General features: G+C 53.1%; 2 protein-coding genes across 3 annotated transcripts; both read right to left on the bottom strand.

Moving 5' to 3' along the window:
* Positions 1-13918: 13918 nt before the first annotated feature.
* Positions 13919-17045, bottom strand: Rpl14 (ribosomal protein L14). The gene is made up of 6 exons (XM_021664072.2): positions 16965-17045; positions 16340-16441; positions 15761-15855; positions 14630-14729; positions 14488-14541; positions 13919-14246 (listed from the first exon to the last, which is right to left on the bottom strand). Exons 1-6 carry the CDS (start codon positions 16965-16967, stop codon positions 13959-13961), a joined length of 642 nt encoding a protein of 213 aa, XP_021519747.1. The 5' UTR covers positions 16968-17045; the 3' UTR covers positions 13919-13958.
* Positions 17046-25003: 7958 nt separating this feature from the next.
* On the bottom strand, positions 25004-51282 carry Entpd3 (ectonucleoside triphosphate diphosphohydrolase 3). Of its 2 annotated transcripts, none has more exons than XM_060385051.1 (11): positions 51263-51282; positions 50238-50289; positions 47317-47444; positions 39272-39389; positions 37942-38092; positions 35701-35860; positions 34827-35060; positions 32692-32964; positions 32412-32522; positions 31218-31355; positions 25004-26458 (listed from the first exon to the last, which is right to left on the bottom strand). In XM_060385051.1, the coding sequence occupies exons 2-11, from the start codon at positions 50275-50277 to the stop codon at positions 26222-26224; spliced, it is 1590 nt and encodes a 529-aa protein (XP_060241034.1). In that variant the 5' UTR covers positions 50278-50289; positions 51263-51282; the 3' UTR covers positions 25004-26221. The 2 variants fall into 2 exon arrangements, with proteins under 2 accessions (XP_060241034.1, XP_021519749.2); XM_021664074.2 differs by lacking the exon at positions 51263-51282 and adding an exon at positions 50867-51156.
* Between the last annotated feature and the right edge of the window lie 18699 nt (positions 51283-69981).

Consider the following 69981-nt stretch of genomic DNA (forward strand, 5'->3'; position numbering starts at 1 on the left):
AGTGAACGCGACTCGCTCAGGGCCTGTGCTGCCCTCCCTCGCCCTGCTGAAGCTGCGGCCCATCTTCCTTCCCGCTGGCCACTCCTGATCGGTCCCCTCGGTCTGCCATCAGGTGAACAGGGAGCCCCACCCCTGGACTTTGTGTCCAGCACGGGGTCCCCCCAGCACAGGGCAGGCACGCCCAGCCCACGCCGACTCACCCGGACACAGAGCGAGGAGAGCGCCCTCCGGTGGCGGGAGGGTGCAGGTCTGCGCTTCCCCCGCAGCTGCCTGCTCCGCCGCCCTCCTGCAGGGCGCTCGGGCACACTGGCAGCTCAGAGGACACAGCGGGCTCTGGCAGCTGGAGCCAGGGAAGTGGCAGGATGCAGAAAGGGGGGTGGGATGCTGAGAAGCCCCTCTGCCTCTCAAGGCCTCCTGGGGAACTTGGCTGGACCTGTCCTAGCTGACCCAGTGGCCAGCATCGCTCTGGGCTCTGGAGGCACGGCTGCAGCTCAGCCACGCTCTGCCTCATGGGAGCCAGGCCAGAGCTGCCCAGAGAAACTTCTGGCAAGACCTTTGATTCTTGACTAACAAGTTTGCAAAACCTGTGAGCAGGGCAGAAAAGATGGCTCAGCAGGTGAAGGCACTTGCTGCAGGCCCGGCGACCCGAGTTCAACCCCTGAGACGCACTCACACCCAAGAGTTGACCTCTGACCACTCACAAGCGCAATACAACAACAGCAACACGCTCGCACATACTCCATTTTCTTAAGTTAAAAAATATAAGTAAAAAATATATAAAAATTGCGACATCCGGCTGACTTCTCTCCAGCTAGCGTCTCCGAAGCCAATTCACCATCTCATGCCTGGGGCTGCGGAGGCTGGAGGAAAGGCTGCAAAGGGCCCAGGGAAGTGGCTGCGCCTCTGGGCTCCGCCCAAGATAACTCCTTTGAACAAGCTGGGCTGTCCCTGGGGGTTCTAACTGGCTCCCACTCAGGTTTCGGCTGATCACTTAGGAAAATGCTCCAGGCTCATTCCGTTTTCCAATCTTGTACCACTTTAATGAAAATTTATTACCAGCAGCTTTCTGAACCGGAAAGGAAGAAATTGAAACTGCACATCTGTGTATAGGTAAACAGGCGTGTGGACTGAGTGCATTCTCTTTTAGGTGAAATGGCTGACTTAGGCTTATGAAAATGCGTACGGGGTCTCCAGCTGTACACGGGGAAAAAGCACCAACGGAGACAGTGAGTGACAGCGGTGAGACGTGAGGGAAGGGCCCAGGACAACCTCCAGCAGGATGGAAACATTAAGTTTACAGTCAGAGTTCTGGGGCCAAGAGAGAGCTCAGCCATCTAAGTTCAGTCCTTAGGGCCCTTATGTAAGGAGAGAGAGAGGGATACAGGGAGACAGAGACAGACAGACAGAGAGGAAAAGAAAAGAAATCCGGTGTTGGCGGCACACGCCTTTACTCCCAGTGCTCAGGAGGAAGGCAGATCTCTGTGAGTTCCGGTCCAGCCTGGTCTACAAAGCAAGTTCCAGGACAGCCGGGGCCGTTAAACAAAGGAACCCTGTCTCCGGTTTTAAAAAATTAGACCATCATAGATGTGAGAGTGTCCATCTGTAATCCAAGCACTCCTCCCTGGCAGACAGGAGGACAGCTGGTTTATAGCAAACAAGTCAGCAGCAGGAGGGATGGCCTGGGACTCCAGCTCCAGGGATCAGGGCCTGCAGGTCTGTGTGTGTGTGTGTGTCTGTGTGTGAGCATATGTTTGTGTGCGAGTGTATGTGAGTGTATGTCCGTGAGTGTGTGTGCACACACACACATGCACATACAGCCTCAATCCAAAGACATGACTTAAATCCAAATGCCGGGAAGGTGTGTCTGCCCTTCTGACCTTGCCACCTGAAGCTGTCATCAACAAAGGTCACGTCGTGCTCAGGTAACACACCACCCAGGCAGGAGGAAATCTCACTTTCATAAGTTTACAGTTGTGTGTTGGGCCAACCCCACAGCTGTTCCAGGCCACACGCAGCCACTGGGCCGTGGCTTGGACACACTGGGCATCACTTGGGCTCTTGGGGTAGCCCGGGTCTCACCCTTGGCGTCACTCATCTGACAAGTGAGAGTGAACAGAGGGGAGCAAGCCACCCTCGGGTGAGGCTGGGGGCTGACACAGGCTGCCCTAGCCTGTGCCTTCCTGGTGCAGCCAGGTACAGTGGCAGTGGAAGCTCACAGCCGCCTGTGGCTCCCTCACCGGGAGAGCTGATGCCCACTCCAGCCTCCTTAGGCTCCTGCACACACATGCATATACACATGCATGCACTCACACACACACATGCACACACACACAATTTAACAAGTACATCTCGAGAGAATGACCTGTCTGCACTCTGATCTTTATTCTGCGGCAGCGCGGCTGCGAGGAGCAGCAGACACGGAATGGCTCCCCTGTGGCACGCGCACACCCGCCCCGCCCTCCACCCCCTTCTGTAGCTCACATATAGTACTACGTTGCCATGTTGATCACTTGTGAATTTCCCTCAAGACGCAGTCCTGCCTTTTCATCTGCAGTTCTCAAATAACAAGGGTAACAAGGACACACAATTAAACCAACAAACAAGACGCAATTCTCTTGGAAGCAAAACAAAAATCTGAACAGGTTGTACAACTGGTTCAAACAGGTTTATCCCTCATTAGCCATCGAGTGAATGCAAATTAAAGCCCACGGTGAGACAGTGAGACGGTGAGAGGCGCCTCCGCAGTCAGGAGGAAAGTCAAGCTTCTGGCTGGGCTGGGGCTGCTCCTCGGAGGGCCTCGGGCCTGGCGCTGCAGCCGGGCACTAGCCGTGCTCGGGGTCATCATCACAGAGGGGGAGCAGCTTCTGGGTCTTACCAACCATCATGTCGTCAGGCTGACGTCTGGATGTTCGCTTTATACTCGAGGTCATTGCTGCCCTGAGCCTTGGCCAGGGAAGCTCCGCCTGCCCTGGGCCCCAGCGGGTGCGGAGGCACAACTGCCCGAGCTGAGAATACAATACGGGGTGCTGGGTGCTCAGCCCTGTGTGCTCAGGGTTAGCACCTAGAAGAGGAAGCTCAGAGAATGCAGGACCTGCCGGGCGTGGGGTGCACGCCTGCCGTGCCAGCACGGGGCGGTCGGGGGTAAGTCCCGGTTTCAGGCCCGTCCGCTCTGCACAGCACGTTCTGGGCCAGCCAGGCTTCCTTCCACTGTGTGCATCTCAGGGGTTGAACTCGGGTCGCCCGGCCTGCAGCGAGTGCCTTCACCTGCTGAGCCATCTTTTCTGCCCTGCTCACAGGTTTTGCAAACTTGTTAGTCAAGAATCAAAGGTCTTTCCAGCTGATTGTATCCGCAGCTTCTCCGGGCAGCTCTGGCCTGGCTCCCATGAGGCAGAGCTTGGCTGAGCTGCAGCCGTGCCTCCAGGGGAGCCCAGGGCGGTGCTGGCCTCTGGGTCCATCCAGGGCTGTGTGAGGGGTTGCCACTGAGTTAGGTGATGAGGAAGCACCACCCTCTGGGCTGCCACCATCCCCCAGGCAGGCCACACCCACTGCTTGAGCTAGGCACTAGCAGCAAGCAGGCGAGCACACTTTCCTTTCTCTGCGCTCTTGGCTGTGGACACATGACCAGTCTTTCCCACAGAGATGGGGTGACCTGGAACGGTAAGCAGAAGTTCAACCCTCTCTGCCGGGAGTTGCTTTTTGTCCGGGAACTTTGTAACTGAAACAGAAGCAAGCTTAGGACAAGCTCCTCAGGCACTGGGTAGGGTGAGGGACTCACTGGAGACCAGCTCCGGAAGGCACCTTTTCCAACCCAGCGGATGTTGTTAGGGTTTTGTTTCTGGGAGACTCCCAGCAGAGGGCCTCAGTTTCTCTCCAGATATTGACTGAAGATCCCCCAGCTCCACACCGCGTGGGCCTCTCCATCCTTGCGCTGCTCAGCAGATATGTGCAGTAGCCACAGCGGCCAGGAGAGGGCGCTGAACCCCTGGAACGAGGGTTACAAACGGTTGTGCCCTGTCGTGGGAAATCAAACCAGGCTCTTCTGCAAGCTCAGCCAGCGCTTCACCTCCGAGCCTGCTCTCCAGCCGGCACAGAGAACTTCCTATGTGTTCGGGGGTGTGGCTGTGTCCATTTGCTTTGCTTGGAGAACATTTAATGCAGGCATCAGAAAGAGGAGCCCTGAGGCTAAGTTTTTCACTTCCGTTGGGACAGGGGTCGGACGCCACTCCTAATACCTCGGGGAGAGCGTGCAGGCAGACACTGCGCCCTGCGCTCACAGCCCTTTCCGGATGTCAGTCAGAGGAGCCGGCTCAGGGAGGGGACTCTGCTCAAAGATGGTGTTGGAACTTTGAGCCGGAGCAACTTTGAGCCTGACAGCCCCAGTTCAATCCCCTGGACCCCGCAAGCCGTCCCCTCATCTCGTGTGCCCTGTATGCCCAGTGCGAGGCTTTCCCGGTTATTATCCTCATTAAATACAGAGCAGCGTGGGCAGCCCTCGGGCGGGCATCCTCCTTGTGAAGTCCCCGGCACACACACCATTCAAACAGTGACGCTCTGTCGGGGCTGGAGAGAGGCCTGCCCACCTCGGCCCTGCTCGAGGGGCCAGGTGCCAGGGGAGCAGGATGAGAGAGCCGGGAGGAGGGAGAAAAGCTCCTGGAAGCACACCTCGAGCCCGGAGCAGGGCACCGCGCTGCGAGGTTGAAAAAAATTAAAATGGGAAAGAGCTTCAAAACGGACAAGGAAAGACAGTTTGCAGCAGCCCTGGCACCTGGGAGCAAGACCAGTCTCTTCCGGTGAGAACTAACTTCCACCAGCAGGAAAGTGGAGGTGCATGAGGAATGACGCGGATTTGCACATGTCCGACTGTCCTTGTGCCTGTGTGACACTGGCCTCCGCAGCGCCCTCTCCCCCTCCTGATTCCCGTCACTCCTGCTCCTCCCCACAGGGTACCCCTTCCCTCCTCCTGGCCGCTAGGGGATTTCCCTAGTGTGAGTAGGTAAACTTTTCATTGATTGGTTGGGACTGATCTAGGGGATACTGGGTGGGGGCTCAGGGAGTGCCAGGGAACAGGGTGTGCCCAGGTAACAAAGGGTGCTAACACAGAGTTCCCCGGGTGACAATATCATTTTGACTAGCAAACAAAGTGTTTCTAACTAACCTTTGACTTGATTGGTCATGGGCTTGGGGACTTTTCAAGGCGCCTACTAAATTATTGTTTCTGGTTTTCAGGGAGGTCATTGGGTTATTGTATCCTGTTTTCATGGACTGTAAGTTTGTTTCCTGAGAAACAGAAACTCAGGCCTGTTCAGTCTGAGGCCACATTTGAAGCCTGTCATGGAGTCAGACTGGCTTATGAAAAACCATCCTCCTCAGCGGCTCCTTTCCGGTGTGGTGTGCTGCTTTTTGTCTTAGTTTTGGTTTTTTTTGTGCCGTGTAGCCTAGAACAGCCTGGAACTCATGCTGTAGCCCATGCTGGCCTCAAAGTTGTGATCCCCCTGCCTCAGTCTCCAGAGTGCTGATACAGGAGGGGTGTGTCTCCATGACCAGTTTAAGGTAGGATCTAGTTAGACTCCTTATCCTGGAGTTACTTATTTATGACAGTGTTTCACTACATAGCTGGCCCTGGCTGGTCTGGAACTCACAGAGCTACCTGCCTCTGCCTCCCAAGTGCTGAGATCAAGTGTGTGCCATACTAGGCCTGGCCCTACGGACACATTTATAAATGAAATTATATGCTCTCTGACATTTACACCAAAATAGCATCCAGATTACCACACAACAGTAAAAAATGTGCATGGCTCCATGGACAAATATTACTAAGAAAGCTAACTTAAAGTAGACATGGGGATGGAGAGATGGCTCAGAGGTTAAGAGCACTGCCTGCTCTTCCAAAGGTCCCGAGTTCAATTCCCAGCAACCACGTGGCTCTTCCGGTGTGCATGCATACTTGCAGGCAGAAAACTGCATACAAAATAAACACATGAGTAAATAAATCTCAAGAAAAGGAAGTAGACGTGGGTCTGTGGGTGAGGCTCAGCCTCTGAGAGGGCTGAAGGCAGGAGGGTGAGGAGTTCAAGGTCACCTTCTGCTCCTCCGTGAGTGTGAGGGGAGCCTGGACTGCGTGAGACCTTGTGTCAAAACAAAACCAGAGATTGAATTGGTATCTATAAGTAGCAAGATACAGAGCTGTCACGCCAGCACCCCAAGTCTGAGGTCAGCTCAGGCTACATGGTGAGACCCTGGCTCAAAGGAAAGACGCCAGCAGAGAGCACCAACCAGAAGCTGAAGACTAGCTGGGCTTCGGCACATGGCTGAGGTCTCCTCCTTGCTGGGTGGTGGAGCAGGAGCAGGCGTTCACGGGCAGCCTGACCTACAGGAAAGCCTGGCTCCAGGGAGGGGGGAAGCTGGACCAGAGGACACACTCAGTACATATGATGCCCTTCATGAGAAGACCAGGAGCAAACACCCCAGCCTTTCACCCCCTCACGGGGAAGCTATGCTGGACTCAGGAGTGGCCCTCCCTGGATCTTGCTACAAGGGGACATGTGTGACCTGGGCCGATGGAAGTCACCTCCTCCTGTTCAAACTCTTCAGTCTCTGTGTGCAGGGCCTGGAGAGAGGGTTCAGGGGTCAGGAGCACCGAGTGCTGGCTGTTCCCACAGCAGCCACAGCCACCGGGAACTCCAGCTCCAGGGGCCTGATCTTCTTCTGGCCTCTAGTCGGCACTGGCAAGTCTGTGAGCACACAGGCACATCACCAGAGGGTTTCCCGATCCTGAGACTGGAGGGTGGTCCCAGCCACGGTCACGGGGTCTGGGCAGGCATGTCGACTGAGGATAGCAGGCCCCGGTCTGAATTCCCTCCGTCCTCCTGGGGGCAGGGTTCTCCCAGTGTCTGTCTGGTCTGTCAGTCAGTGGACTGGATATATTGTGTGCAGTTGGCTGGCAGGCTGCAGCTATTTGCTGTCAAGAATAATTTAGTAGAACTATAAAACACAATTCAGCTTCTATCTCCTGCTCCAACTAATGGACAGATAGATATGAATCATCTTTATTCACACACTAGGGCGGGGCTCCAGACGAGACTGGACTATATCCAGGCCATCTCCCATAAAGCCGCTGACTGGCAGCAGCAAGCTGGCTCTGTGTATGAAAGTACCGCCATGAAAGCTGGATGACTGGGATTCAAGCGCCAGCAGCCAGGAGAGCAGTGTGCCTCTGAGGCAGAGGGAAGAGGACGCAGCTCACAACAGCCCAGCAGACACAACAGGAGAGACCCTGCCTCAAAACAGAATTAAGGAGAAAACTGACTCCCCGAAGCTTTTTCTGCCCTCCATAAGTGTGTCATGGTATGTGTGTGCTCAGATCACCCACACAGGCATGTCTTAATTACAAAATAAAACACAACCAACAGAAACCTGGTGAACACCAAGTGGTTGCTATCTATCTCATCGCTGATGGAATCTCATGATGTGTGTGTACCAATGTCTCAGGCTATGACACATTTAGACATGCTGTATCTGTCCATCTTTCTGGGGCTGTAATAAAAAATCCAAGGACACTTTATAAAGAGCGTATTTAACTCTGGTTCTGGAGCTACTGATCTGGCCTGTGGTGGGGGCCACCTTGGCTACCTAACAGCAGGGCAAACGGCATCGGGACAGGAAGTCCTAGGGAAGGAAGAGGCTGACTCTCCTGAGAACTATCTCCTGGCAACACACACTAACCCCTTCAGGGGACAGTGTCCCCAGTGACCCCTCCAGGGGTCCAGTGTCCCTAGTGACCCTGGTACAGGAATCAGTGCTCTGGAAAAAAAGCTCAGGGGACAGAGGCAAGCCACATAACCCACAGCAAACACCCATCACTTCTGTGAAGTATATAAAGAACACCAATTCAATAATTGTAAAAAGGAACTTTTATTCTCCTGATTCAGTTGTCTTGGAGGCTCCCTGCCTCCATCTCCTGACTTAGGCCTAGTCCTGGAAGCTTCTAGTCTCTGTACAATCTAACCTAGGCCTACAATGTTTTCAGCCTCTGAGACTCACTACTGAATAAGCTCACCCTTGTTCTTACCGAGCTCTGGGCTGGCTGGTTCAACTCAGCTGTTCTGGCCCAAACTCCTCTCCTCTGACTGATTGAATCTGGCTTCTCTCAGCTTCTGACTGAACGGCTCTGCTTGACCTCAAACCAAGTCCAGCAACCTGTTCTAATCTTCTGACTCCTCCTCCTTCTGTGGCTCATTCTGTCTAGCTTGTTCTCCCTTCAACCGGTCTCTGTAAAACACTCCCAGTAAAAGTTCCCTCTCTCTGCTCCCTTCTCTCCTCTCTGTTCTCATGAGAGTTGGGTGTGTCCTACTCTTTCAAATCTTTCTCTGATTTGTCACCTTCCCTGCCACCCAATTAGACATCACTTTCAAACAGATATGCTTCCTTCTACTAACTTTACCTTCAACGTTTGGGATTAAGGGCGTGTACTAGGTGTGCCTGCATTCCAGCTGGATCACAGAGTGAAGAGCTCACAGGGTCTCCAGGGGGACAAGCCAAACTCTCCTGTCGTACCTACGTATCCAGCCAAACAAATTTCGCCTCGCGTCATCTTTATCTGTTCCCATGGGTGCTGCTGTCATCTCAAAGGATTGTCAATTCAGAAATGGAAGAGACACCTGCTTCCTTTCACTCTTCTTAGAAATATAATTTTCTCAAAATGTGGCCAAAGGTAAAATGGAGCTGTAAGCGATGCCAAATTCTGCCCTTCCCACCAAGAATCCGGAAAGTCTGTGCTTGCCGGTTCCCTTGCTTTTGCCCCTTCCCCTTTAAGAATGTCACACAGGCATACATAGTATCTTGATAAGAGTCAGCCCCAACCCAACTCCTCTCAGATCCACCCTTCACCCTCACCAACCCAGTGTCCTGTCACGTGTGTTATCTCCTCCAAACCCAACCTGTGCTGCTCGAGGTTCAGCGGACTAGGGACCACACCCTTACGGAAACCCAGTCTCTCCCCGAGGAAGCACCCACTGTCCATAGCGCCTCAGCTAGTGTGGGGGAGCTCATGAGCGCCCCCCCCTTGGGAATGCTGAGTGGCCTGAGATCCCGTGCGGGTCACACGTGGGCCACCACAGCAGCCATGGGGTCGTGACTGCAGGGTCCTGTTTCTCCCTGGCCCTCTGTGACCTCTGGTTCTGACAAACTCTCCACACTCTTGAGTGTGGCTGAGAATGCACCTGTGTTCATTCTCTTCACTTGGACCAGCTGTGGGTTTCTGCCTTAACCTCCATCCCCTGCACAAAGACCCTTCCCTGATGCAGTCTGAGAACTGCACTAATGTGCAGGTAGAGATATATGAGCTCAGCGGGCAGTTTGAACCCTGGTTCAGTTCACCTCCTGGGTCCCCTGAACCTGGGTCAGCGGCCAGGTGTGTGGTACGAGGCATGCCTTTCCTCCAGCGGAACCAGCCTTAAAGCCAGTCAGAAAGCAGCTGGTTACACGGCCCACTGCTGCTCCCAGGAGCCACCTTGCCATGCTCTCCATTACTGTAGCTCAGTGTTCACAGCAGGCTAGCACTGTTGAAGACCCCTCCACCCCCCCACCCCTGGCAGCCTGCACAGTGCCTTCCCGCACCGAGAAAACCAGCCAGCAAGAAGTAAGCCTCCTGCTGAGCACAATTTGATTTGCTCAAGTCCTGGGCCCCAGGTGCCAGCAGCTTTTCTGCAGAGCTGATCACAGCTGATCACTTACCCTGACCGCATCCACAGTGCGGAACTCAGGACCTAGCTGACCAGCCGCTGTGCAGAGCCACTGACCTCGGGAGAGTCGGTGTGTTGGAAACCGGACCGCGACTTCTTGTCCTGTGAGAAAGCCAGCTCTCTGAAAAGGAGTGTGTTCTGGCTTCCTCTAACAGCGGGTCTCACCTCAGTGGGCTCACAGAACTAAATCTGAGTCACAAAAAACAACAGCAACAGCAAATATTTTCTGAGTTCAGTGACCAAAAAGTTAATTTCAAATGAAATGTGTAATAAGTCCAAGGCTTCTCCACCTACGTCGTAATGTATGACTTCACTGCAGTGAACACGGTATGTGCACTTTGCATGACAAAGCCCCAGAAAGCAGGGGTCTGGAGAGGTGGCTCAGTGGTCAAGGGCACTGGCTGCTCTTCCAGAGGACCTGGGTTCAATTCCCAGCACCCACATGGCAGCTCAAAACTGTCTGTAACTACATGAAATAAAAATAAATAAATCTCCTAAACTCAATACAAAAAGCGTCTGTGGAGAGAACCCACAGGTTGCAGGAAACCTTCCCAGCCGTCCCCAGATGGCTCAGTGGGTAAAGGTACTTGCTGCCTACCATGACAACCTGGGTTCAAGCCCTGAGCCCAAAAGGTAGGTTGTCATCTGACCTGCACACACCCTCTGTGGCATACACTTACACACAAAAATGAGGGGGAATGGGGTAAGATAAAATGGATACACACAGGACACTGATCTTTTGAGGACACATCCACAATGGATGAAGTAAAGATGAAGCCAACTCTGAACGGATGGACGTACAGACTTGTGGTCAGTGTCTGCCACACACCTGCAGGCACTCCCAGAGACCAGAAGACCGGCTGCCCTGGAACTGGAGTTCCAGGAGGCTGGGAAAAGCCCAGCAGGGGCTCTGGGAACCAAACTTCATTCCTCTGGAAGAGCAGCAGGTACTCTAGACGATGGAACACAAAGATGCAGCCCAGCCTGGCTCCCAGCTCAGGACATTCCTGCTTCCACCTCTATCAGCACATCCTACTGGCAAGGGACACAACGAGCTCAGTGAAGAACTTCTACAGGCGAATCTCGTTTGCAGACACTCTGCGCTCCCACACTCAGGAGGTGTCCAGGCGTGGGTCTCCTTTCTTCCACCAGTGTCTGCAACGGAAGCCTCACCACTCCCAATACTTATTTGCTCCATTACATATTTATACGGGCCACAGCCTGGCCATAGGAGTCCTCCGGCCTTTCGGACTGACAGCTAGTGTGAGGCGAGAGGAAGCTAACTCACCAGAGGCCAAGCGGTTTGGAGCATGGCTGGTGCCCCGGCTCCATGCCCTGCCTTCTGGCCGTGGATGAGTAGCACCGTAGAAGCCAAGAGGACAGCATGAGTGGGACCTTGCCCTGTCAGTGAAGCCTCCAGGGACGCTCGGGCTCCGTATTTCCGTGACGGCCCAGCCTCCTCGGACACCCCCACCCGGGAGCCTTCCTCATCCCTCGCAGGGCTTGCTGCGCGCTCACGGGGCGCCTCTGAGGGGGACAGGGATGGTCGGCGCCCCGGTGCCGTTGGCAGGAGCGCCCCCAGGGGACCAGTGCACTGCGGGGCACGGGGGTCCCACAGCGGACGCCCGTTGCGGGCGGGGAACGCAGAAAGTCCCGCCTCTGACCGGGCACGGGCCGCAGAGAGCCAAGGATCAAATTCTCCCGCCACGCCGCCGGCCCGGAAGCGCGCGTGCGCACGGGCCGCTCTAGGCCGTCCGGAGGCCTCGTCTCGGTGGGAACGCCGCCCGCCCGCCCGCCTGACGTTCTGCTGGAGTAGGAGGGGCTGTCGCGTGGCTCAGGGCGCGTGCGCACTGGGAGGACAGGCGGAGCACCGAGCCCGAAACTCCGAGAGTAAATTATACAAGTTGGCTATTTCCCTGGCACCAATTTCAGATAGCGACAGTGATTGGGGGGAAAAAAGGTCACACCTCTGCAAATAAAGCCTGGACCGTTAGTGTGAGTTTTTTCACGCTGATGCGGCTGGAAAAAGGACTTGGCCGGGTCAGCAAAAAGCACCCAGGCGGCTCAGTTCAGCTCCAGCCAGTAAGACGCCCCGTCACGAGCATTGCCACACTTTCAAAACCCTCTCCTAGCCTGCGGGCACACATGCAGGCATAACACAGATAAATCTTCAAAAGAATTTTTAAAAAGTACTTTAATGATGGGGCTGGGAAAATGGCTCACAACCATCTGTTCCAGGGGTCACGCCTCAGACACCTGGCACTTGTGGTACATTCCCCAAAACGTTCATTTGCATAAAAATGATAGCGCAGCCAAGCAGTGGTGACACAGTCTTTAATCCCAGCACTCCGGAGGCAGGTGGATCTGAGTTCAAACGCAGCCTGGTTTAGAGTGAGTTCCAGGACAGCTACGGCTACAGACAAACCCTGCCTCAAAAAAAAAAAAAAAAAAGAGCAGTAAAATAAAAAGGCAAAAAAAATTAGAGTTTATTTCTAACTGGGCATGGTGGCACACACCTGTAATCTCAGCACTTCAAAGGCCTTGTCAGAGATCGGAAGTTCAAGGCCAGCGTGGACTACCTGAACCCCGCTTCAATTTTTTTAGAGTCTAATCAAGAAGGAAAAGCAGGTGTGGTGGTTGAGAACGTATACCGAACGACAGTTAAGGCAGAAGTCCTCTGGAGCTCGGGAGTTAGAAGCCGGAGAGGCAAACAGAGACCTCATTTTCTGAAAAAGTCCTCTGCAGTCCCAAGGTTAGGAAATCCTTAATCGTAGTAATCCCAACCACCAACCCCTCACTGTAGTAACCAAGTGTGCTTCTGAAACGGGCTCCAGGCTCTTTTCCAACCTCACTTGACCTCAGGCTCTTCTGCTAAACCCATCCCTTCTGCTCTGGTGCCCAATCCACTTCCTGGAGTCCTTTTCTTCAATTCCTAACCCTACCTAACCTCTTGGTGGCTGAAATACCTGTTCCAGCCTCACCCACGTGTGGATCAGGATCCCCAAATGGCAAGGCTAGAGATCCTCCATGCTGTCCACCTTCCCACCTTTCCCAGGAAGACCTTCTCTGGGTTACCTACAATTCCACCATCTGTTAGGGCTCCTTCCCTGCCTACAATGCTCTGGGGTACAGGTGCTAATCAGCCAGCTTTTTCTACTTAATTCTGTGGGGTGAGAGCTCAGAGTAATGGTTAGAGTGGAGAATGAGAAAATCTCCACCCTTTTTCATAATCCTAACCCTGGTGAGACAAACATACCTATGAGCCCATGACCAGATTTGTGAGATACAGGGCCATCACACTCCTGATGACAGCTGGCCAAGGTGTGCCCCAAGATGCCTGGACCTGCGAGCATCTTCAACTTCCTCCCCACCCTGCAAGCCAATCAGGGCTGGCCGAATTGAAGTACCAGCTCTTACCATGTGGCCTACCTCAAGGTTCACTTGTCACTTCTCTTTTCAATTTCTCAAGGGCCCTACGCCTTAACTATACAGCCCTGGCTGGCCTCGAACAGCCCCCACACCCACTTTTGGTTTTCAAGATGGTTTCACGGTGTAGCCTTGACTGTTCTAGAACTCTTATGTAGACCAGGCCTGCCTCTGCCTCCGGAATGCTGGGCCTCATGCCCCTAAGAGCTACTTTCAGTACTGCACTACTTCCTAGGAGCAGCAGGAATCCTATCCTCAGTCTTCCACCTGCTACCTCAGGGGTGGACCCAGAGCCCACAAAGCTGCTAACACAATGGTCTCCCTTAACCCAAGTCATTTCCAACTTCTATTCCAGCACCCTACCCGGCTTAGGTATAAAAAGCCCCCAGTTTGCTGGGAATAATCACACAAATTATCTCCCCTGCCCCTACTTCCTATACAATTGACACCTTCTGCTTTTCTGGATTCCACTCCATCCTTTCACAAGGACCAAGCTTCCCTCCAAACAACTCCTAGAAACATCCCACAAAACACAGGCACTCTCTACCACTAACTGTGGCCCAGCCCCACTGTCTTTAAAGAATCGCAGTAGACTGGAATGCCACCTGTTTGTGGGAAATACACTTACTGGTACAAGGGACAGGGTCAATTTGACTACTAAGTACTAAGGCCTGGGTAGCGTGAATTTTCATTACAGACCCACCAGCGTTCTACTGCCCACTCGGCGACAAGCTTAGAACCCACACATGAGATTTGCCAATGTGTCAAAAAAGCTTTATTCCCTGTGCGGCCTCACGCTTTCTTGCCAGCTGCCTTTGGAGCAGCTGCTTTCTGGGCTGGGGCCTTCTGACCCTTCTGACCTTTGGCAGGAGCCGCTGCCTTCTGACCTGCAGCCTTTTGGGCAGGGGCCTTCTTGCCAGGTCCTGTTGCCTTCTTGGCTGGGACTTTAGCCTTAGCAGCAGCCGCTGCTGCTGCAGCTGCCGCAATGGCAGCCTTAGCAACAGGTGCCTTTTTGGGAGAAGCTTTCAGGATAGCGGCTCTTTGAAGTTTCTTGACTTCCGTCTTGATTATTCTGTTTCTCTGCAAAAACACAGGAAGACCATTGGCTACTAACCAAGGATAGTATTTCCTAGTTAACAACTCAGGTCTCAGGCCTGCACTGGGCACTTCTGCCCACCACGCTCTCTCACAGGCCCCGACCTAAAATAAACAATAATCTAAGAAACTAGAGTTCAAGCACCCACAGCACCATCAAACAGGGAATGGCTACTGTTCCCTTATTACCCTGCATCAAACAAAAAACAAACATCTGAAAACTTACCATTTTCTTTGCCTTCATGACTTTGAAACGATCGAAATCTGTCATCTTGGCTTTCTGTTGAGAGAATAAAGTGGAGAGCTCTCTCCTGTCATGTGTCAGCACATACCCCTTCCCCCAGAACACAGAGGCTGTGCACTATTACCCTTTCTCTGGCATCAATCTTCTTGGCCCATCTTGTGGCGGCCCATTTTGTATTGATGTCTGCCTTCTCCCAAGCTTTTCGTACATACTTCTGACGCGCACTGTGGAGAGTAAGACCACACATGAGCCAATCAGCTTTATAGCAGGTCAATTAAAAAAAAAAAAAGAAGAAAGAAATTCAAAGATTTGACAATTACCTCTGAGCACATCTGCTGCCTCTTACATATGTGTACGTAAAGCCACGTCCTTCCTTTTAACAAAGCTACTCCTCACACTGCTTACACTTTAACCACCAACCTGGCCAAGTCATTTTTTTGAGACAGTTTCTCTGTGTGTAGCCCTGGCTGCCCCCAGCTCAAGAGACCCACCAGCCTCTGCCTTTCAAGTACGGGATTAAAGGCATGCTGTACCTCAGACAAATTTCTTAACCACCAGAAACTTTATTACTGCTGTGAACCCTAAAGATTTGCCTGTAGTCACTCCTGCAAAGTGACTGCTAACACCCCACCCCCTCCTGAACCACATAAATTGGATCTACTGTGGCAGTACATAACAGCAGATGCTCCACTCACTGCACAAGAACACTGCCGATTTGACAACCACAGTGCAGCAGTTTTAGCTTGTTTTTTTTTAAAATCTGTATTTCTACGAGAAAACAAAATTTAAAAAGCACACAATCTCTATGACCTTCCTTTCTTCTAAGCTGTAAACACATTCTTTATGTTAAACACTTTGTAACCAAAACACAAATCACAGGAACATTTTTGCACCTTTGAAGCAGGGGCATAGTAGCACACACTAACCCCATTTTAAAACCAAAACCAAATTTTAAAAAACCATCACAGGCCAACCTGGCTACTGCTCATTGTTCCCAACACAGACACTGTCATAGGTTCGATTCTGTTCTGCCCAACAGTAGCAGCAACAGACCAAACATGATTTTGGAACCAAGAGGAGACTTTCTCATTGAACTTATTGTATGAAATAGCCTGTACAGCTAACTTCCATGACAGAAATTTTAAGTATGTAAGATCTGTTTGCTACATGTACATTCCTCTTCTGGGTTGGCTCTGAACCATCTGTATATTCTCAAGGGGATGAAACTGGAGAGCAGATCAGAGCAGGGCGTTACCTGTGTGGGAACTTGAGGATGAAATCGGTGAGCTGCATGCACTTGAAAGGCATAGCCTGCCTCCTCACCCGTGTGCAAGGTCCATCCACCAATGCCTGGAATACAAAACCAAGGCTCTCAGAGCAGCACCTGAGATTCAGGATGGCTGAAAACCATGTAACCTCTGGTCCTGGCAGGACTGAACTCCAGGTTCTACCACCTCCACCCCCAACAGGGGCTGAGAAAACAGGAGCCACCAACCTAACTTTAGGGCCGGGGACTCCGGGGTCTTTGGCAATCCCTCTGCCAACAGAGCGGTTTCTCCAGCCCCTGTGAACTCCTTTCAGGGCTGCCTCAAACTCATCTGCATTTTGACCAAGCCTAAAAAAACATCTGCCCACCTACCTGGTGGTTAGTCTTCTAAGGTGAGCGAACTCTGCGCTTCAAAGCCTGCGCCTAGTGCGTCCTCAAAGGTGAAGCTGTAACCTGAAGAACTCCACCCGAGGACCACTCTCCCTTCCCTCAGCACCGTGTACGGGGTGCTGCCAAACTTACTGCCACGTCACATAAAAGGTGCAAAATGCCTCGTCCCACACGTACCCTGTTCTGATCAATAACATCCACAATTGCGACCAGCTTTCCAGCATGAGGCCCAAAGGAGACGTAGGCCACCCGGCCAACCTCCACGAAACGCCTGAACACCTACAACAGGGTGAGAAGAAACAAGGGTTGGCTTTAAATATTGCACCGCTTACCGGCAACACGGGGCTCAGAGCCGGACTAGCACTTACTAAGCAGCAGTTTTTAAACTAAGACGTCCGTCCCGTGGTCATCTTCCCACCTCGACTTGCTCTGACCCATCCTTGCGTTCTCCCACCTTCTCCTCTCCCTTCAATCTTCACCCGATAAACTGCTCCAGCCCGACCCACTCCCTGGTCCAGAGAAAATGGACGAGCGAAGGGAGGCCGTGAGGCCGCAGCAGCGCCGCCATCCCCCGGACCTCGCCCGGCAACTCCGGCCACTGCGCACGCGTGGCCCGGGCGCCCGGCGGGGTCCCTCCACGCGACCGCGGGCCGCGCTCCCCGAGGGCTGGATCCCGCGCCCCGCAGCCTCCCCACGCGCGGCCCGGCTCGCGCAGAGCCGCTCCACGCCCGGGCCCGCCCGCCCGCGGCGGAGGGCGAGCGTCACGGCAGCCGCGCTCGGAGCCCCCAGCACACACACTCACCATGTCGGCGGCGGCCGGCGAGAAGGAAGAGGCCCAGGCCGGCCGTGCGCATGTGTCGGCGGAAGCCCCGCCCCGACGTACAGCGTGTCATCGGATTGGTCGAGAGGGAGCGTGCGTGCCTGTACGCATGCTCAGTGGGAACGAACATGGCGGCGCCGGCTCGGTTCCCCTTGCGTCTTCTCAGACACGTGCTGTGAACTTGTCGTCCTAGTATTTTCATTTTTGCTTGTTTTTTTTTTTTTTTTTTTTGAGACAAGGCCACTCGGGTTCGCCTTCCACTCTCTATAGCCCAGGCGGGTCTCTCGCTCGCTGCAACGCTCTTGGCTTAGTCACCCCAAATGCTGGCCTGACGGGACAGTCAGTCACCCCTGAGAACTTTAGGGGCAGGAAAGACTCAGGCCGTTCTTCCAGTTAGGACTGTCCGCACCCCGCTTCACTGTTCTGCATCCATAGGATGTAAGACACAGCCGAGTGTGGTGGCCAACGCTCTTACTCCCAGCACTGCAGGGCAGAGGGGGAAGGAATTCTGGATTCAAGGCCTGTTTGCTCTCCATACCGAGTTTTGTTCCAGCCAGGGATATATATGTCTCAAAAACAAAGATACAGCGAGCTGGGCGGTGGAGGTGCGCGCCTTTAATCCCAGCCGAGGCAGAAGCAGGCGGATCCCTGAATTCCAGGACAGTCAAGGCTACCCAGAGAAACCCAGTCTCGAGAACAGAACTTCAGAAGATACTGGACACTAGGAGCAAAAGAGGACTGTGACTGGATCCAGAATCCCAGATCTTAAGAGTTTTACGCTTCATGTTGAATCATTTAGGGAGAAATCTCCCCCTCAACCCTTTTGTTACTTCTCCCTTTTATGTTATTTCTTTTGCATTTATATCTTTATTTATTTGTATGTGTTTGCTTGAGTGGGCGTATGTGGAGGTCAGTACTTGTGGGTGTTGGTTTTCTGCTTCCACAACGGAAGTTCCTGGGACTCTACTGGCAGCAGCAAGCGTCTTTACCCACTGAGCCGTATCACTGGCCCAAATTATAATTTTCAAAGACATGAACAAAAGTGGCCATAATGATACTTTTTGTTGTTGTGTTTCATCTTTTTTTTTTTTTCCTTTGAGACAGGGTTTCTGTGTATATATAGCCTTGGCTGTCCTGGACACTTTGTAGATCAGGCAGGCCTAGAAGTCACAGAGATCCGCCTGCCCCTGCCTCCCTGAGTGCTGGGATTAATGGTGTGTGCAACCACGACATGCCCGGCCCGGCTTCTTTTCTTTTGTTGTTTTGTTTAGGTTTTTGTTTGTTTTGAGACAGTCTCCCTAAGGTTATCCTGGAACTAGGGAGGCAGTGGCAGCAGCAGATCTCTGTAGATTTGAGGCCAGCCTGCTCTACAAAGTGAGTCCAGGAAAGCCAAGGCTACACAGAGAGACCCTGTCTTGAAAAAGAAAAAAAGAAGAGGGGGGTTTAGCTCAATGGTAGAGCACTTGCCCAGCAAGTGCAAGGCCCTGGGTTCGGTCCTCAGCTCTGGAAAAAAAAAAAAAAAAGACAAAATAAGGAGAAGGAGAATAAAATAAAATTCATGCTGGCAAAACCTTGAATGTCAGAATATGGACCGGGGTGCTACGAGGTGTGGTGGCCGGCTGTAAGCTCAGCCCTTGGGAAGCTGAGGCAGTTAGTTCCCGGGACTCACTGGCCAAAGAGTTCCAGGTTCAACAACAGAGAGCAATGAAGGAAGACGCCCAAAGTCAACTACTGCCTTTTACAGTGATGCACACACAAGCGAATGTGCCATTGCCCACGTGGGAACAAGCAAGCAAAAACAGCAAAACCGACTTTGTTATTCCGTGGTTCAGGCTGCAGTTGCTAGAGGGTAGCAGGTTTCTGAGTCGTGCTGGGCCTTCATCCCGCAGGCTTCAGGTCTTTTTCAAGCTCTGTTTCATCCACAAAATAACTTTTTCCAAGCAAGTCTTACGCAGGGGGTTCTCAACATGTGGGTCTCGACCCCCTCTGGGCCAAGCAGTCCTTTCACAACAGTCACTTAACATCATTGGAAAACTGATATTTATATTACAACTCCTAACAGCAACAAAGTTACAGTTTTGAAGTAGGAAGAAAAAGAATTTTATGTTTGGGGGTCTCAGTAACCCATGAAAGGGTTGCAGCATTAGGAAGGTATTTACACTATGATTCATAGTGCAACCCACAGGTTGAGAACCTCTGCTGTGGTGTCTAGTGAGACAGTAACCTAGATTCCCGCTACAGCCCTCTGAAATCAGATCCCTACAGAGCATGCGCAAGACTCTGCAGCCCCCGTCCTGAGCCCAGCCTTCTCCAAGCAGCTCTCACATGTTGTCTCCAATTTGCTAGCAAGGTCAAACTAGGTTCACATTCCCAGGCTTGCTTAGCCATCTCCCCTCTGGCCCCTTCTAACTGTTAACTGGTTTAAAAAAAAAAAAATTTTTTTTTTTTTAACTTGCTATTACTTTAACCAAGGTGCCTAAGTTGTAAAAATATATTGCCTGCCAAGCCCTCACTTACTACAGACAAATGACCCACTTCTTTGTTTCCTCATCACCTTGAGCTCTGGACCAAATGTCTAGGAGGATAAATTAAGGTCCTTGGATTCCAGACTGAACGTCTTGGAAAATAGTTAAAGGCCTTGAGGGTAGGTGTGCTGGGTGAGGCCCAGCATCCAACAGAAACTTCCTTGCTCAACCCATCATGTTAAAGTTTGGCCCAGACCCTCACCAATGACACTCACCTTGCCAGTTTTCACCCTTAAAATATGCAATACAGCTTCCTCTCCAGGTCTTGGTTCAGATCCTGAACTGGCCGCCTTCCTGAGCTCAGAAAAGAAAGCTTTCATTTTAGGCTTCTGTGTCAGAAGTGAGTTTTCTCAGCTTCTACCCTGAACCCAACGCAAACGCTGACAGGAAGGTCACTTTGAAGTTGACCAGGGAGTCAAGATGGCAGCTCCCACACTCCGGTTCCTTGGACCTCTGCCCACCACCCATCAAATTGCCATGAGGGGTGGAGAGATGGCGTAGTGAGGTTCCCAGTACCAGCATCAGGTGGCCCACATCCACCTGTAACTCCAACCCCGTACGACCTGACGCCTCTGGCCACCAGCCACACATACACAGGAATAAAAAGTAAAAGAAAGAACTGGGCTGGCGGGGCTGGCACCTACAGAGACAGTGCGAGCCAGGGAGGGCTCTTGGGAGATTTCAGCAGCTGGCCTTGTTACTGGGTGCCATCCCTGGCTTGTTGCAGAGAGCCAGGTGGAAGACTCGGGGACGACAGCAGGCACCTTGCCCAGCTTATCACGGGCCTGATGCCCCCAGTGCTTCTGCCATCAGCTGCTCTAGGATGTACCCCAGGTTTTCAGCTCACTGGGGATGGAGGCCTCAGTTTGGCAGAGGAAACGTTTGAAGCCTCAAAGAGAGAGAGAGAGAGAAAAAAAATCGGTGTCTGCCAGAAGTGAACCCAAAGCTACCCAGACCCTGACTGATTTCCTTTAAAATAGATGTAGTTATTTGTGTGTGAACAGGTGCGCACACCCCCCTGAATGTGTGGAGGTTAGGGGTCAAGGCTGGGTGCCCCAGTTTGCTTTCTTTTGCTGTGAGGGTGAGAAAGCACATGCCCAAAAGCTACTTGAGAGGAAGGGGTTTGTTTGGCTATGCTTACCGTCCACCACCAAGGGAAGTCAGAGCCGGAGCCTGGAGGCAGGGACGGAGGCAGATGCTGTGGGGACACAGCTTGCTCAGCCTGCTTTCTCACACACCCAGGACCACCTGCCATGCACGAAACAGAATCCAGTGGGCTGGGCCCTCACACGTTTGCTTTCCGAGTGAGGCTCTCTCTTCCCTGGTGACCCTAGCTTGTGTCAGTCACCCTCCAGCTCAGCTAGGCAGGCTGGCCACTGAGCGCAGGGAGGCGCTTGCCTCCGTTTCCCCAACATGACCACGGCAGCCATCCCCCTGGCTTTCCGTGTGTGGGATGGGGATCTAAGGTCAGGCCCTGTGGACAGTAAACGCGTTACCTACTTTGTAGGAGTGGGTGGGTGGGGCCCTTGGAGGCCAGAGTGGGGATCCAGTCCCCTCACACTAATGAAAAAGTGGCTGTGATCTGGGAACTGAGCGTTGGTTCTCTTCAGGACAGCAAGAAAGCAGTCACACACTGCAGCCCCAAATGCTCCCCCCCCCTTTTGAGACAGCCTCAGCTGTCCTGGACTCACTTTGTAGTCAAGACTGGCCTAGAACTCACAGAGATCCACCTGCCTCTGTCTCCTGAGTGTTGGGATTAAAAATGTATGCCACCACGCCTGGCTCAATTTCTTTTTCTTTTCTTCTTTAAAAAATTACTTATTTATTATGTATACCGTGTTCTGCCTGCATGTACACCTGCACTCCAGAAGAGGGCACCAGATCTATTACAGATGGTAGGAGCCACCACGCGATTGCTGGGATTTGAACTCAGGACCTCTGGAAGAACAGCCAGTGCTTTTACCCTCTGAGCCATCTCTCCAGCCCCAGACTCAATTTCTTAATTGTTGGTTGTTTTGGGAGCTTTTGGAGGTCCTGGAGGTTTAATAACGAAGACACGGAGACAAGGTTAGAGCAGGTTAGGCTGTTTGCTGAGGCAGCCCCTCGGCTACCATCTAGACCCCCGGACCTCCCTGCCCTGGTCCTATTCCGCTCTATCCCTCTGCCCCAGCTCCAGCCCCAAGAGCCGCGTTCCTCTCTCCTACAAAGAAGCTGTTAGCACAGTGGGCGTGGCTCCACAGTTCACTCACTCTGAACCAATCAGCAGCAGGACCACGCCCCCAGCACGTACCTCTTGGTGTGCTTTTTGGCTGCATGATTTCCCCTAGAGCTAGCGAGGATGACGGACAGTTACGTATCCTGCCAGCAGGTGGCGCTGCCACACAGGGACGCACGGTCACAGCCAGTTACTACAGCGTGTGAGGTAGTAACTGCATTCATTTATTTTACTATTTTATTTATCTTATGGCTGTGGGCGTCTGTGTAGTCCTGAGCACCGAGTGCATACAAGCAGTACCTGCGGAGGCCAGCAGGGGCGTCACATCTGGAACAGGAGTCAGAGGAGGTTTTGAGCTCCCACGAAGACTGAGCAGCAAGCCCTCGTGACCACCGTGACCACCGAGCCGTCTCCCCGGCCCCTTCACTAAGTTGCTCACCCTGAGGGGTCTGCGTTTGCTGAAGAGTGAAGCGGCGCCGTGTGAGAGATTCCAAGGAAGAGCTTTCTATCAGGACCGGCGCGAGGAGCTGAGAAAAAGCTGCTCCGGACAGGAGCGAGCAAAGCCCCAGCCACCCTGCCGCGCACACACACAGGCCCTCTCCGACCTGGGCTGCCCCCACCCAGGGAGCCGTGGGAGCTGGGGGCGGGAGAGACGGGACACGAGTGGGCTGGGCGCCTGCTCCTCAGGAGCTTGTTCTCAAGTTCTGTTCCAAGCAGCTGCTCCCGGTTAAACAGCGCACGGCACCGTGTTCCGTTAGAACTGCGCCCTGGAAAGCTCTACCTCAGGGAGACCAGGGATGAAGCATGAAGCGGCAGCAGTTGGGTTAGGCTTGTGATCTTCCCGAGACACAGGAGGACCCGAGTTCAAACCCTCAACTGCCAAAATTAACTCACTTAAAGTCAACCACAGTGGTTCAGCAAAACGCTTAAAAACAAACAGACAAAGAGCCAGACACGTGTGTGTTGTTTTTAAACGGCAGCTTTTGCATTTCCCTGATTTTTATTATTAGATCTTACAAATTTGGAAGGGAGGCCTTAGGTGGAACCTCAAGTTTTCTTGGTAAAAACGTTGTGTATACGCTGTGTGTGGTGCATGGCTACAGTCCCAGGGGCTGAGGTAGGAGGGGCCAAGAGCTGGAGACTAGCCTGGCATACAGAGCAAACACCAGCAGGGGTGCGTGGCAAAGGTTCTCAAGCCGAAACAAGGGCTGGGAAAGTGGCCTAGCTGGCAAGCAGGAGGACCCGAGTTCAACACCCAGAACCCACAGAGAGACAGAGAGACAGCGCCAAGAGTGACAGTGTAAGCTCGTAATCCCAGGGCTGAGGCTGGGGGCGAGACAGGAAGGTCCCTGGGCTCCAGGGCCGGCCAGGTAGAAATAAAGTGCGGTGACTCAGCTGGTCCTCCCTCTGCTCCTCCATGCTGGCTAGACTAACCTCTCCTCTCTGAGAAAGGGCAGTCTAAAGCTCTCTGTGTGCCGGGTGCCCAGCCACTTGGAAGACTTAGGCAGGAGGAGCAGCGGTGGGTCAGCCACTGTCCCGATGGATGGATATGTATTCTTGGCCTACGAAAGGCGCCAGTTCAAGCCCAACTAGAGTGTACAAAGGCAGGTTTATGGGGGTAACTCTCAGGGGGTTCACTGCTCTCTCAGGAGGAGCCATGCAGAGGGAGACAGAAAAGCAGCTCGTGGAGAGAGACAGAGACACAGAGACAGACAGACAGAGGCAGAGCAGGGAACCAAAGTGTCTGGAATATCTCGTGAAGAGCCCGTCAGGGAGAGGAAGCTCCACCCCAGGCTGGAAAGTTCGGGGCAGAAGGCGTGTAACAGGCAGGGACTGAGGGATGCTGGGAGAACCTGGAGGTCAGGTCTGGAGGCTTTGGTTAAATAGACACCTGGCCCAGGTCTGAAACCCAGCACAGGTCTGAGCTGGAGATCAGGTTTGAATGTGTGAAAAACACTACCTCAGTGTGAGCAGCAGCTGTAGTGCAGAGCTAGGTGTGTGGTGTGTATGTGTGCACTGTGATCACGTGTGAGCGTGTGCATGTGTGCACTGTGATCACGTGTGAGCGTGTGCATGTGTGTGTGTGCGCGCGCGCGCGTGTGTGTGTGTGTGTGTGTGTGTGTGTGTGTGTGTGCGCGTGTCTGTGGTGTGGCAGATATTCAGGGTAAGTGTACGGTCTGGGTATTTGCAGGAGGAGCACACACAGGGGCTGTGAGAGTCAGACGCTGTGTGGTATTGGAAAGTGAGTGTGCAGACACAGCAGGCTGAGAAGCCTGTGGTGGAGGAACACGGCCGAGCCAGGCTTCTCTGACAGAGCTCAGGGCGTGAGAGACAGAAGCCTGGCAAAGGACACGTGTCCTTGGCAAGAGGACCCTGGGAGCCGGCTCGCCCGGGACTGCAGCCTGTGCTGCTGTTACCCAGCCGTGAGCTTGAACACGCTTTTTTAAAGTAGGCGCAGAGACGCTCTGGTTTTATTCAGTACTGTGTTTTAACTTATGAAGCCCCGGCTGTCCTGGACTCACTTTGAAGACCAGGCTAGCCTCGAACTCACAGAGATCTGCCTGCCTCTGCCTCAATGAGGGCTGGAATTACATGTGTGCACCATTACACCCAGTCTGGCATTTTTTTTTTTTTTTTTTTTTTTTTTTTTACTTAAAGCTTTATTTTATTTGAAGTTTATTTGTTAGCTTTTATGTATATGGGCATTTTGCCTACAGTTCTGGCTGTGTACCACATGCATTTGGTGCTGAAGAAGGCTAGAGAGGGAGTCAGATCCCTGGGACTAGAGTCACAGACAGTTGTGAGCTGCCACACTGGCTTGGGGAACCAAACCCAGGTCCCCTAGAGAGACAGAGACAAACGCAAAGACAGAGAGCAGCCAGTACTCTTAACCAACAATCCATCTCTCCAGCTCCTATTTTTATTTCTGATTTATGCATCTTTATGAGTTTGTGCAAGACCCTGTCTCAAAACCAAAACAAGGGCTGGGGAGATGGCCCCCAGTCAGTCAGTAAAAGGCAGGCAAACCTAAAGATCTGAGTTCAGCCCCCAGAACTCATGTTAGTCAATAAATAAATAAAACCTGTGGTCCCAGCACTCGGGGAGGCAGAGGCAGGTGGATCTCTGTGAGTTCAAGGCCAGCCTGGTCTACAAAGCGAGTCCAGGACAGCCAAGGCTTCATGGAGAAACCACCTGTCTCAAAAAACAAAAACAAACAAACAAAAGCCCCACCCTGTGTCCTTAGGTGAAAGGACATCATATTTAAGTTAACAAATACGCACTGCAGAATAAAAATAAGAGTTTATTTCATTTGGAGCCAACCAGCAGCCATGTGAAACAGGACTGATTTGTAGCTCACAGCTACTGGACTTGAGGATCATTCTCATCCCACTTTGGAGGCAAATACTCCCAAGACTACTTTTTCCCTTCCCAAAGTCAAAATGTGCAGCAGCTGTGCAGGCAGAACTGGAATTGGGATTGAGGAAAGTAACTGGTCAGCAGATTCCAGACTGGGATGTCTTAAGGCGGGATCAAGGAAGGGTACCTGAAGGAGTGGTGGAAATGCATGCCACCCTGACAGCCCAAAAGCAGCCTGAGCGGGAGCCTTGCTGGGTGAGTGAGCTCCATCCTAATGCAGGCAACTGGGTGGGATTTAGAGAGGCACAGCAGTGAGACAGTTCCATAAGGATGCCGACACACACACACCCAGGAACAATCTCAAGACTGCGAGCGGGAATTCCACAATGAGAACAGGGCCCATATTAGGGACCTCTGTGTGTCTTTGTGCTTCAGGTTCTGCCTGCATGACAGAGGCCAGCTGTCCTTGGCACTGTAGGGTCGCCTTGGGCCGGGCATGAGGCTCAGTTGTAGAATCCTTGCCTAGCATGCATGAAGCCCCAGCACCTAGGAACTGGTCAGAAGTTCAGAGCCACCTTAGGCTGCAGAGGGAGTTTGAAGCTAGCATGGGCTACATGAGACTCTGTCCCAAACATATCTTCCTACCCACTAAATGTACAACCTACAGCCAGGGAGCTTAATGCCTACAGGACTGCTAAAAGAAAGTCTTAGTGGCTGCAGATAGGGCAGGGCTCACAGCTAGAGAACAGGAAAGCCTTACAAAGGATCCATGGGACAAAGCCACGGGGTGAAATGCCGTGTCAGAGCCTTCGTGGGTGTCTTGCTAGGAGGAATACAGTCGCAGAGAAAATGGAAACTGAGCCCTGTGGCCAATTCTCCCACATTAAATCATTATTTTCTCAGCTTTCTCTGGAGTAGACGGGTAGAGCCCTGGCCTTGGTCGCCTGTGTCTCCTTGATCCCCAGCGGATCAGCAAGCGCGTGGGGAGGGCTGCAGGGCGCCCTCACTGGGTGGCTGAGAGGCTTCCAGGAGGGGCTGTGGCAGGAGCCAGTAGCTAAGAGGCACATGGCCATGGCAATTAACTGTGGAGCAGGTCCTGTGGCAGCCACTGGGCTCATGCCACCTGGAGTCAGTCCTCGGACTCAGTCAGAATCCACTGCTTGGTCGAAGGCATTCTCAGAGCGCTCCTTTGTCCTGAATGCTGAACACAGGTACACAAGAAATGCCAGGCACAGCAAGGCCACAGCTGTGAAGAAGGCCAGGACTCCCATAAACACCGGCGGCTGTATGGGTAGGCGGATCAGGGGGCTTTCAGCTGGGATCTGGTTGGTCAAGCTGAGCATGTAGCCTAGGGACCAGGAGATGCTGCTGTTCCCCACCTGTGGAGGAGACAGGATGGCTCAGCCCTCAGGACTCCAGGCGGGTCCCAGCCCACAAGGAGACCCCACAGAGAACCATGGGCTGAGGAGACACCACACCAGTCACAAAGAGGTGGGGTTCCACCTCCAGCTCAGTCACCCCGACAGCTGGAAAACTGAGTTCCCTGTAAGCCCGTCTATGCCGAGGGTTAAAACAGTGCAGCCCCAACAGGGACAGCATTCCTATTGTGCAGGCAACAGGCCTGTTTGTGGTTAGAGAGGGGTGGGAAGTGTTTGCCAACCCAATACCAGTCCTAGGAACATGGGGCCAGCCATAACGGGAAGTCCCTCCCATTCATTGTTCTGATAGTCCACGGCTCCTTTCTCTTTCCTCTTTCTACCCCTTCCCCTTCCCTTCCTTTCTCTTTCCCCTTCTTCTACCTTTTCCTTCCTTTCCATTCCTCCTCCTTCCCCTTTTAAAACAGGGTCCCATTATGGAACTCTTCCTGCCCTGGAACTCACTATGCGACCTTGAACTCACAGAGATCCACCTGCCTCTTCCTGGGATTAAAGATGCATGTCACCATGCCTGGCACACAATCTGCTTTTTGGCTGTTTTCTTAGGCATCTCCATATTTTGAGTTTACTATCTTTACAGTGAACCAAACTTATCATCTGCATGCCTAATCTCAAATAATGCTCTTCTTCAAAATTGTTTAGCCAGTATTTGCTTGATATCACACTATACTTTCACAGTGTGTGTGTGTGTGTGTGTGTGTGTGTGTGTGTGTGTGTGCTCGCACGCGCATACCACAGCAGGCCTGTAGAGATCACAAGACAGCTTTCAGGTGTAGGTTCTCCTTCCAGCGTTTGGATCCTACAGTGAAGCTCACAGCAGCAGGCCCGGAAGCACACATTTCTATCCACTGAGCTTTTTCAGTGCCCTTTGGCTTGATACTAAGAAAACTTTATTTTTTAAATTTTCATATCCTGAAAGGGTTAGACTAACTTTGTAACCTATATGTCCTCTAAAGCCTATAGTTTTGAGTTTTAGGTCCAGGTTAAGCTAAAGCCTTTCCAGAGAGTGAAGGAATGTGACCTTATCTGTGAGGACAGATATAAAAAAAGGGCAAGCAAGCAATGACCTTCACTCAGCAAAAGGAGGACCAGACCCTTGTCCTTGAGATAGCGTTTCTTAGCAACGAACCTAGACTTCTTCTGAGTAGCTTTTGACCTCCAGCCAAAAGTCTGTAGCCCCTAATCTTCAAGGATGAGCTAACCACCCCACCTTCAATTGCAGCTGCATCCACACTTGGCAGGACTGGCCAAGCTTGAGCACCTAAGACTAACCAATTATCTTACTTTATAGCTTCCTCATCCAATCCTAAATTGCCAAAACTGCAACTTCAAATTTCCCGCAATTTTTCTTTTAAAAACCTAAAGGCCTTTGTCTCCCAGTGCCACTCTTTGCTGACCAGCGGGGGTGACCCCATTGTACAATGGTTAATAAACCTCTTGCTTTTGCAACGAGTCTTGGTCTGGGGGAGTTTCTGGGAAGGGCGCAATTGAACTCCTGAGCTGTGAGACCCCAGGTCTTACAATCCTAATTCCTAAAAATGTAAACACTTCTCTCATAAATGAGATAAGTTGGTTGTTTAATTTTGTTTATTAATTTAGTTATGTTTATTAGTCTGTATACTATTATGAGACAGGATCTCATTCATTCCAGGCTGGTCATGAATTTACTCTGCAGCATAAGGTGGACATGAGCTCCCAATCCCTGTTTCCACTTCCTGAATGCTGAGATTATAGTCGTTTTCCACCAAGCCGGGCTAGCGCAGGAAGTGGGTTTGTTTTTTGTTTTTTTTCCCCACAAGATATAACAGAGATTCAGTGTTTGTCAGATTCCCTTTCCAAACAGCTCCCTTTGCTTTGGCTACAATGTCCTCAGGCAGTAAGACCAGAGGAGCAGCCTGGCTTGTTAAGGTCTGAAAATCTAATCTGACCATATTTGTCTTCAGAACTGAACTGGGAGGTTTAGCTTGGCTGGCCTCACACACACTGTGTAGCTGAGCCGGCCTTGAACTCCCTGTCCTCCTGCTACCTTGAGTACAAGCCTGCTTTTTGTAGGGTGCTGGGAAAGTTAGGGTTCTACCGGGGTTGAGAGTATGTCAGACAGACATTCTACCAGCTGAGCATACCCCAGGCTAGCCTTGTGACTGATGACATTATTGATGATTTTGGGCTTCTAAAATCTGGCCCCGATGACCTCCCTTAGCACTACTTCCCTGTACTTTTTTCCTTTCTTGCTTCAAAATGGTATACGGGGGCTGGAGAGACGGCTGTCTGTATGTGTTTACACACATGTATGGCGGCCAGAGGTCGGCCTCTGACATGTTCCTAGGAGAACAGGTTTCTCCCTGGGCCCTGGGGCTCACTGAGTAGGCGGGACCACCCGGCCAGCAACCTTGCCCAGAACTGGGATTAAAGGAACATGATACAATCCTGACTTTCCTCACATGGATTCTGGGGGTGAAATTCAGACTCTCCTGCTTGTCTGGCAAGCACTGGACAAGCTGAGCCATCTCCTGAAGAACAACTACTTCTTCTTCTTCTTCTTTTTTTTTTTTTGAGACAGAGTTCAAGGCTGGCCTTGAACTCTAGACCTTCCTGCCTCTGCCTTCTGAGTGCTGGATCACAAGCATGCATGCCTGGCTCTTTTTCTTGAGTGTTTCTTTCCTCTCCAAAATTTTTTCATTCTTTTTTTTTTCTCTATTTTTGTAGTATCTCCTGGGACTATCTACCGTCTCATCTGACTGCTGTCTTTAAAAACGTGTTCAGTGCCTGTGTAGAAAATCTTCTGCTCTGTTTACCTTCCTCTACTGAACTCAGTATCCCCGCCTGGGGCGTGGTGGTACCTCAGCAGGGGCAGAGACAGGTGGATTTCTTTGGGTTCAAGGCCAGCCTCCTATGCACAGCTCTCTCCCTGCAAGCTAAGGTTACATGGTGAGATCCTGTCTCAAAAAACTAAAATATAAATGACAACCACTTGGCCAGGAGCAAATTTTTATAATTAAAATTTTAAAAAATTGCATTTAGTATGGTGTGTGTATGAGCACACATGTGACGGCATCTGTATGGAGGTCAGAGGACAGCTTTCAGGAGTCAATGCAATCGTCTCCTCCAATGTGGGTTTTGGGGACGGACTCAGGTCAGAAGGCTCACTGGGAAGTGCTTTTACCAGCTGCCTGGCCAGTCCCAGAAGGAAATTTAGACAAATTTTACCAGCTGCCTGGCCAGTCCCCAGAAGGAAATTTAGACAGTGTGCTCAGGGCACACTGGTCCTCAGGGCACACTGGTCCTCAGGGCAGTTCTTACACTGTGTGTGGCAGGTGACTGCTCGTGGGGCTCAGCAGCGCACAGGCCACCAACAGTCTGCACCCAGATACCCTCTGTTGTTGTGTTTTTTTTTCTAAGATAACTCAATTTTACTTACATGAAAATGGATAGTGCCAAGCTTAATTCAGGATATTGATTGGATTAATCCAATTTTGCCACAGCTGGAATTGAACAGAATGGCTCCGGACATCCTGCAGGCTTTACTGCAGCTACTCCTGAGCTGAGACACCCTCTCAGAACACAGTACTCACCAGACAGATCCGCAAGGCAAGGTCCTGCCTGGATCAGCCTTTGCTTCCTAAGCCCCCTAGCCACTAGGCAACATCTGTCTATCTAGCTAGCATCTATTTATCACGTGTCTAACTTACTGCCATCTATCGCTTTCCAGTTCTCTATCTTCCATCTGCCATCATTTAATCTATCGCCTACCGGCCTTCTATCTACCCACTCATCCAAGCCATCAACCTGCCATCCATCTAATGTCTATAATCTATACATCATCTATCTAATCTACGTATCTATCTAAGCTATATATCATCTGTAATCTATACATCTAATCTATACATCATCTATATAATCTACACATCATCTACCTAATCTATATATCATCTGCCTAATCTTTATAGCATCTATAATCTATACATCATCTACGTAATCTATCATCTATATAATCTATATTTCATCTATATAATCTAGCATCTGTCTTTCACTATCCATGCCCAAGTTTTGTGTGTAAACACAGTGACCTCGGGTTCCTTTAAAAAGAAAATTTTTATTTAATGAAAGTTGCTAATGTGAATCCCTCACACCTTCAAAGATGTATCTTACACTGTCTTTTTATGATCTAAAACATTTAATTATTTTGTCATAAATTATAAGCCAGGAGTGGTGGTGCACATCTTTAATCCCAGTATTTTCACAGTGAGGTCCAGCCTGGTCTACATAGTGAGGTCCAGGCCAGCCTGGTCTATATAGTGAGGTCCAGGCCAGCCTGGTCTACACAGTGAGACCCTGTCTCAAAAAGAGAAAAGGAAAAAATGTGGGTTCAACCTGCAGCTCCTTTTCAGGATGAAACACCTCAGACTCTCTCACACTTCACAGTCTCTCACCAAATGGTCCCTCAGCACTAAGCCCCACCCTGACTGAAGGCTGGCGGTGGGCCTGCCCCAACATCCACCCTTGCAGCCTCACCGCCCATCCACTCAGTTCCACTGTCTCGTCTGCAGCAGCCTTAAATTCTGTCACTCTTTTCTTCCCCTCTTCCCACAGGTGACCCGCAAGATCAGAGCATCCTTTAACCTTTGACCTCTCTTCTGTAGCCATGCGCACAAACCTTTCTCCAGAGATGAAGAATAGAAAATGTGTGCATTTGTTGACTTACTTCTTTTTCGAAACGTATCTGAGGCCACGTCTCCTCGGTGAACTTGTATCCATTGACGAGCAGGTGGAAGATATAGTGGGCGGAGAAGCAGTAGGACCGGGCGTACACCTCATCAAATCTGGGGAGCAGGGACGGGAGCTGGAGGGAGACACAGACGCCTGAGGGGGGCAGGCGGCTCTCACAGTGTGGGCTTCACCTGAGGCCGACAGCAGGGCCTCAAAGCCACCCCTCATGATGTCCAGATGAAAATGACAAATGACACAATTGCATTTGTCTGAGGTGACTGAGGTGTCGTGTCATGATCCAGTTATTTATAACAAGAGCTGCTTCAAGCCATCGTGCCTTTTCTCTGACATTTGCTTATTTTCAGATGGGGTCTCAGATAGCCACGGTATCCTTGAACACACAATATACACACATATACACAACACACATAGAAACATATATACACAATACACACGGACATATATGCAATACACACATATACACAATATATACACACACACACACACAATATACACATAGACCCAATGTGCACACACTTGCTCACCTATGTATCACAGATACATTCATACATGTATGTCGCAACATGGTCCAAAAATGGAGCTGTACCCGGGCACAGTGGCCCGTGCCAGTAATCCCAGCACTCAGGAGGCAGAGGCAGGAAGATCTCTGTGAGTTCGAGGCCAGCCTGGTCTACAGAGTGTGTCTAGGACTGCCAGGGCTACACAGAGAAACCTGTGTGAGAATTCTGAGTGCTTTCGAGAAAATGTCAAGAAAACAAACTAGGGTCTTCAGACCTCAGTTTTCAGCAGCTCTCAGTGTTGCTGGAATCCCTGGGGCAGCAGGTAGGAGTTAACTCACTTTCAATTGTTCATTACAGCTATCATTACTGGGAGTGTGCGGCTCGTCCCTGGGGTTGGGTGCCTCACTCGGGTGATTCTTCTTAACTAGCAGAGCACATACTGATGATCTGGGTAAAGCAGCTGTTGCATGAGGCTTTAATCTGAATGGTTTGTTGGCTCCGTTCTCTCAGGTCCCCCTGCCGCCAGAGCCAGGAACGCATGCAGATAAATGCCGCTACACACGCATAAATATGCCCACTAACGTGTTCACACACACACGCACACACTCACACACACTCATGGACTGGGCTCTGCCTGTCCTGATGCTCACCCTCTCTCTAGCACTGACCTCGCTCCAGGCGTGTCTGCAGAAGTCCCAGCTGCTGTCGTTAAAGGAGGCGAGGGAGAAGCTCCCGGAGAGGTTTAGTGCGCTGGCCGTGTAATAGAACCCTGCAAAGGCCTGTGAGCAGGACAGAGGCCGTGAGTTCCCAAAGGAGTGTGCCACGAGCCATCTGGGAGGGAGCAAAGAGCAGCAGGACAGGGGAAGGGAAAGGGGTGGACGGGAGGCACAGGCGAGCACACACACACACACACACACACACACACACACACCCCGTCTTTGCACTCACCACAAACGGCCCTCGGACCTTGGGCTGGTAAACGCCATCAAAGGAACAAGCCTCCTGCCCCTGGCAAGCTCCGAAGTCAAACACAGCGGCCACCTTCTCCCTGCACAGCCACGGGTCGCCGGTCCCCGTGAAGGTGACGTTGCGGCTGGAGCTGAAGGCCTGCGGCCTCTGCTTCTCCGTGCACAGGCTGTCGAACACGCGGCCCAGGGTGAAGGTGGCGCGGTAGCCCAGTGGGTAGCAGGGGTTGCTGACCTCGGTGTCGGAGGGGGCGCTCTGGGGGTGCGACAGGGGTGAGCTGGGGCAGCTCCCTTCCGGGCGCTCCCCACCCGGTGCTGCAGTGCCCGAGCCACCGCCGCCTGCACTGCTTCGGGGCAGAGAGTTGGGATCCCGAGGGCTTGCACGCCTCGCGTCCTGCCCGAGGACCGTGCAGGCAGACAGATGAAACACTCAGACAAGTCAAACACTGACTGATAAGACTGAAAGAGTCACTTTAGAGCAGTTTGGGAGGGGTGGGGAGACAGGGGACTCAGTCGGGAGTGAGCTCGCTGCTCAAGCATGAAGACGTGTGTGTGTGTGTGTGTGTGTGTGTGTGTGTACACAATTGTGTGTGGTGTGTGTGTGCATCAGCAGGTACATATGAGCAGGCACTCTGTGCACACACCTGCGGAGGCATAGGTCAAGGCCAGGTGTTGTTTCTCAGGCGCCATCCACCTGGTTTGGTTTGGTTTGTGAGGAGGGGTCTGACTGTGTAGCCCTGGCTTGCTGGAAGTCACTGTGTAGACATGAAGAGCCGATCGCCTCTGCCCTTGAACGCTGAGAGTAAAAGTATATGCTGGTCCGCTCAGCCTTCATAAATTCTTATTTATATGTGTGTGTGCATGCACACGTGAGCATTTGGGTGCTCACAGACGCTCACAGAGAGCGCCAGATGCCCCGGAGCTGGAGTTGTTGTGAGCCACCATGTAGGTGCTGGAGGTGAACTCTGTTTTCTGAAAGATCAGCAAGTGCTCTCCACTGTTCGCCGTCTCTCCTCTCCTCTCCTCGATGTTGTTGGGTTTTGGGTTTTGTTTTTGTTTATTTGGTTATTTGGTTGTTTGGTTGGTTGGGTTTGGGATTTTTGAGACAGGGTTTCCCTGTGTAGCCCTGGCTGTCCTAGAACTTGCTTTTTAGACCAGGCTGGCCTCAAACTCAGAGATCTGCCTGCCTCTGCCTCCCAAGTGCTGGGATTAGAGGCGTGTGGCACCAGCCTACACCCTGTTTTTTGAGACCAGTTCACTCAGGGGCCTGGTATTGGCCTGTAGGCTAGACTGGCAGCTCTGCATTACAGCGTGCAACACCAAGCCTGGCCTTTTCTTATTATGTAGCCTTGTCGGCCTGGGGCTTACTATGTAGACCAGATTAGCCTCGAACTCACAGAGACCCTCCTGCCTCTCCCTCCTGAGGGCTGGGAGCAAAGGTGTGCATCAACACACCCAGCCATGCTGTCCAGGGAATTGAACTCATGCCCTCATCCGATCAGCAGGCGTTTTTCCAACTGAGCTATCACCGCAGTCCAGATCCTCTCCGGTTTCTTGCTTACATTTTCTGTAAGTGGTTACCACCGTAGAGGAGGGAGGAGAGACGGGAAGAGAGGAAGGGAGGGGACCCCAGGGTCCCAGGAGACTTTGCATGCTGGAGCTTGGCTAGACACTAGAGCCAGGCCCCGCCCCCGGCTCCGCCGACCCCTCCCCCGGCTCGGCAGGCTCCTCCCCGGCTCAGCCGACCCCGCCCCAGGCTCAGCAGGCCCCTCCCCCAACCTCCTCCTCCGGCTCCGCCGACCCCTCCCCCGGCTCGGCAGGCTCCTCCCCCGGCTCAGCCGACCCCGCCCCCGGCTCAGCAGGCTCCTTCCCCGACTCCTCCCCTGGCCCAGCAGGCTCCTCCCCCGACCCCTCCCCCGTCGACTCCTCCCCAGGCTCAGCAGGCCCCGCCCCTGACCCCTCCCCCGGCTCAGCCGGCCCCTCCCCTGGCCCAGCAGGCTCCTCCCCGACCCCTCCCCCGTCGACTCCTCCCCCGGCTCGGCAGGCTCCTCCCCGGCTCAGCCGACCCCGCCCCAGGCTCAGCAGGCCCCGCCCCCGGCCCCGCCCGCCCATCGGCACCTGCAGAAGCAGCGCCAGGAACCTCTTCTCCGCCTCGTTCCGGCCGTAACACTGGAAGCTGTGTGTGTAGAGCGTGTACGTGTAGCCGTACAGGGACACCTGCACGGTGTCACTGGCGTTGCGCTCCATCTTCCCTCCCGCCACAAAGGATATCTGGGTGGAGGCGCCGCCTAAATCCAGGGCTCCCGTGGTGTCTACTCCGTGCGGGTGCACCCACGAGTGCCACAGGCTCTTCTGCACAGCGGGGAAGGAAGAAAAGTGAAGACGCCGGGACTCCCCACCCAGGCTCCAGCTTCCCCCGCGGGCAGGGGCGCGGGCGCGCCGGGCTCGGTCTGGCTTAGGCCCGGAGCCGCAAACTAGAGAGAGGCTGGGTGTGCGCCGCCCTGCTGGTAGCCCCTGCAGGGGACTGTGTCCCTTGCCGCTGAGTCCAAGGCCTCGAAGGCCGGGAAAGGCAAGCGGGGCCGAGGTTCATGTGAGAGTACCCAGATATGAACCATGCCAACTAATCTGAAAACTCAAAAAGGACTTGCTGGGGGTCAGAGGTCTGGGATGCGGTCTGAGTGTCCTCTGCAGGGAAAGTTAAAGAGACCAAGGACACAGAGTGGAGACTCCTTCCCCCTGCAGACTGGCTTCCCAGGCGTCACCCAGCCTCTTGGAAGGGTCATCCATCTTTAAACTGCCCGTCCCAACATCCGAAGCCGGGGGTTCAATTTAGACCCCTCCCAAAATGTCTCATGAGCGGGCAGAGTGGTGCCCTGCCTCGGCTGTGCTCCCGAGCGTACCGCACCACCCTGAAACAGCCCCTGAGCGTGGCCCTCCGCCCTCGGGCAGGGGAGCTGGGGAAACTAGGAACCATGCATTTCTTGGCACACACCTCCAGGAAATTGCCCATTATATAGTTGGCTGTAATCCATCCATACACCCCTTCCTCCTGCCCGGAAATGATCTGGGCACCCCTAAAATCAAAAGGCTGGGACTTGAAGTAGCTCTGGATGCTCTCGAGGACTTCACGGGCTGCCGTCTCGTTCTGCAACCTACGCAGGGCACAGAACACAGAGACGAGCGCTGAGGCGAGGCGGGCGGCCTCCGGTGGCCCCTCGGTGAGGAACCCCCTCCCCTGGCCACTGCTGGGCGGCCTCGGGCAGGAACGCCCTCCCTCCCCCTCCTCCCCCCGCCCCTGCTGGCACGACTTTTCCGGATATCCTGGGTACCGCACAGACCACCCAGGGTGGCTGGGAAGGGGGGGCGCTCTTTGTCACCTGCCAGACTGACGGGTAGGAAAGCAGCTTCTGGTGGAAACCCCGTTCCTCAGCACCCTTCCCCCACCCCGTCCCGTCCACAGACTTCGAGTCTTACTGCTCTAAGTCAGGCCAGTGCGGGAGTGGAGAGGGCACAGCAGTGACCTCTGGGGCACCACAGAGAGGAGCCTCATTTGGCCAAAAAGGTGAGCTTAGGCGGGAAGGGAAAGGGGGTCGGCCCAGCCTCTAATTGCTTGAGAGAGGTTCACAGAAAAACACCAGCACCTGTTTGACAGCGCAGTATGCAGTATCACCACGTCACCCAGGCAAAGTGCCACCCTGTCTGGTACGGTACCCCGTAGACCAGCAGTTCTCAACCTGTGGGTCTCGACCTCTTCAGAGGTTGAACAACTTTTCATACAGTTTGCCTAAGAGTATCGGAAAACACTCGTGGAGACAATCCTCCCTTTGTTAGTGGGGAAAGGAAGGGGGGTGCAGGGGGCATGCTTGGTTGTTCAGGCAACCGTAAGGATAAAGAAACACCAGGAAGAGCTCCATCCAGCAGCAGGTACCCCGGTTCTTTCCAGGACCGTGTTAGAGCGCCCTGTCTGGCCTGGTCCTTTCTGCCTTCTGCTGGGGTCATGAGCAAGGCTCCTCATTTCCAGCCCCAGAAGCCTGCACTGGAGACAGAGTTACAGTTCCGTTTCTTTTCTTTTTTGTTTTTGTGAGACCAGGTTTCTCTGTGTAGCCCTGGCTGTCCTGGATTCGCTTTGTAGACCATGCTGGCCTTGAACTCACAGAGATCCACCTGTCTCTCCCTCCCTGTGCACAACCGTCCCCGGCTTCCTTTTAGTTTTTTTATGGAATTGTTCTTAAAAATTCTATTTCAAAGTCAACATAATACTACAATGAAGAGCTGGAGAGATAGCTCAGAGGTTAAGAACACTGGCTGCTCTTCCAGAGGCCATGAGTTCAATTCCCAGAAACCACATGTTGGCTCACAACCATCTATAATGAAATCTGGTGCCCTCTCCTGGTGTGCAGGTGTACATGCAGGCAGAACATTGTACACATAATAAATAAATAAATTAAAAAATACTACAATGAAGAAATGAAGAAGGCTGGGTGTATAGCTCAGTGGTAGGGCATTTGCCCAGCATGTTCAAGGTGCTGGGTTCAAAGCCCAGCATAGGAAAATAAAACAAAACAGCAAAAATTAAAAAGAGAAAAAGCATTAAACTTGGCATGGTGGGTCTGCAGAGGCAGGAGGATGGCTGCAAGTTCAAGGACAGCCTGGCCTATGTAGTGAGTTGTTGGTTTGCCTAGGCAATAAATACAGTGAAACCCTATCTTAGCAAGACAGACATTATGTGTGTGTGTGTGTGTGTGTGTGTGTCTGTCCCTGGCATAAATGCTGTGTCTACAGATCCAGCAGGAACAGTGGATGGATGAGATGTCTGTTCCATAAATTCTCTGACCAGGGTGAGGGACAGACGCTGTATTATCTCACAAAGGTTTCTGGAACAGTCTGCACCCTGGCAGAGCCGACTCGGCTAAGGGCTGAACTAACCACAGACTTCAGCCGGCCGTTTGGCCAAAACCAATAATTGTTCTCCAAGGAAGTGCAGGAACCCAGTGATCAGATGTCAATCTGGCCCTTTCTAGATTTCTTGGTCAAAATCACCATGGGGAAGGAACCCAATTTTAGAAGTATGTCTTTGTTGGTATGGAAACAATGGCTAAAATTTCACAGCCGTTAAAGCGTAAACTCCCAGTAGAACATGGCGTTCTGCTCTTGGGTGTGCTCCCAGAAGCAGAGCGACATTCTTGGTGCGTTTGGTCCCGGTTCCCTTGTGCCCTGTGCCCTGAGTCCTCACCTCAGCAAGCGCATCCCCGCTGTGGCTCCCAGGTAAACGCGGGTGGAGCTGTGGAGGTGCTCTGGAACCCGTGCCCTGACCTTCAGCATGCAGTCCTCAAAGGCCCGGGGGGCGTCCTGGGGATTGTTCTCATAGCTGGAGATCCCAGAGCCTGGAGAGCAAGCAGGCAGAACCCACCAGCACTCCTCAGAGCAAACCACAGGAAAAAGACTACAACTCGCAGGGTGGGGAGATGGCTCTGTTGATGGCATGTGTTTGCACACCGTGTGTTCACAGGGTGCAAACATCCTGTGTGTTTAAGAGCACTGATCTCCAGAACCCACGTAAAAGGCTAGGTGCAGTGGTGCATGCTTGCAACCCAGCTTAGGGGAGGCAGGGACAGGAGGGTCCCTGGGGCCTGACCCGCTGCTGCTTCATTTGTAAGCTCCGGGTCAGTAAGAGAGTCTACCTCAAAGGAAAAGGAAAAGGAAAGAGGGGAAAAAAATAAAAGAAAAATTAAAAGCCCGAGGTGGACAGTGCCTGAGAACCGACAGCCGAGGGAGTCCTCTGACTGCTACAGGCACGCGTACATGCACGCCTGGGCACCACACGCACTCGTGGGCCCAGTGGAAGGATGCCGTCTGTGACTATGCACACTCTGGGTTCATGGGACCCTCAGAACATCCAGAAATGAGCCGCCTCCCCCTCCATCACTGTGGCCTCCGGAATCCATACACACTCTGGGAGACCACAAACTCCAGCTGAAATTACAGAGGGGAGGGTCACTCCCTCCAGGACACGTGGCTTCTCCAGCACTGATTCAGTTTCTGGTTTCTCAGAGTGGTGGCCAGCCGCGAGGGTTGGTGAACTGAAGCTCACCCACCCCAGAGTCAAGGCCCTCAGGGTGTTCTCATCTAAGTGCCTGTAGCTCGGCCTGCTGGGGGAAAGTCACCATACACCGCTTGGTTCCCAGCATACCTGCATGCGTGCGTGTGTCCATCTGTCTGTGTGTGTGTGTGTGTGTGTGTGTGTGCACATGCTGTGTGCCTTCCTCTCTACAACACCGCCCAGCCTACAGGCACGCACCACTTTTCTCACAGCATCCTGTGCACACTGGGATGGAGAATTTGCACGAGATACTGCCTCTCAGCTGACTGCTCTCGAGATTGGAGGCAGGCCCCTGGCTTCTCACACACGCCTCCTGTGTCCCACCACAGCCGAGGACACCGCTGAAGGAGGACATCTCTGACCAACCCCCCACCCCAGGCAGAGGGCTGGACCGGAAGGGGCTGGACCGTGCTGACCCCGCCCCTCAGGCTCCGCTGGCCCCACCCGGTCCCCTGCCCCCTACCGTTCACGCTGCACTTGAAGGCCTGGGTGACCACTCCCGTGTCGTTCTCCTTCTCTGCCGGCCACTCATACACGTACACAGTGGTTCTGGAGGAGCCAGCGTCCAGCACGATTCCATACTGAAGGGAAAGAAGAGAGCTGGCATCTGGCTGGGCCCTTCTGATGTTCTTCTCAAAGGGTTGCCGAGAACCCTGGATGCCATCTTATTCTTGGAGGAGTTCACACACTCAGGAGATTTTTCGGTCATATCAAGTCCCAGTTCCCTCTCCAGCTCTGCCCCGTCACCATCCCCAGGCCCACAACTTCATGTCGTCTTTTCAGGCCTCACTGAGTCCAGCACCATCCTTATGTGTAGGTGTGGGCCGGCTACCAGAAGACACGCATCCCCTCAGGGGCCACTCGCCTAGAAAACCGACTTCCTATTTTCAGCAACTTCCGACTGCCCCTCACTCCTCAGGTAGGGCAGAGACCCTTGAACCTTTCCCCGCTCTTTGCTGGCATGGTGACTGGCAGCCACAGCCACTGTGAGCTCCTGCGTGCAATGGCTCTGATGTGACCAGGGACAGCATTTCACAGCAGCCCTCCCCAAGCCCTGGCTCTTACAATCCTCCCCTCCTCTCTTCTGCAATGTCTCCTGAGCTGCGGGGGAGGACACAGACAGCTCATTTAGGGCTGAGCACCCTCTGCCCTCTGAGCAGCTATGATCTCTGCGTTAACAGCTTCCTCCACACAGGGAAGCTTCCTGGGTGAGGACTGAGAGGGCAGGTGGATTTAGAAGGCAGCCTGGCTTGACGCTATGTCCATTTAGCTGGCCAGCAGCAGGGAGAGCCCTGTCTGTCTAATACCCATGCTGCATTTAGGGAGGGGCAGGTCAGGAAGAGAGAACTATTTGCCTCCAAACCAGTCGTGGCTCCTTGGAGCCTGGGAAAGGCCTGAGACGAGGCGGGCAGGCTCTCCGTTGCTCACACATGGCGGAGGAAGCTTATAAAATGCCCAGTGCCGAGGCTCCACACCAGACCGATGGAGTCTGGATCTCCAAGAATAGACACAGCATCTCCTCCCCAGGCAATTCTAATGTGAAGAGCTGGTGAACAGCAAGCGCACCGGATACCCGCTTCCTCCAGACCTCAGGCCAGGGAACGCACTGGGGGCTCGGCGAACAGCCAGGCTTACCTCGGGGATGAACAACCAAAAAGAAACCGCATGGAAAACACTGGGACTTCTACAAGGAAGAGCCATGCTAAGATGTGTGAGCCCTCGGGAGGAGAGGGACCCATGGCTTAGTGCAGTACTGGCAGCTGCTTCCTGCGGTGACACGGAGGTGAAAAAAAGGTGGGCTCCAGGAGTCGCTAGCTTCCCCTGGCTGGTCAGCCCATCTGGGGCCAGGCACTACTGAGCCCAGCCCTGGACCAAACAGCCCTACCAAGGGATGCATATCAGGAGCAGAATTAGGGATGCTGGTCATGGCAGCTGGGGGCCCCATGGCAGACTTCCTCCCATCCCACGCCTTTGGCGGATTGGCTTGTCTTGTGGGAGATGTCTGGGTCCCAGACAGGGTGCTCTGGATGATTCTCCAATAGCACAGAGCTGGGAGACAGTTAACCTCTGGGTTCCCTGTCTCAGGTGACTTCCTGCAGAGGTAAACATGGAACCATGTGCCCACTGCTGAGTGGCTGCTTGTTTTAAGAGGCCATGATCGCTGAGCATGGATTGCATCCATCTGCAGTCTCAGCAACTGGGGAAGCTGAGACAGCAAGGTCAGGAGTTCAAGGTCATCCTTGTCTACATAGCAAGTATGAGGCCAGCCTGGGCTACATGAGACCCTGCCACACACACAATGAAAAGGTTACTCTCAGCCAAGTGGGGTCGTCCACACTTGTAATCTCAGTCCTTTTCCTCAGCATTTTTCCATAAAATTCTCTTCCAGTCAATGCCTCTGAACCGCTCCATCACGTCTGTAGGATGCATAATATTCACTTAAGTCTCTGGTTCTAGACCTGCATGCGCGTTCTCTCCTTTCCTGAGCACTTGCCCAGCTCTGGACCACAGCTTCTCGGCCCTATTGAGCTAGAAAATCAGCAGTGCTGGCTCCTTAACCCTGGCCCTTCAGCTGAGGAATCTGATAGGGATCCGACAGGACATGGCCGGTGGCAAACAAGGCTGGCTTTGTTCAGATCCGCCCCACGCCGAGGCTCCCAGTGAGGTGACAGTGCAGGTGGAAACAGAAGCCAGGCACTGTGCAGGCCTCAGGAGGATCAGCTGCTTCTCCTCCTCCTGCTGACTGCCACCCTGTCACTGGCCCTGCCAGGCCTGGTGCCACCCCCCCAGACACATACAGACACACACACAGACATAGACAGACAGACAGACACACACACACACAGAGACACAGACACACACACACACACACACACACACAGACACACACAAAGAGTAGAGAGAGAATAAGAGTGACCCGCCACTGGCCAAGTCTGTGTTGAAGCCTTCACAGAGGAGGTGAGCTTTCGCAGGGCTGAAGCCGAGGATGATCAGAAAGAATGCCGGCACTCACTCTTTGTAACCCCACCCGGCACTGGGCTTCAAACCGTGGCTGGACCGCTCGGCACCCGCCGATGGGTGGACGGGACCCTGCCGCGAAGACTCCCTCGACTGACATCTGTGGCGAGTGCACACAGTGTGTCCAGCGCGTGTGGGAGCCGGAGGCTGACACTGGCTCACTCCCCCAGTATCCGCCCCTTATTTTTTGAAAAGATCTATTCATTTTATTTTATCTGTGTGACCGTTTTGCCTGCACGTGTGTCTGTGTACCATGTGCACGCCAGGTTCCCACAAGGAGGCCAGAGAGGGCATCAGATTCCCTGAGAGTGGAGTTACAGACGGCTGTGAGCTGCCAATGAAAGTGCCAGGAATTGAGCTGAGCCCTTGGAAGAACAGCCCGAGCGCGCGTACCCACAGAGCCCTCTGTCCAGACACTTCAAGTAGGCTTTGGGGATAAGGGTTCTCACTGTACCCGGGAAATGCCAGCTGGCGGCCTCCACCTCCCATGGCCAGGACTGTAGGCAGGGGGCACCACACCTGGACTTATCCCCCGAGCCATCGCCCGGGGGCCACTGTTTTGCAAGGTGGAGAAATTAACCCGTACTTAGAGATTATTTGTGTAAGTCACTGGACCCACTGTGGATGCAGCGGTGAAGAGGGCCAGGGTGACACACGGCAGTGGACACTGTCTGTTCAGAGTGCTGTTAAAAAGCTGCACTGTCTGGGTGTGGCCCTGACTGTACATCCAGTGTGCTCCGGCAAGCATGGCAGCGTTATGTGCCCTTAACCGAGCACTCAGGAGGCAGAGGCAGCCTGGCCACTGTGAGCCTGTGGCCAGCCTGCACTACACAGGGGGTCCTAGACCAGCCAGAACATCACAGAGAGATCGTGCCTTAAAACAAAGTGAAATAACAGACTTTCTTCGTCCTCCTCCCAGCCCTGGCTGTCCTGAAACTCACTCTGTAGACCAGGCTGGCCTTGAGCTCACAGACCTGCCTGTCTCTGTCTCCCGCGTGCTGGGATTAAAGGCGTGCGCCACCACTGCCTGGCTGGAACAGTCTTTCACACTGAAGCCTGTGGTCCAACCCTTGAATACTGTGTGAGCTTCTGCTGGAAGCAAAAGCTCAGGTCATAGGTCACAGGTCATAGGTCAGCCTTCTTAGATTTGCACTCTCAAGGAGGGGAGAGTCACAGACTCCCGAGAAGGTGCACGTCTGGAACTAACGTTACCTGGGACTTTAACAGGTGTTGGGCTTCTTATGGCTGGTGTGATCACCGCCCTATCTGACGAGTGAGAACAGACCTGGGATTAAGCCTCATTAACTGTCTCTATCAGAGTCCCCAGGCTTCCACGGAGTCCAGAGAACTCAAGTGTGACGAATGACTGTGGAATAACAGGTCTAATACGGTGCGATGCACTGTCTGGACAGCAGAGCCTTCAGGCTATGCCCACAGAGCATGCCGAACTGTCCCAAAGGTGGACCTGCTGGTAGGAGGAATCAGGACTTTTCTACCCCAGGAGGAATCACTTCTCCACGTCTCGCTGCCTCAAAACCAGAAGAGCATGAGCCGCACGGAACCAGACATCTCGACAGACAGCCGAGCAAGGCTCCCTGAGGGCTGGCGGGAACTGCTTTCACCCAGCCTCTAACCGTAGCTGCTTCGGAAGACAGCAGCAGAGCATGGGAACTAAGAAGCCTGTGCTCCTCTCCCCAGCGGAGGGATGGCAGGAACTGAGCACCTCCCAGAGGGGGATCCCCGAATCCTCCCGGAACCCATTCAGTGGTGACAACCAGCGGCTTGAGGGGGAAAGGCACCAGGATGTTCGAAAGAGACTGAGCGGCCTCAAACAGGGGTGGCCAGGCTAGGGAGGAGAGAACCCTCAGAGGAGAGATCTTGGGATCTGTGGTAATGAAGCAGTGGGGGCCTGAGAGAAGAATGAAAGCGGTGACATCATGTTTACGCTTCAGGCCTGTGGAGCAGGTCAGACCGGAAACACAAGGAACTGGGGACACTTCTGACCCCGACTGAAGTTTGTTTGTTTGATTTTTTTTTCTTTCTTTCTTTTTTTATGGCTCACTCTTAAACCTGCATCAGTCAAGGTCAGGCAAGCCGAGGCTGGATTTAAGAGCAGGTGTCATTCCCTTTAATGGGGTGGGGGTTGTGACACCGGACACAAACAGGGGAAGCTGGCTGCACAGCAGCAGCATAGCTCTTGCCGCATGAGAACACACAAAAGCCAAAAGGCTCTCCGGCAGCCCTCCGCCTGCCCCGGGATACCACGGAAAATCAAAACACAGAGGCCCCTTAAGCAAAGCTTCCTGTCAGTTATGCGTCCTGGCATCTACTGCCCTGAGCATCTGTCTCTTCTCAGACAAAATGCCTGCCCGAGCCAGGCAACTTCCTGTGCCCTGGAACTGTGGCCCGGGCCAGACTCTCTTTCTGTCTCCCTGAGGGCATGCAGCCCAGGCTGCCTCAGGCTTGTGCATGCTGGGATTACAGGTGTATGCAGTCTTGCCAGCTGTTTGGTAAACAGTAAGGAGACACCCCGGAGTAACAGAGTGTGCCAGCACATAAGCCAGCGCCACAGCCTCAACGCCAGCACGCACCACGCTGCTGCTCTGCTCAGCTGCGGCCCACGGCCACTGCCAACACCACAAACACACGAGTCATGAGCACTGCACTGTGACGTCACCATAGCGCCTGTCGGGAGCTGGCAGGAACTTTCAGCTCCAACCCCGGCCAACAGCTTGTGTATTCAGACTCTAATGATCATGGAGTGTCTCATTTCTATTTAGCAAACAGCTGGCAAGATCACACACACCTGTGATCCCACTACGCACAAGCCAAAGCAAGCCTGGGCTACATCCTCTCGGACCTGAAGTGAGATTCACTCCCCACCTCACCCCCGAGACCCTGGCTTCTGAGACTCTAGGAATCACACATGCTCTAAAGGGGCATGCAGGCTCAGCGTAGGGCTCACCTCCCCTCATCACCTCCCCTCATCTACGGAGAGAAACACAAGTGAGGCGCAGTCAGAGCTGGTCCTTAAGTGTGGGGCCCAGGGGCCTGGCGTGAGTTACAGGGCTCCAGAGCGGCCATGTTCCCTGCCACCCCCGAGCTCCAGCAGGCATCCTGCATCAGAGCTCTCCCAGCCTGGCTTCCTGCGCTGTTTGGATTCTTTGTTGTCTTCCCGTCAACTTGACACAACTTCCAAGAGTCCTCTAGGAAGAAGGACCCTCAGCTAGAAAGAAGCTAGGAAGAAGGAACCTCCATCACACTAGCCTGTGGGCACATCTTCTGAGCATTCTCTTGATGGCTCGCTCACTAGCGTATGGGGCCTAGCCCACTGTGGACGGTACTGCTCCAGGGCAGATGGGCCTGGGGTGTTTAAGGACACCCTTATGCAAACCGAGCAAGCCCCCAGGAGAGCCAGCAAGCTCCTCTGCAGCTTCTGCTTCAGTTGCTGCCTCCAGGTCCCTGCCCTGGGCTCCTCCCTGACCTCCCTTCTGAAACACCATCCCTCCCCAAGCTGCTCTTGGTTTTTGTTTGTTTGTTTTGTTTTGTTTTGTCTTGTTTTCAGACAGGGTTTCTCTGTGTAGCTCTGGCTGTTCTGGACTCACTTTGTAGAGCAGGCTGGCCTCGAACTCACAGAGACCTGCCTGCCTCACCCTCCGCCCTCCCCAGTGCTGGGATCACAGGTGTGTGGCACCGTACCGGGCTGCTCATGGTTCCCTTACCACAGCAATAGAAAGCAAACTAGAGCTGTCCTGCCCGAGGCTGGCCTATGCTCCTGGGGTCTCTGTTTAGAACGTGGGCGGGAGAGGCAGGAGGGAAGGGAGCCTGGCAGTGGGGTCAAGGGCAGAGTTCCGTTCTGGTCTTGCAACTCACTGCACAAATGTCCGTCTCTTTGCCTGCAAAATGGGGATCTCCAGTGGTGGCACTGCCTCGCTGTGGTTGGCACAAAGGGGAAAAGAGACAAATCGCAGCGTGTGGAGGGGGGTGTGCTCACTGCGCCGACCCGAGCAAATGAGCTGTGAAGACGTGGTGTGGCCTTGGCTGCCGTCCAGGTTATTCCTGTGGTAGAAACTATGAACCCTGAAGAGCGGCTTCTCCTGCCCCAACGGATGCCTCGGGCAGGAGGGCTCATCACTGGACAATCGCTTAGGTTAAGGATATTTTCTTCACAGGGACTGGGACATGGTTAACATTTTATTTTCTTTTTAATTGCGTGTGTATGTGTGTATCTGTGTGTGCAGATGTGCATGTGAGTGTAGGTACCCTTTCAGGCCAGAAGACAGTCTCGGATCTCACAGTGGACAAGTTACAGGAGGCTGCAGGTGGCCCAGCATGGGCCCTGGGAACGGAACTCAGGTCCCCTGCAAGAGCAGCTAGCCTCTTTCCCACTGAGTCATCTCTCCAGCCACTGAGATTCTTAAGTAAAATATTCCACACCGTTAATCCCAGCACTCAGGGAGGCAGAGGCAGGTGGATCTCTGTGAGTCCAAGGCCAGCCTGGTCTACAGAGTGAGTTCCAGAACAGCCAGGGCAACACAGAGAAACCCTGTTTCAAAAACAAACAAAATCAACAACAAAGGACCACAATGAAAAGGTCTTACTTCAGCCCTTCAGAATACAAAGCCATGGAACCCCAGAAAATGCTACTTCCTTGTTTTCTGAAAATGTCTACTCCAAACACAGGCTCGGAGCAGAGCAGTTGCTGGTGGCAGGAAGATGGAGAAAAGACAGGGGGTCAAGTTTACATACTAAACAAGAGCCGAATGACAGCAGAGACTTGCTTCCTAATGGGGCCTCCTCCAGCTACGAAGTTCATGCATGTTTAATGAGCCCCAAGCCCGGGGACTCTAAGTGGCCTCGCAGCCTAAAATATAACTAACTGGGGTATGACATAAGTGCCTCCTGACTGATTTCCAAAATGGCTGGAGGGCTCCCCCGCCCAGCACCCGCCCAGCACCCTTCTCTCAGATGAAGGGCATCGGCCAAGCACAACGGAACCCCGAGAGGTGCTGGGCCTTCGTACAAAATCCTGCAGGGATGGGCTGAGGGGCCGAACACGTGTCCCAGCCCTCAGAGAAGACCTTAGACCACAGCACAGCTCGGGAAGATCTCTCAGCACCAGGAGCTCCTGACCCTGCTGTCCACTCACAACCAGACTGCCTGGCTTCCAGGAACTTATAAAGGGGGAAGAGAGGGTCTGGCGATACCTACAGTTCTTGGGAACATACTCGACTTCATGTCCTGTAGGCAGAAGTCAAAGCAAGGCCACCGGTCCTCGGAAGAGGTACCACCGCTTGATCTGCACCCCGGGCATCACGCTCCCGGCACCCCGGGCCTCACGCTCCCAGCACCCCGGACATCACGCTCCCGGCACCCCGGGCCTCACGCTCCCGGCACCCCGGGCCTTCCTCCTGATCTCACACCGCTCTCTCCACTACAGGCCGACACTGTGGTTTTAGGTAGGCTGACGCTGTGGACGGTCCAGCTTACCTTCAGTCCTGGAGGGAGGACCTGCGGGTGGCGGACCTGGATAAGTGTGAGAGTCACCAGCACCACGGTGCTCACCAGCAAGATCACCCAGGTGACGATGGCTGGAGTCCTCGAGAGGGCCCTGCAGCCTGCAGCGGGAGCAGAACGCAGGCGTGAGTTCCAACACCCCAAGGTTGTCCTGCCCTCCACACACAGGCCACACACACCCACACACGCACGCACGCAAGCGCACGCACGCACGCAAGCACACGCACGCACGCACGCACGCACGCACACACACACACACACACACAGACACGCACGCATGCACACACAAATATTCACTCAAGTAAATATGTAAATGCAAAATGAAAATTTAAATGCAGATTGGAAATCTGGTTTTCTACTAAAGCATGATATGACCTTTTGCTTAATCTCAGGGAAAGAAATTGGAACTGTGGATGCTCCCAGAGGGAAACGACTGTGTTTCTACAAAGCTGTTAGCGAGCAGTGGACACACACAAAAGAGTGAGCACCGGAAGGGTTGGTTGGGGCAGGGGGATCTTGGGAAGGGAAACGGAGGCATTTTCTTCAGCAATGGGTATGCCAGAGCTACAGAGAGACCCTGTCTCAAACAAACAAGTGAAAGCATTGCACACACAGCCCTAGAACATAGGCTTGCAGAGGGAGGAAGACCCAGTGCCGGAGAGACCTAACATCCTTCCAGCTCTCTCTCTCTACCCATTACATGTAGTTTTAAGAACTATAAAAGCAAGTTAATTAAGACATTGAAGTCAGCTGGGCTTGACACTACACGCCTATAATCATAGCACTCTAAAAGCAGAGGGTTCAGGGAGTTCAAGCCTAGCCTGGGCCTCGGAGAAAGTCCAAAGTCAGCGTGGGCCGCGTGAGAGCCTGCACATTAGGAAGACAAGCTAACACACAAACACTGTAATAGTCTTGGTAGAACCACTAAGGCCCAAATACAAACAGCACGCCGTAGCTGAAATGTGTGTCATATTACAGGATGAAAGAATATCAATATTTCTCTTAAAAGTGGCTGTTTAAGTGCAAATTAATGAAAATAAAAAAAAATCAGTGGTATTTCAAGTGTTCAGTCCCTCTGGTGGCCCTGGAGACACTGGAAGAGAATCTACTCATTCCATCTACCCTGTTCCTCCTCCATCGCCTCCCTCCTCCACCCCATCCCTCCCCCATCCCATCCAAGTCCATCCTCCACCCCATCCCTCCTTCACCCTGTCCCTCCTCCCTCCTCCTCCTTCACCCCATCCCTCCTCCATCCCATCCAAGTCCATCCTCCACCCCATCCGTCCTCCACCCCGTCCCTCCATAGCCATGGGTGCATCCAGCCCTATTCCAGAACATTCCGTCTTGGGTCACTGTAGCCAAATGCTTTACTTCCTCTTTATTTCTAGATTTTTTTCCTGGAAGAAAACAAAGGCTTCGTGCACCACCTTACTCAAATTAGACTCGGCCCCGTATCCAGTTGCATGGCCTCGCTCACTGCTTGGCGAGCCTTCCCGGAGGGCGAGCAGGGCTCAGAGCTCAGTCTGCCTGTCAAGACCAGCAAGTGACAGACAGTTCCTGATGTCAGAGGTGACCACTTAACACCTTTCCCCTGCCTCGTCCACGTATGGCGTGCAGAAGACGAAGCTCACCACCTGAAGACCCCACACCCCACTTCCGGACACTCACCCCACTTAACCCACGTGAGCGAGCGAGGCACCGTCACAGACCTGGCCTTGACACTGTGGAGGCACTGTCACAGACCTGGGCTTCTCTCTGTGGAGGCACCGTCACAGACCTGGCCTTGACTCTCTGAGCGTCAGAAGGGGCCCTGAATCACTCCTCTGTGCTTTTGGATCAAAGTCCCCCGGCCAACCAGGCACTGGTGAACACAGGGGTGGGCTCACGCCTACTTTCAATAACAGAGCTTTAAGGGATTTTTCCCCCCAACAAGATCGAGTAAGGTAACCTGCCAAGTTTAATCTCCCTGAGGAAAGAATGTAAGGGTTGGCCTGCACGTTTGTAATCGTGTGGAATGTAACAGGATGTGTGTTAAATCTCCATGTATTTGGGGAAAAGCGCACAATGCAATACAATCCATCTTCTTTAGGACAAGCGCTCTCTCCAAAATAGTTCACACGAACTGGTCTTTCTGTCCTCAAGTCATACTGTTTTGGAAGTCAAGAATTAGCAGTCTAGGGCGTAGCTAGGAACCTCTTCAAGGGGAGGCAGGGTGTGTGAAAGCAAGCAGCCTCCTGACCGCAGCCTGGGCTGGCCTCCTGGATCCTGGCTTCAGCACTTTCCAAGTGAAGAGCTATGATTACCTTCAGCAAACACTTACCCAGCAAAAAGCTTCTGACAAAGCCAACAGCCGAGGCTAGGGCTCATTCACCAAGAAACGCAGCCTAGAGCTGTGCAGCAGTTAGGGCCAGGCAAACACTGTTAATTGCAGGTGCCTACCTGAGCCTGGAGAGGTGAGAGCTGCTGCCTGCCCCTCCCGCCTCCGCTGAATAGCTGGGGGAGCCCGGCAGCCTGGCGGGGCGGCCTTGGGATGTGGGAGAGGGATGGATGGTATGTGTGTGGGGGGGTTCCCGTGCAGCCTATCACAACGCTGACAAGCCAGCTCTATCAGGGTTCACCCCAATCAACAACACACAACACAAACCTCACACACAGCTAGGTAAGGAAACCACAGGAGCCAAAATAATGGATTACACAAACAGGAAAACCCAGTAGAGCCAAACGTTTGTGTTCGCCCTTGTTGCCTGCGGCTTTGTGGAAAAGCGTTACTTTTGGGTGAGTCTCGGAACAATGACAAACTGCCATTCACAGGCGGTAGGGATGGGGAACTTGGACCACAGGTGGGTTCTCCTGGGATCTCACAGAAACCGTGGGAGCCAGCAAGCCACACTTACCTGCCGGATCACAAGGCTGGCGGGTCACCACGGCAAACATCCTGTCTCCCGGCTGGAGGGGGAAGAAGGCAGAATGAGAGCAGGGCCGGCGCCTGACTTCGGAAGTTCGAGAACAACCTTAGCCGCATCAACTGGACACAGCGTCTTGTAAATCTCAGCCCTTTGGGGAACAGCGCGGCCGAAGCGGGGCTTCCGAGGCCAAGGGAAGCTAGAACCTGACAGCAGCGCCCCTTCCCCAAACGCCAGGCTGAAGGGATGGCTGCCTTAAAACTTCAGGGAGCAATCTTGAATATAAAGCCAGAAAGCGTGTGTGTGTGTTTGTGTGTGCGCGTGTGCGTTCTCCTTCCCCTTTTCTGTCCTCGGGTGGGCCCCTCCGCGCGTGAACAGCAACCCCTCCCCGGGAAGCTCGCCAGGCCCGGGCTGGGCTGCGATTCAAAGCGCACGGCGCGGCCGGTTCGCATCAGTGCCAGCGCGCAGGCTGCCCCAGGCGTGGACCCGGAGGGCCCCGGGCGTGGCGCGGCCCCTGCACCTGCGGGTCCCGGGCGCCCTGCGACGAGCTGCCGGGTGTCGGTCCCCGCGGCCTTCCCCCCGCCCGCTCTCCCGTCCCCGCGCGCGGGCCCACAGCTCACCTGAGCCGCGCTCAGCCGCTCGCCCGCTCTCCCGCCGCGGTCACCGGGAGGCGGGGCGGCGCGGGGCGGGGCGGCGTGGGTGGCGCAGCCCGCTGGGGACCGCCTCTGCGCCTCCTCACCTCCCCCCTCGACTCCCCCCGGCTCCACCCTCCCGCTGCACCTCGGCGGGTCGGGCGGGAGGATGGAGGGGCCGGCCGAGCCTCGCGGGCCAGCATCTGTGCTTCCCTCGTCTCTGTGACAAAACGCCTGACTCATGGCTGCGGGCACCGCGGGGGACCGTGGGGACGGGCCCATCAGGAGGCGCAAACTCGCGTCCACCCGCAGAAAGCACCCCCACCTCCCTCCCTCCGGGTGGGCCTCCCCACCTCAGCACCTAGCCCACAAACCCTGGCTCACACATGCTCAGAAGGTCTCCTAGGGATGCTGACAGGGTCAGTTGTCTTGGGGTGTATGTGGTGTGTGTGTGGTGTGTGTGTGTGTGTGTGTGTGTGTGTGTGTGTCATCAGGACTAGCCGGGCAGCCCCTCACACCTTCCAAGACCCCGGAGCCCAGGGCATAAGAGGAGGTGATGGGACCTTGGTCCCAGGCCCAAGGGACCCGGGATGAGCACCCCCTGCCTGCCAGTCAAACAATTTTTTTAGAAGAAAAGATGCGTTGTTGTGCTTATTTGTGTGTACGTGTGCATGTGCCTGCATGAGTCTGTGGCACCATATGTGTGCAGGCACCCACGGGGCTCTGGAACTGGAGTCACAAGGCAGTTGTGAGCTGCTGGTGTGAGCCCTGGGTGCTGAGAGGCTGAAGGGAGACTTGGACCCAGCTGCCTGTTTTTTGAGGCCAGGTTTCCTGTGTAGCCCAGGCTGGACCTTGTACGTGTTCGTGCCTTAGCCGTCTGGTGCTGGGGTCACTCCTGGGCCAGCTAGCACACGAGCTACAAGGTAACGTGACCAAGGGCAGGACAGGGCAGGGCAGGAGAGCACCCAGACTTCCTGCAGCCTTCCACCCTGCCCAGTCTCCGGGAGAGCAGAACACCTAGGTGAGCACACGGCGGTCCCTGGCTCACGGTGCGCCCCAGGGAGCACAGAACACACTCTAAGCCTGTTAACCTGTGCTGCTGACACCAGGGACCCGGTACAGAGCAACAGTCCTCTCCGCTCTGAGCGTCACTGAGCAACAGCCAGGACGACAGCAGTTCGGAAGAAGACAGATGACAACAGCCGGAGACAGGACAGGTGACAACAGCCAGTGACAGGACAGATGACAACAGCCGGTGACAGGACAGGTGACAACAGCCGGTGACAGGACAGGTGACAACAGCCGGTGACAGGACAGGTGACAACAGCCAGTGACAGGGCCCTGGATGCAGAGGACCCCAGAGCCAGCCCTGTGTGTACTCTCCTTCCTGCAAGGCCACAGTCTGAGTGGGAGGTTGTCCTCCTTTGCTGCCCGTTGCCTTGGTAACAGCCTGACCAGAGCAGCTTCCTCCGGGAGGACAGGGCTTAGCTGCCCCTTCAGGGCCCAGGTTGTCACCAGGGAGTCAGGCAGCACAGAGACGCAGAAATGGTGGAGGAGAGCCGACTGTTTCAGAGCTGCTGCTCAGCCACCTTCCTCACACAATCCAGGACACCTGCCCAGGGCATGGCGCCCCGTGGGCCATCCTCCAGAGATAGGCCCCAGTACACACGTCAGTGTGACCAGGCAGCCCCTCAGCTGAGCCTTTCCTCTCGAGTGGCACTAGGCCGTGCCAAAGTCGCAGTCAAAACTCAGTACTGGAAACAGTGCGTGGCCACCAGGGAAAGGCTGTGATTCCCCCTCACGTCAGGAATCCAAGCACACCATTCGTGGGGGTGTGAATCTAGTCCGGCACCATGAAATTCTCAGAAGGTAACAACTGAAGCACACGTGACCAGAGCACTCCTACTGCACACCTGAAGGGTTCACGTTGGCTAAGGCGCAGAGACATTTTCGTATCTTGGCCCCGAGCTACAGTCTCGCTGCAGCCCTGAAGGGAGGCAGCCTGGGCGACCGTCAGAAGCCGTGTTGGTGAGGGGGTGTGGTGAATACCACGCGGTAGAACGGAATGTGGCAAGAACACGGACAGCACCCAAGACAGTGCCAAGTGCAATGAGCCAGTCTGAGAAAGATAACATTGCACACATACTTACATGCCACAACCGAGATTTAAAGTTAGGTGTGTGCATGTGTGTGTGTGTCACTCTCAAAGTGCAGAGGGGACCCGGGAGAGGACGAGGAGAGACCCTGTGGGAAGCAGGTTAATGGATTCGCCGTGTACGGAAGCAGGAAGTGCACGTGGCGCATGCCTGTGATCCCAGCGCTCGGGACCAGGCGGATTTGTGCACTAGGATCCTGCTTCCTCATCAGCGTGCGTGTCGTGTCTGTTTTCGAGGCCAGCCTGGTCTACAGAGTGAGTTCCATAACAAGCAAGGGTATTACACAGAGAAACCCTGTGTCAAAAAGAAAAAAGGAGGAAGAAGAGGTGAGCAGGAGGGAGGAGCGAGGAGGGGAAGGCTGGAGAGAGGCCAGCGGGGAAGGAACCGGTGAGAACGGAGTGTGGTGATGTGACGCTGCCACAAACCCATCAGTGTGCCAACCTGAGGCAGTGGACAACAGGGCTGAGGGGCATGGCTTGGAGCGGGCGCAGGCCGTCCGTCCTGGCTCCTTGGCCTTTGTCCTTCTGTCCCCGGAGAAGTCCCGCTTCCCTCTGCTCACACCCTCTCGGGCTTCCTCTTGAGCATGCAGCCCCTTGCTCAGTGGGCAGCGCTGGCACATGGAGCCAACATGAACCCGGAGAATAATCAGATTACGTCCCTTCTTCAGTCTCTGCAGTCAACCGCTCACCGATGCTGACATCTGACCTCTGGCTTCTGACCCTCTGCTGCCCATCCCCCATGGTGAGGTGTTGGAGCCAGAGCTGCAGTCACCCGTGGTTGTGAGCTGGTCCTGTGGGTCTGGGGGCCAAACAGGCAAATGTTCTAAGCCTGGGCCGTCTGGGGTTTGATTTCCCTTTGTGCGTTTGTCTGGCGCTCTTGTGGTTGTAGCACCCTCGCTAGACATGCCGAGGCCACAGGTGAGCAAGCAGGAAGCCTGGAAGGGCAGACGGCGCTGTGCTCCCATCCTGCTGGCTGTGCTCGCTCTAGCTTTAGTCACCTGCTTTGGGGCCTGAACCCTGCACGGCTGGCCGGTCCTTGCTCAGCTCACTCCTGGACGTGACGGGTCTGAGCATGTCTCCCCCAGCCCCTGGCGGGCTGGGCACGGGGTTCTTGTCATGGTTTTCCTGCCTGGCTCCCTAGCACCGTCCTGACACCATTTTGCTAGAGGTCCCTTCTGCACGGGGCTTGCACGGGGCTTGCACGGGGCTTGCACGGGGCTTTGCCACCGGCAGCCAGGCCAGGTGTGTTCTGATTCATGTTTTTCTTTCCACTTCACAAATGTTGTCGTCTAACCCTCGTCTAAAAGAAAGGAAACGTTGGGTTCCTGCCATCACTGTCTCAGCTTTTCCGAGGTTTCCGTGTTCTAGAGACACATGTAGATGGCTGCACACATCTCCCCACGTGCCGCTTTGGAACACAGATTTTCCTATTTCATGAGCGTTCGGCATGTTTCAGGTAGCCATTAGGACTGTGTTTACTCCCTGTGACCTCAGCGGCGATGTCCTTACAGGCTGACCGCCCCACCCGACGCCCGACATGCACGCACACAGGAACGCAAGCATGCGTGCGCGCCCACACACGCACACGCTGTGTTTCCGGCTGACAGTTGATTGTCGTTAAGCAATGCTCCTGCTTCATTGCAAAGAGTGTTTTCCACTTCACTTTCTGCAGGTTGTTGTTGTTGCTTTGTTTGTTTGCTTTCGGTTGACGTTTCCATCCGAAGCCTGGGTGGTAACGGTAGCTCGTCACCTCCATTGCACGGAGGGCGCCAAGGGCTTCGGCAGCGGCGGTCTGCTCTGCGCTCTCTTACTCAACAACCCGGAAGGAGGGTGCCGTGCTCCGCACTGGGTTTCTGGTAGAGATTCTAAGGACTATGGGGGTTCACTACCATCTCAAGGGGCATAATCCCAAATGTGTATAAATACACATTTGTGACGTATTTTATATGTGATTTTAAGTGCATACAGACGATTCCTGTAGTTTTTTCCAGCCACCCTTGGTGTTATGTAGCCCTCCTCCCTGTGTCCCCTCCCCCCATTGCCCAATTCGTAGCGCCTGTGTCCTGCTCTCCCAGTGCCCCTGCCATTGTAAAGTCCAACCTGGGGGAGGAAGGGATTATTCCCGTTTACAGGTCACAGTCTCTCAGGGAGGGACTCAGGGCTGGAGCTCGAGGCAGCAGGCAGAGAGGGAGAGAAGCCTGTGGCCGGCCTGCTGCCTTTGCCAGCCCAGAGGGGGACCTGTCCTGGGCTCCGCCCACAGTGGGCGTGCCCTTCCATGCCCATCAGCACAGAGCGCCCCAGGCCAGGCTGGTGGAGACATCCCCTCACTGGCTTCCTCGGAGTTCTCTCTGTCGCCTCCCCGGCTCTCCGCCCTTCCTTTCCCTGCGCTGACCACCGAGTGTCACCGAGCCCCCTTGCCAGCTGCTTTGTGGTTAGAAGACTGATGGGTGTCTGGAGAAAGGAGGGTGGAGAAGAGAGCTTGGACGCTTCCTGAACCCCGCTCCGGGCGCTCCGGGCTCACACTGAGTCGCGTCCTCCAGCACAGAGCTTCTCCAGCTGTGGGTCGTTCCCCCTCGTGGGGTCACGTCACTGAATGTAGCCATCATAAAGTTTAGCAGCAGTGAAAACTTTAAGAAGGTACAAATTCAATGTCAAGTGAACACGGAATCCAGAGAGTTAGGGCAGCAGCTGCCTGTGTTGTACCGTGTCAGTGCAGCCCTGACTCTGAACACATGACACGCATGTTCCGTGTGTGTGCTGTCACACCATCAATGCAGGGATGCCCCAATTCACACTACATGCTCAGATCGGGAAACTGCAGTGTCAGCACAGCTCCCCTGCCCTGTCTGCTCAGCCAGATTCTAAGAAGGATTATGCTAAGTCAATACCAACTATTTTTAATTAATTTACGGTTTTAAATGTATGAGTCTTTTGTTTGTGCCCTGTGCCCATGAGGGCCGGATGAAGGTGTCGGATGCCCTAGGGCCAGAGTTACAGACAGTTGTGAGCTGCCTTGTGGGTGCTAGGGATGGAGTCCGGGTCCTCTGTTCATATTGGTGTATTATGGATCACAGAATTCTTACTGCACGAGTAAAGCTTTCTGCTCTCACAGAAAAATGATGGTTTCACTATAGGAACAATGAGAGCAAGACGATGAACCGGATCAGAGATCAGGAGCTGGAGCTGGGGTCCTCAGCGGTTAGAAGTACTGGCTGCTCTTTCAGATGACCCAGATTCAATTCCTAACACCCACATGGCAGCTCACAGCACTTTTATCTCTGGTTTCTGGGGGTCCTCTTCTGGCCTCCTTTGGCACCAGGCACAAACAAAATATTCATGTAAATAATGATGATGATGGTGAAGATGATGATGGTGATGATGACAATGGTGTGGAGGATGATGGTGATTATGGTAGTGATGGTGATGATAGTGATGACGATGAGGATGCTGATGGTGATTATGGTAATGGTGATGATGATGATGGTGATAATGATGATGGTGATGATGATGGTGATAAGGATTTAGCAGAATCCTTCCTAGGATTTAGCTGGGTAGACAAGATGAAGAGGGGCTATGTTGGGAGCCTAGTTTTGTACAGGTGGCACCCTGGCCAAGTGGCTCTTGGAGGAGGCGGACTATACTTTGGTGAAGGATAGTCTTTGCCAACAACTCTCTCCTCTCAATTCTCCAATTCAGTGATTCTCTCTTCAGCTGGGTCTATCCAGCTAAACCTTGGCGGCCTAATCCCACCATCGGCCTAGTGACTTCTAAACAGGAGGGGCTGTTGAGCTGTGCTTTACCTACAGAATAAGTATTTGTTATAAAGATTCGGTGTGACCCGTTTGTTAGGTGAAATGCCACCTGGTTCATGAGATACATTTCCGTCATTCCAGAACTCTCTCACAGCTCCTGCAGTGGATGGTCTGAACGTGTCATCCCCAGCAAGCAGGGCTCAGTCTAAATATCTGAGGATGATGGTGCGGTGTGTGTGTTTGAGTGTGGCTGTGCACTCCAGGGATTGGGTGTGCACAGTGCATGCTCGGCTGCTTCAACTCCTGTTTGGCCGTGGCATGGCATGCTCCCTACAAAGCAATGGATAAGCACCGGGAACCGTGAATGGATGTGCTGAGTCACGGGCACTCCAGGTTTGGGGTGCGGCAACATTCTAAGCCAATTAGCTAGGTCTCTTTGTTTCAGGGACAAGAATGCAACAATGCCTGGGTGACTTTAGACTTCTGTTCTTTAGTCACTTAAGAAGTCTGTTTGGACAGCGAGGGCTGGGTGGTGGCCTTTCTATGACAGCATGGGCACAGACTACAGTGGGCACAGACTGTGTGGGCACAGACTGTGGGGGCATGGACTGCATGGACACAGGCTGTGTGGGCATGGACTGTGTGGGCATGGACTGCGTGGACACGGACTGTGGGGACATGGACTGTGCAGGCACAACCTGCAGTACCACGGTGACAGCGTGTGTCGCTGTTCCTACCTCAGACAGGGTCAGTGACAACAAGGGGTGCTCGGTGGGGGAGAAAGCCAGTTCTGTGGGGCCACACTAATGGCCAACTGACTAAATGAAAGGGAGAGAATACATGGGAGGGTGATCGCAACTGTGTCAAGGATTTGCTTGCATTCCTTTGTCTCCTACTAATTCTTATAGAGGACTCTGGATAGAGTTAGGTCAAAAGATGTGATCATTGGCCTCCTAACTTACACTCTTAACTTGAATTTTAGGGGTTTTTGGTGAGGGATTATGGCTGTTTTTAAATATAGAAACATCAAGTTCTAAAGCCATCAGGGTAAGATGACATTGGTAATTATACTGACAGCTGCAGATATTAGCATGAACCCAGCACCAAAAATAGAGCAGCCCGTGGATAATGGGAATTTGAAGAAGCTGGCAGAGGTAGTAATGGAGTTAATGTAATCTGACTTTTCTTTCCCAGGGCTGATTTTACTTTGAAATCTGAAACTCACCTTGCTTTGCTAAATTCGGATGCTGGGAAGGAAGAGACATCCGAGGACTCCAGAAAAACAACAGAAACTTGGAATCTCGGCACAATCGCAATTGTTCTAGTTACACCTTATATGGGGTGTGCTGTCACAGCACTGTAAAGAGAACTTTGATTCTCCCGCTTCAGCTGTTGTCTTGGAGGCTTCCTGCCTCCATGTGCTGACCTAGGCCTAGTCTGGAAGCTTGCAGCCTCCGTACAATCTAACCTTAGAATGTTTTCAGCCTCTGAGACTCACTGCTGAATAAGCTCACCCTGTCTTGTTCTCTCATTCAACCTCTCTCTGTAAAACTCCTGTGGTAAACTGCCTCCTCTCTCTCTCTCATTGCCCCTTAAGTGGCTTCTCTTCTCTCTTCTCAAGAAAGTTGGGCGTATCCTATTCTGTCAGATCTTTCTCTAATTCATCACTGTTTCCACCACTCAATTAGACATCACTTTCAAACTATCTTTATCTTCATGGTTTGGGATTAAAGGCATGTGCCACCACGCCTGGACCTAAGCTTTTCTTTACCTGAAACTTGCTCTATACCAGGCTGGCCTTGAACTCAGATCTCTTGCCTCTGTCTCCTGGATTAAAGGTGTGTTTGTATCCTAGCCAGATCACACAGACCCAGAAGACCTTTGGGTGTGATCTATCTTCAGAGCAGCTGTGTTCTGAGTTAACCCTTCCTCTCCACAATATGGAGCACTTCCAGCACAAACTGATCAGGTCAGCCTTTGCTCATGGTGGCATTTGGAGCCCTTACTCTTTCCTGGCTCTTGACAGACGGTGCATCAGCTCCCGTGCAGGAAGGTGAGCTGTGGGGTACACCTATCCCTTAGAGTTCATCATTTATATCCAGTGCTCTGGGCATGCCCACTGTGTCCTGGCTCTGCCTTCCCAGCCTCTGATCGTCACAAGCAGACATCACAATTATCTATTTTAGCTTTCACGTGTGAATCAGAATGTGAAGGACTCACCTTTCTGCACCTGATTTACCTCACAGGTTCCTCTCAGCTCCTCTTATTTTGCTGGAAACGGCAGGACAGCTTTCTTCTTTATGGCAAAATAGTTCTCCTTTAGCTGCCTTTCTGTTAGTTTATTCATCTTAGGAATACAGTTTTGAAAAACTGAAAATGAGCTGTGTGCCCAGAGACTGCCCCTTTGCAGAGGTACTCAAGGACTGCCAGGTCAAGCCACACCCAACTGTTCCGAGCTGCCCGGCCCAGACACACAGCTGTCACTCCACTGGTTGTGGTGACCGTGGGACTCTGCAGATGTAGATGGAGGGTCTCTCGGGAGGCACGATGGGGCTGACGAGTCCACACAGCCCCCATGACTGCAGAGAGCCGGATGTGGCAGATCAAGCATCAAGCGTGTCTCCAGCCGTGTCTAGTCTCCTCGCCGGTCATCTGTCTCCCTTTCTGTATCTGACTTAACGTCCTGGTGACATCACATAAAGACATCAGAACGCAGGAACCCAGCAGAGCCCTGGCTTCGGCCACCCAGTCACTAAGATGTCATTGGTGAGCACTGGAAATCAGGAGCTCGAGTTTCTCCGCTTTACACACCCGCCCGAACCCTACCCCTAGTCCATGCATCTGATAAATTCCTTGACTTATTCCTTGCTTTTATTTGTGACTATAAAAACCACTGCTTTGCCTGGAATGTGCCTGCTGGCCACCCTGAACCCATGTCCCAGGTCATGGTCAGCACATTTGGCTTGAAATAAATGATTGCTTGTTCCATTTGGAGCAAGGGTTTTTGTTTGTTTATTTTTGTTTGTTTGTTTGCATTAGTGTAGGCCAGCAAGCCCTTCTGTGTCCGCTGGGACACAAGCACCATGCTAGCCCCTAGAATGACGGCTCACACCTGCAAGAAAGCACACAGGACATGCCCTGCCTCTATCCCCTTCCTAGGGCCACTGGAAAGAGAGGACGCCTTTCTTCAAGTGCCCCTTCACCCAGGACACCTGCCCTGGTAAGCCCCTCGGGGGACCGGGAAGGCTTGGTCCAGCAGGTGGACACTGCATGGCTGAAGCGTGGCTCTGCTTAGGTCTGAGTTCGCCAGCAGGAGCAGCTGCTGCAGAGGCTCGAAGTGCACAGGATGATATCAACAGTGCCCAGCCGTGGCTTGGCCTGGCCCAGGGTCACCTTCAGGAGGGCGGGCTGTCCTGTGACAGACCACTAGGACTGGGCCCTGAGGCCGCCTCCTCTCTCCCGCCTGATTTCCCAGCTGAGCTGTGTCTGCCTCGTTCAGACCTCAGTGCCTTCCAGAAGGCGTGTCCCTTCAGCCCCCAGCCCCCCAGGGCCTGCACAGGCTCGAGCACGATTGTCTGCCTGGGCACAGCTCTTCGGCACGGAATCAGGTGCGAGTCAGCCCCACTCTTGCGCTGTGCTTTGCCTCCTATTTTAAGAAGTTTGAGAATTCGTCAGGGGCTGGTCATCTGCGTCTCTCCTAAGGTGTGGCAAGGCCTTGATTTGGGGTCACAATGGAGCAGATGTGCTATTTTGCAGGTAAAGCTGTGTCTGCAAGGCTGAGTGTGTCTAGGGCATGTGCTTGAGTATCCATTACCGGAACTGCTGTGAAGGTTTCCTAGAAACAGCCCAGATTCCGATAGTCTGGTTTGGCCGGGTCACCTGTTGCCTGGTGGTGACTAAAGACACCATTCCAGCTGAGCGGCTCATCCTAGGTTAGAACCAGGAGCCGAGGCTGAGGAGAGAGCTACCAACATCTACGGCGACAATCAAGACAGTGAGGAAGAGGCCATAAAACTGTCAGCGACACCAAAAGGTGGACAGAAAATCCTGGAGGATGAAGATGATGTGCACAGCACAAGGAAAGGTGAGAATCTGAGCCCGGCACGAGCCCTGAAGCCTGTGTGTGAGCTGAGGGAGGAGATGCCAGAAGGCGGAGGCAATGGTGACGCTGGAAACGCCTGCCCTGTGCCGGGTCGTGGACTTCGGAGGGTGGAGGTGGGAGTCTGTACGTGCTGTAGAGAAATACAAATGTGAACATGAGAGAAATGATGAGAAACTGAGGATCAACCGGAGGGGAACAGTGCCCATTGAAATGTTCTAGGAATAAGGACTATAAGGAAATAAAGGGAAGTGGTTTTCACAAAAGCCGGAGCAGAAAACACAGAATCAGAGGAAAAGGGTGTGTAGATGGAGAGTGAGAGTCTCAGCTGGGCGTGGTGGCACACACCTGTGACCCCAGCGCTCAGGAGGCAGAGGCAGGCCGACCTCTGTGAGTTCCAGGCCAGCCTGGTTTAGTGCTACACAGAGAGACTCTGTCTCGAAAATCAACAACAATTAAAATTTTTAAAAGAGAGAGATACCGTGGGCTGGGAAGGGTCTGGGGGGTAAAGTACCTGCTGAGGACGCTCCCGGACCTGAGCTGGGGTCCCCAGAGCCACACCACAATCTGGGCAGGGCTGAGCACACCCGCATGCCCGGGGCTGAGCCCTGGGTTCAGGGAGAGACCGTGCCTCAAAGGACGCATGAGGGCCGACTGAACACATCCCACAGATGTGCACTGCTACAGCTCAGTGATCTAGTAATACAATGTGAACGTTTTACAATTCTAATATTTTAATAATAATTTATTTCCCAAACCTCTGAAAATCCCCTTTGTCTTTTGGCTCGGTGCTTTCAAATGCTTTCCCAAGTGCAGGACTGAACTAGTCAGTGTTTCTTAAACTTGTGTATGTGTTTCTCCCTGTAAACATGGAAGATAAGGTTAGGATGCAGTTTCTGAACTAAGGTTACAGAAAGCGCCTTCCATCTGCTTGTTTGATTCATCTGGGATCGCCCAGAGGTCAACTGTGGGGCCATGCACCTGCAGTCCTAGCACCTAGGTTATGGAGAATCAGGAGTTCGGGGTCATCCTTGGCTACACAGTGAGTCTGAGACAAACTCGGGCTACAGGAGACTCTTCTCAAAACAAAAACAAAAACAAAGAAGAGAAGCCACAGAAGGCCAACCCAAACCCTGTCTCAGCTTACATTCTAGCAGGGCAGAAACGGGCACATTTAACCATCATGTATCAAGTATTGTACTGAAAAAAGAAAGAAAGAGAGAAAGAAAGAAGAGAAGAGCCAAGGAAGGCAGCCCTGAGGCAGGGAGAGTCACTTTGAGGAGATGTAAGCTATTAGCCTAGAAAAGCCAGAGTGGGGCAAAATCCAAGGCCACGTGAGGGGCTTGTGTGCCCAGAACAATTAGAATCGAAGCCCATGTATTGACTCGTTTGGAAAGGACCTTGGGAATTTAGGAATATAAAACAGGAAACATGCGTAAGCCTTCCCTAAGAGAGTTACAGACATGCTGGGCACCCCAGTGAACAGACCTCATCGTGGACGAGGACAGGGAAGAAAGATGGGGGTCCCTGAGTGGGAAAGAGTTGAACTTTCTGATAGCATCTTCAGCCAAGAAGATGCAAAGTAGAAGCTTCTGGAGAAGCTGGCAGGGCAGAGACCTATAAGTACAATTGTTTGTTTGCTTTGCTTTTGGTTTTTTGAGACAGGGCTTCTCTCTAAAATAGCCCTGGCTGTCCTGGAGTCCCTTTGTGGAGCAGGGTGGCCTCGGACTCAGAGATCTGCCTGTCTTTGCCTCCCAAGCACTTGGACTAAAGACGTGTGCCGCCTGGCTTTATTCTAGTTTGTAACCAGAGACCCGTGCTGTTTCCCACCATCTCCCGCTCGCTCGGTGCCTCTCTCTGAAGGCAACATATTTATTCATCTTCCTTTTGTGCACCATGCCAGAGGTAATTTGCTTGTGTTGCTTTTAGCTAAGTATCGGTTTGGAAGGAGCTGAAGCAGAAAGAACACCTGTGGGCGTACAGGTCTTCCTGGTCTAAGGAGTGAAGAGGCTAAGCGATCGCAGCGCAGTAAGGTGAGGCCTGTGTTTTAGAGGCTCATCCTTTCCCGAGACCATCACAGTCTTCCCCCACACAGCTGCCTCTGGAAAGAGGGACCACGCCATTAAATTAGAACTTGAAGCTTAGGCTGCTACAGCCGCTCTCTCTGTTCATGAGGCTTGAGCTCCAGACTTTGATTTGCTCACATGTTAGAATGGCGAGATCCAGCCAAGCCAAATGTGACCTTCAACTTGACCATGGACCCTCTTCGTGCAGCTCACGGGAACTTTGCCTGCCATTTGCCCAAAGGTTAATTACAGATAATGGCAAAGCCGAGGTGCGGTGTGGGGGCGGCCTAATCTGTTATTAATCACAGTGAGTTGGATCCAGGGCCGACAACTCTCCCTCGGCCCCTGGATCCATTCCAGGTGTGTGTGGAGAGAAGAGTGAAGAGGGGAGAAGGCAGGGCCAGAAGGCAGCCCTTCAAAGCCGCCCTGAATCACTGCACAGGATCAAGAGGAGCCTCGACCTTCAGTCTCTATGAAGGTGGCAGCATTTGGGACATCCACAAGGACAGGCCCTCACCAACAGATCCTTCACAGGCCAAATCTCCGCCTACAGGGTCCCACACAAACCAATGTGCACAGAACGGAGCACTAGCAGTTACTCACCGCAGTGCTGTCAGAGAATCTGCCTCCAAGCATAGCAGTAACTGGGCACATCTGCCCTATAATCTGACACAGCGGCTTCAGGCCAGGAAGGCAAGAGTGAAAGGCCTCCCTCCACTCATCTTGGAAGCACTGGCTAGCCTGGAGCTCAGGAGCCTCTCCTGCCTCAGCTCCCAGGTACCAGAATTATAGCCATGCACAGTGTCAGGCCGATATACCTAGTGCAGTGTTCCACTGGGAGAGGAACCAGTGCCGACCACCACTGCAGGATAAACCAGCCCATTATGAGTGAGCCAGGACAGGGTTTCTCTGTGGAGCCTTGGTTGGCTATCCTGGACTCACTTTGTAGACCAGGCTGGCCTCAAACTCACAGAGATCAACCTGCCTCTGCCTAGAGAGGGGAACTGCTAGGATTATAGGCGTGCTGGAATTACAGGTGACCAAACAGCTCTAATCCCAGCACTCGGGAGGCAGAGGTGGTTGGATCTCTGAGTTTGAGGCCAGCCTGGTCTACACAGTGAGTTCCAGGACAGCCAAGGCTACATAGAGAGACTCTATCTCAAAACAAAACAACAAAACACCCAAAGCAAACAAACAAAAAATCCAAAAAACGAAACAATACAAAAATTAAAAACAAATGAACCAACTAACTAAAAAACCTATATGTCCATACACTTGCTTGGGAATTCATGAACTAGCTTAGAAAATGCCTCCTGCTTGCTCTAATTGTGCTGTTTGTCTCTTGGGAGAGCAGCTCCATGGATAGATGAGGGACTCTGAGGAATGAATTTTGCTGATACCCTTTTAGATCCAAACTCTCTCTCTCTCTTGTTTTCCTTTTTGTTTTGTTTTTTAGTTAGTTTGTTTTGTTTTTTGTATATGTAGCCCTGAATGGCCTGGATCAAGCTGTGTAGACCAGGCTGTCCTTGAACCTATGGAGATCTGAGTGCCTCTGCCTCCTGAGTGCTGGGCTTAAAGGTGTGTGCCACCACAGCTGGCTGTGTGTTTTAAAAGGTTTATTTTAATTTTTACTCGTGTGTGTGTGTGTGTGTGTGTGTGTGTTAGTGTATCTGCCACACGTGCAGGCACCAGGGAGTCAGAAGAGGGCCTCAAATCCCCTGGAGCTGACTGTGAGCTGCCCAACATGGGTGCTGGGAGATGAGCTTGGATACTCTGCAAGAGCAGAGCAGTCGCTTAACCCCCGAGCCGTTTGCCCAGCTCCTCTTGCTACAGTGTTCTGCATTTTTCAGTCATGAAATGCCATCCACTAAAACCCAAGTTAAAATGTCAAGATGATGAGGGTGTGCTTCTCTGAGAGCCATTTCAAGGCTGCCTCCTCCTCCTCCTCTTTCTCCTCCCCGAGACAGGCTGTGTGAACCAGGCTATGTGAGAGCCAGTGTTATGATTTAAGTTCTAATTATTGTGCCTAAGAGATCCATAGAACAAAAATGCCTCTAAGCTATATGGCCCTTGCCCAGGACAGATGCTTCATGAAATGCCAGAGGCTGGTGTTTAGGTGAGGTAATAAGCCACATGGTTTTGACCCAAGTGTACCAGGATGTGCTCGATTCCATGTAGGTGGATGTATGTCAGGATGCCTGCTTGCCCCTGACTTGCCCTGGTGGGAAATACGTAGCCTTGTAGGCTTGCCTTTATAAGTCTCTGCAAAACGTGACTTTGTCACCATTTCCTGGAACCCTGGAATGGACCAGACCAGGATCCATCATCCTAGCCAGTATTTAGTTAAACTGTGCTTGAAATTTTGGCTCAAAATTGTGGTAGTGGTCTTATTCTTGTCCAGTGGAATTAAGAGCTGCCCTTGAATTTAGAGACAGCCTGTGTCTGCTCTGGGCTAAAGGCCTGTGCCAGTATGTCTGGCCCCTCCTCTTCTTGTTGGCTCTAGAAATCACTTATCATGAAGACAGGAGATTCCCTTAGTTCCCCTTCTGCTAGAAGATACTTTTAGCTTCGTGAAGGAAAGGTGCTGAGTCCAGCCCATGACTCTGCCAAGGACGCATTTCTTTCCTCTTTAATATCTTAATGCACTGAATTATGGTAACAGGTATCCCCGCACTGACTCATCTTCCCTCTCTGGAGCAAACCCACACCGTATCTCTTATCCACCACTAGATTTAATTTGGGGGGTTGGGCTTACAAGGCCGTTTCCCATCCGTCTTCCTACAGAGAGCCCACCAATCACACCTTCTCACTGATCACTTTGGGATCAGGCTTATGCAGGCTCGTAGAGGAGTGGGGGTGGGGGGTGTCCATTGATTTTAGACCACAGGGCAGTGCATGGGACACATGACGTCTGTGGTCCTATCTAATCACTTAGCCCCAAGGACTTCCAGCCCTGGAGGTCCCACATCGCCCTCAGAGTGACATCACTGCCCTAGATTTTCAGCCACTGCTGCCCTTTCACATGACTGATCTACCTTTTCAGAGCGTTCCCATATCTTTATCTCCCCTATGCTCCTAATATATACATATTATTTCATTGCCTGGGTCAAGTTTTTGCCTACAGGTGTACGTGTGTGCATGGGTGTCAGATCTGGAACTGGAGTGACAGACAGCTGTGAGCTGCCCTGTGGGTGCTGGGAATTGAACACTGACCCCATATCCCCTGGGAGAGCAGCCAGCTCAGAACAGTTGAGCTAGCCTTCCTCTCTCTGTGTATGTGTGTGTATTTCTCCTGACAAACAATGTTCAAGTTTCATTTTTTAATATTTGGAGAATTGCTACAGTAACTCTCAAATTGGATAATTTCATAATAAGCACCTTTTGTACAAAGATGTGGCAAAGGTACAGGAAAATTCAAAAGGTTAATGGAAGGAGGCTGCGCCACTCACTTTTCTATTGCTATAACAAAACACCTGGGGAAATCAACTTAAAAGAGGACAGGCTGATTTGCCTTAGAGTTTAGAGGTATTAGTCCATGGTCAGTTAGTGAGAGGGCAGGAAGCTCATGAAAGGATCAAGATGCTCACCTCCCATGGCTAGGGGAGAGAGGGAGACAGAGAGAGAGGGAGACAGAGGGAGACAGGCAGAGAGAGCGATAGAGAGAAACAGATGGACAGAGACAGAGTGATAGATGGACAGAGACACACAGACAGAGACAGAGGCCTCGTACCCTCTACTGGGCTCTTCCTCCTAAAGGTCCTGCCACCTCCCAATGCTGCCAGCCTGGGGAACAAACCTTTAAGCCTGAAGCCTCTGGGGGACCCTCCCAGAGTGGCCTTTCCAGGGTACCACCACTAACTGACAGGAATGACAGAGGAAGAGCAGTGGCCAGAACCTGGAAGCAGGGCCAGCAAAGACGGCTCTTCACAAAGCCGCCAGCCTGACAGAGATGCCAGCAGATGCCAGACGGCCAAGACAAGGAGGAAGCCATGTTGCAGCCGACTCCTCTCTTTCCCTGCTGGTGCTTTCCTTTGGCCAAGCCCAGCTGCAGGCTCCAAACAGACTTTCTAGAGCTCAGTGTCCTGAAACTTAAGACTGTGGTAGGAAAGGGGGAACTGAGGGTGACTGGACCCACATGGCTTCAGTCAAGGGAGCTGAGGGAGCTGCAGTTCCCCACGGCAGAGCCGTGCTGAAATAGAGACCGTCAGATTATGACCAGCACCATTCAAGTGCTGCTCAGCTGCCATGGGTATCCAGACAGATGCCCGCCTCAGGCCTCTTCTCCTGCGCTTCTGGGCCTCCTTTATTAAGTTACACGCTTCCAGCCCCCCAATTAACGGCTGTAATTGTCCTAATTCATCCGATGTGCTTCCATTTTTAGAAAGCAGTGATTTCCTGGTAGATGCGGCTCTCTCCGGTGCTCAGGCTCGTTCCCCAGAAAATTCTAATGAACTCTAGTCCCTGTTGAGGAGGTCTCAGCTGATGATGTGGCTCGAAGTCATTGCTATTATTTGACCACAGAAGATCACCAAGACTTCACAGGAGGGTGCAGTGAGTGAGAGAGGACCTAGACAACCAGGAGGACCTGAGTTCAAATCCTGAGGGCCCACGTTTAAAGCCGGGCACAATTATATGTACCTGTAAGTCCAGCGCTGTGAGAGGTGGAGATGAGGGGGGCCCCTGGCTTCCAGGGTGGAGATGAGGAGGGCCCTGGGCTTCTGGGGTGGAGATGAGAGGCTCCGGACTTCCGGAGTGGAGATAAGGGGGCCCCAGGCTTCTGGCAGGCCGCCAGCTCCAGGCTCAGCGAGAGACCCCGCCTCACAGAAATGAGGTGGAGAGTGACCGAGCAGGACACCCCAGCACCGTTCTCTGGCCTTTGCATGCACATGCACACGTCTGCACACGCATGAACCCTGAAGTCAAGGATGGGGGATGATTTTGGAATATTCATGGAACGCCAAAGTACTTGGATATCCGACTGCAATCAGTCTCCCGTGACATCTGTGGTCAGGAGCAGGTGAGGTGGCTCGTCGTTTGCCAGAGCTGTGGGGGCCCAGCTGGGCGATTCCAAACTTGTGTCTGTGTGGAGGACTGAGCGAGCATGCCCTGGCAGATACTGTCACCAGGCCAAGGCTCAGGTGGTCCTCTGTTGAGGACATCTGCCTGGGCTTCCTCATGTGCTCACGTGACTCCGAGGGTGACAAGGAGAGCGTGCCTGTTACTCAGTATCACCAATATCTGTGACCCTGACAGATGCAGAAAGACTGGTCAGGGAGGGGCCAGAAAGGAGCCTATATTGTTTGAGAGAGGGTCTCCTGTGTCCTAGGTTGGTCTTGAACCATGTAGCAAGGAATGACCTAGAATTGTGATACTCCTGCTCCGGTCCCTGAGTGCTGGAATCACAGATCTGTCCTGCCAGGCCAGGCTTCTGCAGTGTTGGGGAGCACACCCAGACTTTGTGGATGCTAGACAGGCGTTCTGTCACCTGAGCGACAATCCAAGGCAAGCTCTTCAGGTTTTTTGTTTGTTTAGTTGGTTGGTTTTTCAAGGCTATCATAGACTCGAATTGTAGACCAGGCTGGCCTTGAACTCACAGAAAGCTACTTGCCTCTGCCTCCCAAGTGCTGGGATCACAGGTATGAGCCTCTGCATCCGCCCGGCTAACTGTGTAATTAGATGACAAAAATAAAAGAAAACAAAAGTGCCGACTAAATGTGATCTTTCCTCACTCTTGACCTTGTTTGTTTACAGAGATAGGGCTTTGCTGTGTAGCCCAAGAGAGCCTTGAACTCACAATCCTCCTGTCTCAGGCTCCTGAGGCCGGGTTCTAGGCATGCGCCACCATGCCCAGCCTGGAGTAACTGTTACCTTCTCACAAAGAGACCTCTGCTGCCTCCAGAGCATGCTCCCCCCAGGGCATGGGCACTGCCGACCTTGCAGTGAGCAGCGGCTCTGCTCTCTGCCTCCACTTCAGCTTTGGGAATGTGACTGGACTCCGGTCAACAGTGGGTTTTCAATTTGTCTTACAGGTTTTTAAGTTGAGTTTAAGAAAATAGAGGAAGGCAGTTTTAGAGTCGGCCGGACTTGCACCTCTGTAAATGGGAAGACCTAGAAACGCTGGCCTTGTCCTGTGTTTAAGCGGCACTGTGCCTCCGGGGACATGGCCTCTGTGGGACCGTAGGCCCACTTGGTTCTGACTGCTAAGCACTCCTCATCTGTACTACAGCTTTACTACTGAAGGGATTGAGCCCTCTCGTCCGTGTCCACACCTGCAGCAGGAAGCCACCTGGGAAAAATCAAGGCTGTGGCCTGAACCTCTAGGTCTGTCAAAAGTCGCCACCTGAGAGGGCCAGGGTATCACGGTGTCCGAGTTTATAGGAAACCAGAGATGCATTCTCTGCCAGCCACCCAGGCCATCTGTAGCGCCTGTCTTTCTACCTGCCATCATAGTCTTCAACACTGAGTTTCCCTTTGCAAAAGAGGAAGGGGGTGTTCGCTGAAACTGCCCCGGGAGGCTGAGGATGTCATTCAGGTGGCAGATCGCTTTCCTAGCATGTAGTAGTAAATCTGTAGTAAAGCTCAGCTATCTGGCCGCTGGTTCCTTTGGCTTCCAGCTATCTGAGCTTGGCATCCTTGTGTCTACTAAGGTGAACTGGCCACTGTCATCACCAAGGTTTGGATTGTCTTCATGTGGGTTCTGTGGATTCCATCTAAAGTACATAATGAGTCTAGGATTGAGCGCCAGCAGTCATGGGAAAAGCCATTCCCCAGAACCTTTTATACAGAGGCCCACGTGAGTCAGAGGCAGACAAAGGCTGGGTTGCTGAGAAGGAAGCGGTGAGCACTAATCTTCTGGGCATCTCGTGAGAGACAGAGAAAAACCCAGTGTTGGAGCGAGGAACGAAGCGAGGGTGTGCATCCACCAGCCAACTGCCCAGAGTACCGTCCCCCCGACACTTCCAGAAAGTGGCTCCAACTGTGTTCCTAGGCAGAGGAAGGCCCTTGGAGAAGCAGGAGCTGAGACACAGATG

This window comes from Meriones unguiculatus, chromosome 6 (genome assembly GCF_030254825.1).
Source record: "Meriones unguiculatus strain TT.TT164.6M chromosome 6, Bangor_MerUng_6.1, whole genome shotgun sequence".
NCBI classification, from domain to species: Eukaryota; Metazoa; Chordata; class Mammalia; order Rodentia; family Muridae; genus Meriones; species Meriones unguiculatus.

Coding starts and splice junctions, on each gene's coding strand:
- Entpd3 (XM_021664074.2), bottom strand. CDS start 51,121: ATGAGTCAGGCGTTTTGTCACAGAGACGAGGGAAGCACAGATGCTGGC. Junction 38,093..39,271: donor CTTCAAGTGCAGCGTGAACG/GTAGGGGGCAGG, acceptor CTTGCTCTCCAG/GCTCTGGGATCTCCAGCTAT. Junction 31,356..32,411: donor GCAGACACGCCTGGAGCGAG/GTCAGTGCTAGA, acceptor GTCTCCCTCCAG/CTCCCGTCCCTGCTCCCCAG.
- Rpl14 (XM_021664072.2), bottom strand. Junction 15,856..16,339: donor ATGTTATTGATCAGAACAGG/GTACGTGTGGGA, acceptor TTTGTATTCCAG/GCATTGGTGGATGGACCTTG. Junction 14,730..15,760: donor ATCCTCAAGTTCCCACACAG/GTAACGCCCTGC, acceptor TACTCTCCACAG/TGCGCGTCAGAAGTATGTAC.